Here is a 65583-nt window from a genome sequence, read left to right as displayed (position 1 = left end):
AGGAACAAAATCGGGTTGAACACTCCACAGCTGGTAGGGACCGAACTCATTGGAGGAAAATTTGGAAGTTGAATGTGCCCCCAAAGGTCCGTAATTTCATCTGGCGTGCCTGCTCCAATATATTGCCTACCAGAGAGAGCCTACATCGGAGGAGGGTGAATGTGGAATCCCAGTGTGAACTGTGCTGTCAACAACCTGAATCTGCAGGTCACTTGTTGTGGGAGTGCCCTTTTGCAAGAAACGTATGGGCCTTATGTCCGGGGAAAATCCAGAAATGCCCAAACGAAGCCAATGACTTCTTCCTGCTGTTCAAAACGTTGGTACAGAGACTCTCTATGGAGGAACTAGAAATATGGGCAGTGGTGTCTTGGGGAATTTGGAATGCTCGGAATAGAGTATATTTTGAGAGAGTTCAACCCCACCCCAAAGCCATCTTGGCAGGGGCTGTTGGGTTCTTGCAGGAATACCAAAACCTCAACAACGCACAAAGGAACAGTGGAGAGAGCTAATCAGATGTTTTCATGTTGAAGATCATTTCTTAGGCTTGTTGTGATATTTGTAATTTTGGGTTAAAACTTCCCCTGTTTCGGATGTGCCTGAACAGGGCTTATATACTTATTTTGTATACTGTTTTCTTCATTCAATAATATTTCTATCTATTACCTCAAAAAAAAAAAAAAAAAAAAAAAAAAAAAAAGAAAAAAAAAAAAAAGATAGTTGACTAGTTAAGTGAATGTCTACAAAAGTTAGAAGAGATCAGCTCAAAGAGGTATGAGTATCAATGTGGCATCAACCTAATCGATTTGATGCTTAAGTTAGTGGTGTATTTTGGTGGATCAATTAAACAAAATTGAGATAACATTTTCTCATACCTATTCCAAAATTGGATCTCTTTTTATATATACATTCTCTAATGAAATTTTCTTTGATTTTTGTCAATTTTTCTTTGTGTCATAATGGGCTTATAATGAGGGGTATAATTACTTCCATCACGGCCAAGATTCCAAATATATAACCACTACTATTAGTTCTCATAATAGGGGTAATGGTTTTTTAGATGTCGTGTTTGGTCCTTTGCGCACGGGTTTGGGTGTTTGTCCCCTTCAATTCGACTTATAAGGCCTTGGCCTCGTTTCTCAGTTTTGCATTTGTGCTACTCCTTAAGTTCAAGTTTGAAAAAGTAGTAAGGTCAAAAGATAGGGCCATTAAACTAGTCGTCAAAGTCAAATGTTTGCGATGATGTAGTGTGTGTTTGGGTTGGCGTTTGCTGCGTTGCGTTTTAGTTTCTACGTTTTTTCCTATCTTTTTTTCACGCGTTTTCTCCTCACAAGCGGCTACTGTTCATGTACTGTACATGAACAGTACCGCAACATTTGACCAGTTTTACGTAAACAGTGTATCCGTGCACTGTTTACGAACCCACAAATTTCATTTTTTATCAATTTTTTCATTAAAAATGGGTCCAACGATACTATTCACACATTTAAAAATTATTTTGCTACAGTGTTTTCAGTTTTCAGTTTTCAGTTTTCAGTTTCAGCAAAATAAGTTCTATCCAAACAGACCGGTAGTATGAGAGAATATTTTTTGTATTTGACCAACAAACAATATGATGGGTATTTTTGTAGTTTTTTGTTTTGTTTTTTGAAATGAATAGACAGCATGATGTGGAACCAGACCTTTATCTGAAGTTTGTAATTCTGGCTAATGTAAACAATTTTTCTTAACTTACTATATCTTTTATGTCTTTCACTTCAAAAAATGTATATAATAAATAAAAATAAAAAGAGAGGTTGAACCTTCGAGTGGGCCAACATCGGATGGGTTGGACAACCACTAAAGTGCAAGAAGTGAGCCTGGGCTAAGCAGCCCAACCAATTATCCAAACTACCTTAAAAACAAGACTTCCTAAAACCATTTGAAGCAGAACAGACCAAAGTAGTGAGAACTCAAATGCTTCTTCACAGATCTCACCCTCTTCTCCTCAAACCATTTTCGACTTCAACAACTGCTCTCACTTGGAGAACCCAAATCAAACAAAACCAGCTTGCCTCCCAAATCTCATCCATTCTCTTACAAAGGCACAACTGGGTCCCTCTTCTCCAAGACCTCAATCTCTCCAGACTAACCCCATCACTCTTCCTCCAAATCCTCTACAGAACTCAGAGCAACCCTCAAATATCTCTCAGCTTCTTCAATTGGGCCCAATCAAATGTTGGGTTTCAACCAGACCTCAACTCTCACTGCCAACTCATCCAACTCTCGCTCAGCTGGGGTCTTGTCCAACCCGTGAAGACCCTCTTGGATTCTCTGATTCAGACCCACCCTGCATCAGTGCTTGTACAGTGTCTTATTCGAGTTTGTAGAGGTAGAGATTCTCAGTCTAAAGTGTTAAGCTTTGTTCTTGAATGGTATTCTCAAAAGGGTTTGTTTGTTGAGGGGTTAGAAGTGTTTAGGGAAATAAAAGTTCATGGCTTTACACCTTCAGTTTGTGCCTGCAATGCACTGCTTGATACTTTATTGCGAAAAAATGAGATTAAACTTGCTTGGTGTTGTTATGGTGCTATAATTCGTTGTGAGATTTTGCTGGACCGGTCTATGTGGTCACTGGTTGCTCAGATTTTGTGTAAAAATGGGAAATTTGAGACAATTTTTAGATTGTTAGATTTGGGTATTTATAATTCTGTTATTTATAATCTTGTTATTGATTGTTATGGTAAAAGTGGGGATTTTGGAGCTGCATTTGCTACCTTGAATCAGATGTATGAAAGAAAAATTGATCCAGGTTTTAGTACTTATAGCTCAATTCTTGATGGGGCGTGTAAATTTGAGAATGCTGAAGTCGTTGAGAAGATAATGAGCATTATGGTGGGGAAGGAGCTGCTTCCAAAGACTCTTTTATCGGAATATGATTTAATAGTTCAGAAGTTTAGTGATTTGGGCAAGACTTTTGCAGCAGAGATGTTCTATAAGAGAGCTTGTGCTGAGAAGATTGGATTACAGGATGCTACTTATGGGTGTATGTTAAGGGCATTGTCTAAGGAAGAGAGAGTAAAGGAGGCAATTTCGGTATATCGTTTGGTCTCAGAAACGGGTATTACGGTGAATGATAAGAGTTATCAGGCCTTTTTAAATGTTCTTTGTATGGAAGATCAGTTGGAGGAAGGTTGTGAATTGTTAAGGGATTTCATAAGAAAAGGGTGTACTTCTTGTTCAATGGAATTGTCTAAATTTGTAGCATCACAATGTAGTAAAGGTAGGTGGAAAGAGGCAGAGGAATTAGTGGGTGTAATTTTTGATAAAGGGTTATTACTGGATTCTTCTTGTTGTTGCTTGTTGGTGAGGCGTTACTGCTCCAGCAGACGAATTGATTCAGCTATTGCATTGCATATTAAGATGGAAAGATTGAATGTGAGTTTGGATATAGCAACTTATAATGTGCTTCTCAATAGACTTTTCGGAGCAAGGAGGATTGAAGAAGCAGTCAGGGTATTTGATCACATGAGAGGGAAGAATTTGGTGAGCAGTGAAAGTTTTACGATTGTGATTCGTGGGCTTTGTCGCATAAAGGAACTCAGAAAAGCTATGAAATTTCATGATGAAATGTTGAACATGGAGCTTAAACCTGCTCAAGCAACATACAAGCGTTTGATATCGGGGTTCAAGTAACAACCTGTTTTGGAAGACATTGGGGTTTAAGTAACAACCTCTTTCGGAAGACATTTGCAATTTGTCTGGTTCTTGACATTATGGTTGGAGTCTGTACCAAGTTTATTGTAACCATCCCTTGTAAATTGGCCAGCATAACCTGCAGACCATGGACTATAGTTGTTATAATGCCATGATTCTCTTTGTTTCTTTTCCAGAATGCTCATAAGATTCAAATTAAAATATCCAAACATCTCTTGAGATGTGAGACAAAGAAGCTTACATGTATTCTAAGAAAGAGAGAATGAAAAGTTCCACTTCCTCGGTTCCTGTATATAGCCATGATTGCAGTACCAAGTGAGGCACATGTTAGCTTGTTCTTTCTGGTTCTTGCTTAATTCAATTCATTGCCTGTTGGGACAAAAATGGGCATGCTCATAATCACTCAATGAGACTGATAAAACCTCGGATCCTCTTATCCAAGAGAAAAACTAGCAAAATAATCACTAAAATTTTTCTTATGTTGAAATTAGAATTCAGATTCAGAAGTGACTTAAAATTATACGTGCGTCTCCTAGAATTTAAACCCACGATGCTGTCTCCAATTATGTACGTGAAAATCTTTGCCCTCAACAAGAACAGACAGTTATAATGTATGTATAAAAACAGTTGCCACACAAGGTAAACTGCAATGCAAGTAGGAAAGGACCATAACAACAGTTTTTTTATGCCAACAACTTGGATTAACTCATTCTTTTTTACTGGTGCATTAATTGCTCTCCTTTGAACATAACTAAAGCATCTCAAGTGATGGGCTTTACTTATCTTTAAGCGGATTTCCTCATTTTGAACTCTATTTTTTGGTGTATTTTTACTTATCTACCTCAACATTCTTATTTTAGTTACACTTATTTTATGAATATATTTCTTTCTAAGAAGTCTCACTCTTCAAGCATAAGTTGGAATGAGGTGGGTTCGAACTCTATATCTTTTATTCAATGACAAGAAACTTTACTAACTGAACTAATTAGAACCTGCAGCTACTATAACTTCAATACAGAATTAGGATATATATGTAATCCCAGATTTGAATAAAAAGAGAGAGTGGGTTTAAAAGATTTTTAAAAAAATTGAAAGGTTAAAAAACTCTCTAACTTTCATCTTGGCGCAATTCTGCAAGATTCTCCATAGTCCATATGTGATTTATGACGGGATGCAAATGTTTCACGTTTTAGTCAATATCAAGGACCTTTCAGTCAATAAAGGTCTTTCGAGAGATTTCAAAGAAATGTATAATATAGGTGGGAACTGGAATTTTTGTATGATATATGTGGGAACTTGGGAAAATAAAGCAATAACTGCTCCTCGCTTTCAAAATCGTGATTCTCACAAACCAGAATCTTTGTATGATATATGTGGGAACTGGGGAAAAGAAGCAATTAGGAAACCCGTTCGTTTGTTCAGCTTTGTTGTCTCGTGGAGTCAAAATCCTTAGCGTGCCCATTTTCACTGGGTCCTATTAAAGGTCCCCCCACCTATCATGGTCGATTAGCCGTCTATAATGGTTTGAATAGATGATTGGGATATCCGTATCCCCACAAAATCACACAAGCCAGAATCATTGAACAAGTTATGGGACTTGTTCGGAATACAAGCATGTCAATTCTTCTAGTTTTGCTATGTTGCTTTTGTTTAGATTCTGGCTCTGCCACAGACACCATTACATCTTTTCAACCCATCAGAGACTCTGACTACATAATCTCCAATGGGGGTGCTTTCAAACTGGGATTCTTCAGCCCTGTAAATTCTACCAAACGCTACCTCGGAATATGGTATAATAAAAAGTATGTTCTACCTACCCAATGGGTAGCTAACAGAGAGAAACCCCTCAAGGATTCTTCTGGGGTTCTCACCATATCTAAGGACGGAAATCTTGTAATATTAGATGGACAAAAGGAGATTCTTTGGTCATCAAATGTTACAAACTCTGTTGCCAATTCAAGTGCCCAGCTTTTAGATTCGGGGAACTTAATCTTGCGAGAAAGCACTACAGGGACAATCGTATGGGAGAGTATCCAACATCCTTCTGATACACTCTTGCAAAGGATGAAATTTAGTACTAATGTAAGAACAGGTGAGAAAGTGCAATTTTCATCATGGAAAAACCCTTCTGATCCATCCATTGGAAGCTTCTCCTCTGGTATTCAACCACAAACTCAAAGTCTTGTTCAAATATTCATTTGGAAAGATGGTAGCCCATTTTGGCGCATTGGCCCGTGGAACTCCAGGAGCACTATTGGAATACCATAAATGAATTCTATATATCGTGATGGATTTTGTCTCACAGAGGATCAAGATGGAACATATTATTTCAGTTGTTCTTATGTGAGCAATTCTTTGTTTCATTATGTCATGACTACAGAAGGAGATATACTGGCAAGATATTGGGATTTTGAGAAGGACGATTGGGGGATCTTGTGGAATGCTGTGAAGAGTAAGTGTGATGTTTATGTTATGTGTGGGGCCTTTGGAAGCTGTAATTCACAAAGTTCTCCAATTTGCAACTGTTTACCTGGGTTTGAGCCAAAGAACACAAAAGAATGGAACAGAGGAAATTGGACTAGTGGATGTGTGAGGAGGACACCGTTGTCACAGTGCGCGGTGGTGAACAGTAGCATTGAAGCCGTCAAAAAGGATGGGTTTTTGAAACTGAAGACGATAAAGGTGCCAGACTTTGCAGATTCATTACCTGCTCGTGAAAGTTTTAGAGGTTTATCATCTACTAATAATGAAGACTATTGCAGACAACAGTGTATAGAGAATTGTTCTTGTATAGCTTACGCATATGATAGTGGCATTGGTTGTATGTCATGGACTAGAAGCTTAATTGACATACAAAAATTTTCCAGCGGCGGAGTTGATCTTTACATTCGTGTTGCCTTTTCAGAACTTAGTGAGTTAGTTTTGTTATTATTGTCTAGATTTTTAGTTTTCAAAATTAAATAAAGATGAAAGGAGAGCAGACTCTTTTGTTGACGTTGGATTTCTGCAGTGAATTTGTTTGGAAAGCTATTAATTCATATTTTAATTTTGATAGAGGAATTAAGAAGGGAAGATTTTGTGAGAAATTACACTTTACTACCTTAAACTATACATCATGTTATACTTTGTACCTTAAATTTTTTAAATGCACTTTTTGCACTCTAAACTATGACCCTTATTACACTTTACTCCTTAATATTAAGTTTGTTGTTAACTTGGATGGAAAAATATGACACCACGTGAAAAAACCTATTTACCCATCTTCTCAATGCTTTAAAAACAAAAGATAAATTATACTTCACCATCTTAAATCATACTTCTTATTACACTTTGCATCCTAAGTTTTGAATTTTCATCCAAGTTAACAACAAACTTAACAATAGGGTGCAAAGTGTAATAGGAGTTATAGTTTAGGATACAAAACGTGCATTCAAAAAGTTTAGAGTGCAAAATACAACATGAGGTATAGTTTAGGGTGGTAAAGTTTAATTTCCTCAAAATTTTGTTCATCTTCCACTTCTCCATTTATTTGGGAGATTGAAAATTTGTACACTCTTGAACTTCTATAAATAGATTATTTTTTGGTCAAATCTATAAATAGATTAAAACACATTAACAGGCTGGACAACATTTGAAGAAAAAATAATTTTCATTGAATAAATATTTGGGTCTTAATTAAAATTTTCGCACCATAAGAGAGATAGAAAATGCATTCTATTGACCAATAGAATGACCTTAATGTTTTTTGTTGTTGTTGTTTTATTTATTTATTTATTTATTTAAATTTGCCAGGTGGGCGGTCTTGTTATTGTTGTTGTTGTTATTATAGTATTATTATTATTATTATTTGCATTTGGGGGCTTTGGTCCATTTAATTGGCCTAAAGCTAATGAAATCCTTGTAACATAAAATTTATTTGAACAAAAAAAAGAAAAGGAAAATAATATTTTAATCATCTATTTTTGTCAATTTGTATTGAAACTTGATAGATAGCCGAGGTCTTGATAATTACTTGTTGTGTGGAGCCAATAAAATTGAGTTTATATAATATAGAAATGGAAAAAGAAAATAAAAAATTATATAGGTAATGATTTATGTGGTTCCAGTAACAGGGCCAGAATTTTTGTTAGGAGGACCCCTATATATATATATATATATATATATATATATATATTATACTCTAATTTATATTGGTCGAAAAAATTATCCCATTATTTGTAAACTATGAACTTTCTTTTTAACATTGCTGAGTAGAATTAATATTCTTTTGATGGTTGACTAAAAACTCTTAACCTAAAAAAAATAAAAAAAATAAAAAAAAAAACTCTTAACACACAGTCACACACGTTCGTGTGGCCTGCGCAGAACTTGGTGAGTTGTTTTGTTTTTTGTGAAAATTATCCACTTCAGGTCCAGTTGCAAGGTTATTTAGTCTTACAACTTCAACTGAACTCCCATTACAACCCAGCTCCCCATGATAATGAAATTGTTGTAAAAAGACTATTTATTTAACACCGTTTTGCAATCTGTTTTGTTTGAATAAGTGTAATACTTTTTTTCACCCTTCTGATTTACAGAAAAAGTGGGAGATGTGAAAAAAGTTGTCACAATCAGTGTGATCATAGGAGCAATTTTCATTTCCATCTGCACTTTTTTACTGTGGAGGTGGATGGCAAAACAAAAAGGTAATTATATTCACACTTTATAAATTAAATTAGCTTAGTGGACTAGGAAATGCTGCTGTATATATATTACATTACTCACTAAAATAGTGAACAATAGCAAGGAAAAAGAAAGCGACAGAGATCTTATTTTTCAACAGAGGGGAAGCACAACAAAATTTTGACAGTGACAACCTGGCCCAAGTCAAAGTCCAGGAGCTACCACTATTCAATGTTGAGCAGCTGGCTAAGGCAACAAACAACTTCCATTTGTCTAACAAGCTTGGGCAGGGTGGATTTGGTCCCGTATACGGGGTAATGGATCCTTCCTCATGTATTTGACTTAATACCTACTCTAATATCTTTCAGCCCATTAATTTCCATTTAAAAACAATAAAAGAGGCCCTCTCATTTTTAATGTAGAAATAAACATTTTATTAACTTCTTATCTTACATATTAACTCTCATAGCTTTACATTTATGTTATTATATTTATTCATTTTAATTATATAATATTAAAATGCTACATGTTTTACTAAAGGTTTCTTGTCTAATAATTTGAATATCTAATTAACCATCTGATGTTCTTTTACAGGCAACATTGTCAGATGGACAAGAGGTAGCAGTAAAAAGACTTTCTAAAGCCTCTGGACAAGGGTTACAAGAATTTATGAATGAGGTGGTGGTAATTTCCAAACTTCAACATCGGAATCTTGTTCGGCTCCTTGGCTGCTGTGTTGAAGAAGAGGAAAAAATGTTGGTCTATGAATACATGTCAAACAAAAGTTTGGATGCATTCCTATTCGGTCAGTTAATTTTGATACCCTTTCTTATATTAGAAATACAATACATTGTTAACTTTTCTGCTAGAAACACAGTCAGTGTAATATGATTTTGAAGACTATGGAACAATCACTACAAGAAAAAATGTTTATTGCAACGAAAAAAACCATTACAATAACATTAGAGTCATTGCAATAGTTGATACAAGATGTTGCAATAAAATTTGAGGTAATAGGTTTATGCAATAAAAATTTTTGTTGCAATAAATTCCAAATATTTTAATAATAACTTTGATGCAATGATATATATATATATATATTGTTGCAATAAACAATTTACTATTTTGAATATCTTGTAAGTATAGGCTATTACTTCACGAAACTTGTTGTAATAGAACAAAATAAGTCGGATTAAATTACTACAATAATACCTTCATTGTAATAGATAATTAATTTATTTTGTTACTGCGATTGACTATGAAATAATTGATACAAAGTTATTGCAATGATATATTCATTGCAATTACATGTTTGTCATTGCAATAGATTGTAAAAGAATTAATATCAAATTATTACAATGGTAACTTCGATGCAATAGCTATTAATTCGAAATTTTCGTTGTAATAGATTGCAAAAATAATTGGTATCAATTTATTGCAACGATCCTTTCATTTTAAGTTATTGCAACAATTTTTCCTAATATATTAAAGTTTCTGTTGCAGCTAAAAATTATAAGTTATTGCAACTTATTATTGTTGATGCAATAATTTAACACTTTTAAGTTACTATTGCAACCATTTTAACTTGTAGATGCGATATTTTGTCTAAAACTACTATATAAATATTTTGTTGTATTAACACTTGATGTAATAGACATTTTTTGTTGTAGTGAATATTCTTTGCTGTGATACTTCACTTGAAACAGATTTTTCTAATTTTCTTATGACTTCACCACATGAACTTCATTTGCAAAATGCAAACTATATGTTCACTTACCTTGTGAGTTTCTTTCTCTTATTTCTTTTTGTTTAACTTTATAGATCCACACGAAGAAAAATTGCTAGATTGGAGAAAACGGTTCAACATTATTGAAGGAATTGGTCGAGGTCTACTCTACCTTCATCGGGATTCTAGATTAAGGATTATTCATAGGGATTTAAAGGCAAGTAACATCTTATTGGATAAAGAGCTAAATCCAAAAATATCAGATTTTGGAATGGCCAAGATTTTTAGAAGTAATGAAGACCAGGCCAATACCAATAGGGTCGTTGGAACTTAGTAAGTACCTTTGGTTTTGGTCAATTTAATTAGATACTAGTGCTAATATATGATGACAAGATTTGAATGTGTTTTTTGTTGAAATTTAGTGGCTATATGTCTCCTGAATATGCAATGGAAGGACGATTTTCAAAGAAATCAGATGTCTTCAGCTTTGGGGTGTTGTTACTAGAGATACTAAGTGGAAGAAGAAACTCTAGTTTTTATCATGATGAGGAGTCCTTGAGTCTTCTAGGATTTGTAAGTCATCTTTATCTCATTGCCTTATGTTTTTTATACCTTCAATGCTTGTTTCTTATAAGTTTCAGTATTGATGCTAAGAATTTCAATAATTTTTTCATGTTTCTAGGCATGGAAATTGTGGAATGCAAGCAACATTGTAGCCTTAATAGACCCAATCATACATGAACCATGCTTTGAAATGGAGATTTTAAGATGCATACATGTTGGCCTGTTATGTGTGCAAGAATTTGCCAAAGATAGGCCGATTGTATCTGTTGTTATTTCCATGCTTAAAAGTGAGATTGTTGATCTGCCTCATCCAAAGCAACCGGCATTTATTGAAAGACATATTGCCTTAGATACCAAGTCCTCTCAACAAAGACAAAGAGAGTGCTCGGATAACAATGTTACTATTACAATGATTCAAGGTCGATAAATAACATGTGTTGTTCACGTAATCATGTTGTAGTTATATATTCATTTTGAACACTTACACAAGAATCTTAAAACTTTTGTCAATATTCATGAAACTGAATGAATATTTCATACCATTGGTACAAATAATATACATCTTTTTTTTTTTTATCATAAGAGAAACTTAAGGGAATTTTGTATGTCGTACATATATAATTTATGTGGAAGTTCATTTTATACAAATAATATTCATTGTGGGTATCGATGGAGAAATGCTATGCATCTCAATCTCTTTCTTTCAGTCTTACAATTCAAGCATCAACATTAGACAACCAAGAGAGGAAATCTCTCTATCATAACTTCTTGTAAAAATAAACTCCATTGCTGTCAACCTTGCAATAGCAGGAACACCTGTGATGAAGAGTATCCTATCCACCTCATTCCAGATGGTTTTGAACCAACCTATGAAACAACAGTACACTCCATTCAAGCTCGAGAAACATCTCTCTCTTTTGATGTCATTGTTGGGCTTCCGTTCAGTTTTAAATATAACACCAAGAGTTTTTCGATATCCCATCTGACAGCATGAACACCGCCTTATTCAAAAAAAATATTTCAGATCCAATTGTGGTTGCAGGGGCTCTCATCGATTCAAAGAACGTTTAGTCGATGTCCCAAACGTGAGTCCACACCAACTAATCAACAAAATGGTGATATTGTTAATCCTTACAGACCTAGGTCCGCTTGAAAAAATTTGTTTTAGATCTAGTGACCTTCTCATCATCTGTTATCATCTCATGGACCACGAATGTGAAGGGAGAGTGACATGATCAAAGAAACTTGCAGGTTGCAGCCATGGTTGCAACATCTGGAGATTTCTCCGATGATGAAACATGGCACACATGGTCTGGCCTCTTCATACATCACATCGAGCCAAGCCAATCTATCCATTCACAATGAATAAATAGATAAATAATTAAGATTTATAAAAGTAAATTTGAATTTCACAATATATCTTAATTATTCGAAATCTTTTTCAAATCTTTCAAAAAAATTAAAATCAAATTTAATCTAATGTCTAATCTACCTAATATTACTATATATAGTTACAGAAGCACAACTCGAGGCTTTTCCATTTGAGTTGTTTAGAGCTTTTTAGGCTTCACATGTGGCAAATCTTCAATAAAATTTAGGATTACATGGACTTGCATGGATTAAATAGACAATTATAGTCTTAAATCCCTTCATAAACTATATAAGGAGAACATAGGGTTTGAGTTTTATTTAGGAAAAAGAGCAAAAAAGTAAATAAAAAATTATATAATATATATATATATATATATATATATATATTGAAAGTTCAAATATGTGTATAAACACCCTTGAACGTTTAGACCCCCAATTTACAAATTAACCAATTCAAGTTTTATGTCAAACAACTAGTGTGCGGAAAATGAATATAAGCTATAATATAAAATTGGAAAAACTATCTAAGCCAAATTAAAATCACAACCCACAGCAGATAATAAAAGGCAAAGATAAAGGAAAGGAAGATGCAAACACAAAGACAACACGCGATTTGTTATCGAAGAGGAAATCAAAGCCTTCGGCGTAAAACCTCTCCGCCGCCCTCCAAGCGGTAAACAATCCACTAGAAAATGTAGTTGGGATACATGGACATCAATAGACCCTCCAAGCCTAATTTACCCAGTGCACTTAAGCTCTCCAAGCTTCTTGCTCCAACGAAGTTGCGCCGAACCTTTTTCTTTTCTAGCTTCCCGGATTCTGCTATTAGACCGTAGCATCAACCAATGTAAATTGGTTCCTTCCTAACTGCTTCCCAAAAAACCAAACAGCCTTCTCACAGTGATGAATATGGTGAGAACAAGGTTTTGGTAAAATGCCTCTCAAGGATTTGACAATGGAGAGGAAGAAAGTTGAGGAATTTGAAGAGACTCTAATATATAGATTGTAGGTGAATCAATCTTGTTTTTCTTTAGGGTTTCTCTCTCAAAATTCTCTCTAGAAGCTCTCTTTCATATGTGGGTATAAAGGGTATTTATACTGGAATGAGTGAGGAATGTGAAACGTTAGGTTTTACAAAACAGGGGTGGCTCGCGGCTTGGCCTCGCAACTTGACTAAGTCGCGAGATCCAGTCGCGAGATGACCGTATGGCCAGTTGTCCTGTTTTGTCTTGTAGTGCTCCAGCTAGCATGACTGTTCACCTTCTGGCACGCTTGGCATGTGTGCTGCATCTGGCGGCTTGCAGCCGCAAGCCACCCGTGAGATCAAGCCGCAAGTCTCTGTTTTCTTGCACACTCTTGAGCAATCAACACTCCATCTCATTCACTACCCTTACAACAAACCCACCTAAACACAGGGTTACTAAATACTGAAATACAAGCAAATTTGGTACAGAATAAAGCCAATAAGATGGTTAATTAAATTCAACCTTACATATATATTTTTTAAATTTAAAAATATATAAAATATAGATGGGTCGAGTCGTATTAAGTGGATTTATGAATTTTATAACTTGAACCCATCCCAACTCACTGTTAAAAAAAAATTCCATAACCCAACTCAATCCAACAACCCTTAAGAAGTGACATAATCCCGCAGGTTAGGTTAGATCGGGTCAGTTTTAGTGAGTTGGCAAGTTTGCTTCACACTCCTAAAACTAAGAACCAGACCATTTTCCTGTTCTCCTGCCACAAATGCAAGTAAAATGACATGTAGCCATTGGTAACAAAGTCCAGAAGTCAAAGTCAAAGTCTCCTCAAAAAAATCTCCATCCTCTCCGAACAAAAACAAACCAAACTCTATGGTGTGGTTTGGATTTAGAGTTTTCACATTTTGCACATTCATATTTGCGTGTTCTCTCTTTCTTTTCTTTTCTTTTTTTCATGAACAATGCACCAAGGCATATGAACAGTAAAAAAGAGTGAATAGTAGCCGTAATATTTGACTTTTCAGCATACTAGTCGATCCCGTGCACTGTTCACGGGACCTACAAATTTCACTTTTTAGCAACTTTTTCATTAAAAATGGGTCCCATGGTTAGGTTAGATCGGGTCAGTTTTAGTGAGTTGGCAAGTTTGCTTCACACTCCTAAAACTAAGAACCAGACCATTTTCCGATTCTCCTGCCACAAATGCAAGTAAATTGACATGTAGCCATTGGTAACAAAGTCCAAAAGTCAAAGTCAAAGTCTCCTCAAAAAAATCTCCATCCTCTTCGAACAAAAACAAACCAAACTCTATGGTGTGGTTTGGATTCAACGTTTTCACATTTTGCACATTCATGTTTGCGTGTTTTCTCTTTTTTTTTTCTTTTTTTTCATGAACAATGCACCAAGGCATATGAAAAGTAAAAAAGAGTGAATAGTAGCTGTAATATTTGACTTTTCAACACACTAGTCGGTTCCATGCACTGTTCACAGGACCTATAAATTTCACTTTTTAGCAACTTTTTCATTAAAAATTGGTCTCATGGTATTATTCACACATTTAAAAATTATTTTGCTATAGTGTTTTCAGTTTTCAACTGTATCCAAATGGACCCTATATCTGTAACCCCCAAAATCCACAACCATGTCTCCCACTCACTCTCTCCCCCTCCTCCTCCTCATTTCCCTTCTTCTCATCTCAACCTCAATTGGTTCCACCGACTCGGTCCAACTCTTGGAGCTCCAATCCCTCTAATCCCGATCCAAATCCAACATAATCCACCTTAACAACCACTCCATCTCTTTCTACCCCACCTCCATAAAAACCATCTCTTTCTACCCCACCTCCATAAAAACCCCTAGACCCACTACCTCCACATCTTCTTTGACGCCACCCAGCTCCACGACAAGTTGGAGCTGCTTCCAAATATTCCTTTATTTGAATATGATTTAATAGTTCAGAAGCTTAGTGACTTGGGCAAGACTTTTGCAGCAAAGATGTTCTACAAGAGAGCTTGTGCTAAGAAGATTGGATTACAGGATGCTACTTATGGATGTATGTTAAGGGCATTGTCTAAGGAACAGAGAGTAAAGGAGGCAATTTCGGTATATCGATTGGTCTCAGAAAGGGGTATTACAGTGAATGATAAGAGTTATCAAGCCTTTTCCAATGTTCTTTGTATGGGAGATTAGTTGGAGGAAGGTTGTGAATTGTTAAGGGATGTCATAAGAAAAGGGCGTAATACTTGTTCAATGGAATTGTCTGAATTTGTAGTGTCACAATGTAGTAAAGGTAGGGGGAAAGAGGCAGAGGAATTGGTCGATGTAATTTTTGATAAAGGGTTATTGAAAGTTCAAAAACGTGTACAAAAACACTTTTGAACGTTTAGACCCCCAAAAACCAATTTAATCAACACACGCAATATGTTAAACAATAGTGTGCGGAAACTTAACATATGCTATAACATGGTATTGATTAAACAACTATCTAAGCCACAACAAAATAAACCACAGCAGATAATGTAAAGGCAGAGATAGAGAGGAAGGAAGATGCAAACACAGCGATAACACCAGATATGTTATCGAAGAGGAAACCGAAGACCTCGGCGAAAAACCTCTCCGCCGCCCTCCAAGCGGTAATCAATCCACTAGAAAATACAGTTGGGATACAAGGACAGCAATAGACCCTCCAAGCCTAATCTACCCAATGCACCTAAGCCCTCCAAGCTTCTTGCTCCAACGAGGTTGCGCCGAACCTTTTTCTTTTCTAGCTTTCCGGATTCCGCTACTTCACCGTAGCATCAACCAATGAATATTGGCTCCTTCCTAACTGCTTCCCAGAACTCCAAACGACTGTCTCACAGAGATGATAATGGTGAGAACCAGGTTTGGTATAAAGGCCTCTCAAGGATTTGACAATGGAGAGGAAGAGAGTGAGGGATTTTGATGAGACTCTAAGGTAGAGATTGTGGGTAAAACAATCTGGTTTTTCTTTAGGGTTTCTCTCTCAAAATTCTCTCTGGAAGCTCTCTTTCAATCGTGGGTTAAAAGGGTATTTATACTGAAGAGGAGTGGAATGCGAAACGTCAGGTTTTTCCAAAACAGGGGTGGCTCGCGGCTTGACCTCGCGGCTTGACTAAGTCGCGAGTTCCAGTCGCGAGTTAACCGTATGGCCAGTTGTCCTGTTTTGTCCTGTAGTGCTCCAGCTAGCATGACTGTTCATCTTCCAGCATGCTTGGCACGTGTGCAGATTCTGGCGGGTTGAAGCCGCGAGTCCAGTCGCGAGTCCCAGCCGCGACTCTCTGTTTTCTTGCACACTCTTGAGCAATCTTCACACTATCTCACTCACTACCCTTACAACAATCCCACCTAAATACAGGGTTACTAAATGCTGAATTACAAGCAAATTTGGCACGGAATAAAGCCAATTAGATGGTTGAATAAATTCAACCTTACAATCTCCCCCTTTGGCTAATCCGTGACAAAACCCTAAAACAGACTCTAGACTTAACATGTGAGTTGGGAACAGTTGATCAAAACTCACTCACACCTAACTCTAGAAGCTGTGAAGCACTTGAATCATATGAACATAAACTCCTGAAACACAACAATACACCATGATCATTGTAAGCAGAAAATTATTAATGCATATGAAACAGGCAAAAAGAGATCAAGCATAAGATGGAGTTAATGAACAAACCATGGCTTGATCAACCAAGTGAACACCACAAAGTAGTGATCACAGTGTTCATTCACACTTGGAATGAACACAAAGACATACAAGTTAACAAGCACAAGGCAAGACACTTGTATGCTCAACACTCAACCAATGCATAGCTCACATGGCATATGCATCTAGGAACAATCCTACAAGGGCACAAGAGTGACAGTACATAAACCACAATGCAGAACATTTAGATTTAAAATACTGATTTCACATAGCATAAAGGCTGCACTTAAGCATGGTACAAACCACAAGGCCTACAAACTATGCATAAAACATAAACCCTCAAAGCTTACAAAAGCATATGGGTACAAACCAACAAATACCTGAATAACATCATCAAACATATATAAAAGTTTTATCCAAGAATATATGAAAAGAGTTAGAAACAGTTTATACACCAAAACCCAGTGTATTAAAAACATAAAAAAAAAACATAAAAACACTAATTACTCCCCCTCAACAAATTACTCCCCCTCAAAAGCTGCTTTTCTGCTTCAATTATCAATGAACTTTCTCCCCCTTTTTGACATGGAATGGCCAAAGGGTCACTGGTCATGCTGAGTTGTGAAGCTGTCAAGTGTAGCAGCCAAGACATCAATCTGGTCTTGCATGGCTCTCATTCTGTCAGAATGCTCAGTCTGGACTGCCCTGATCCCATCAAGCCTTTCCAGAATGATCTGGAAAGCATCTGGAGGTGCATCTGCAGAAGTTGAAGCTCTGGACCTCTTGCCACTCCTCCTTGGTGTTGAGGTGGATGCATGCCCTGCTGCCTCTGCATCAGTCTCCATTGGGACTTCCTCTCCTTCATCACCTTCATCTTCTTCTCCTGGAAGCCTAACACTGATCCTTTTGCAGGTAAGTTTGTTGATTGCAGAGGGTGTAGACATGTGACTGATGTCTTGAGGAATTTGAACACCCTTCCTTCGAAAAATCCTCATTAGGAGACTAGGAAAGATCAGTTTTGGTCTAGATGTTGTTCTTGTCTCATCCACAATGATGTCAAAGATGTGGGAACTTATATCTATGAAGTTCTTCTCTTTGAGATCCATCAGAAAAATTGCTCTAGCACAATTGATTGTGGTCAACTTCTTAATAGGATAAAGGTTAAACATCATGATTATGGTGAGAACCCTCATGTCCACTGGAAAGGCAGTGGTATTCAAACACTTCCCTTCTCTCTGCCCACCTATCCTCTGTTGAACTGTTTCAATAGAGACACTCCTATCCTTGAAATTTATAAACTCCTCATCATCCAAACCCTCAAGCCCTAGTACATCATCTATGACATGTGCATCCAAGATGAATTCTTTCCCTCTAACCCAGCAATTTAACTCATTCTCCTTTATCACAGCATTTGAATAAAATTCTCTAATCAGAGGTTCACACACCAAAGGGAAATCACTCAAAAGTTTGTCCCATCCTCTTCCTTCAAAACAACGGGGAATAAAAGTTTGCCTTAGATCGTCCAAATCCACAAATCTTTCTTGAATGATTCCTGCATTCAAGAAGTTATCCTTGTATCTCTCAAAATGATGAACTGACCTAAACAATCTAGGATCCATCTTAAGTCTTTTGTCAGCCCTTTTAGCAGTAGATTTCTTCTTCTGGGGTGAAGGGGCCATCTGTGAACAATCAGAAAAGGCCACAACAACATATAACAATATATGTGCACAACCAGTCAGTACCATGTATTTAACAGAGAGAGATATCAATCAAACAAGTGAACTTCAAACACTTAACCAGCAAGCAATTTAGTTCAACCATATAGATAAACTAATCCTAGGATAGGAAACACATGAACAACATGGTGAAGCTATCCTGAAGGCAAATAAATGACATTGAGGCAGATTATGGAAAATGATATGACATACACACAAAATATTGAGCCTAACAGAATCTTCCCACAGATTAACACACATGCACATCTTGCAAAGGAAAACACACAATTTCAACAGAACCAAAAGTAACATCTCAACAGCTCATAGTTCAGAATGAAATGAAAGGAATACTTAGCTAAGCACAAGAGCAATAGGACAAAGACTATCATTAACACAACCTATAACAACAGAATCCACAAGCTAAGCAAGAACAAAAAGCAGAGACCGAACCACAAACCCATTTCAAAGACACAATCAAATGCGAAAAATCGAGGGTAAAAGCACAAAATCAAGTAGAAAAGAGTGAAAATCAGAAAACCCATACCTGGAACTCGACGATTTTGGGCTGTAAGGATGCAACACAAGAGATTGGAAAAGGGAGCACGGAGTGTTTGGGAGGGAGAGTGTTTAGAGAGAAGATGAACAGTCACAAAAATTCGAGGGAAAAACTGAAAAAGTTTAAAAACTGCTCCTGTTTCTGCAAAACACGCGATTTTCGCGACTGGTTCAAGTCGCCACACAGTCGCCAGCTCAAGCCGCCAAAGCACTCAAGAGGAAAATTTTGAAAAATTTTTCTAAGTGTTTTTCGCGACTGGAAGGTCTACCCGCGAGTGAGTCGCGAGCTGAGCCGCGAAAATCTCTGAGTGAATCTCGCGACTGGACCTTCCACTCGCGAACAAGTCGCCAAAACTGACCAGCGAAGATGCGACTGATTCTCGCGACTTGACACACCCGCGACTGAGCCGCCAAAACAGGACAAAACTGTATTTTTGAAATTTTCAGATTTTTCAGCAAAACACTTTCCAAAAACACCTAAAACACTCAAAAATCTTTTTGTGCTTGAATTAACAAAGATTGAGTATGTGAAAACACATTTTATCAAGTACAATCACACAAATGAATATGGCATTTATCAAACATAAACTTGTGTGTTGTGTGTGGATATCAACAATGAAATAGTCCTTTGTCTAATGTGAAGCTTCAATGATCAATTCAACCAAGGCATACACAATTAGCACTAGATCATGTGACCAATCTCAATTATAGAAATATGAATATATGACTTCCCACACAACTTGATAACATAACTTGGAGCCTTTCATTTGACTCCACTTTCAGCCATAACATTTGATCTTTTGAGGCAATCATCTCTCATTGTGAGAGGGATAAATAACATTTTTCTTTGAAGAATAGGCCTTTGGCCTTTTTGAAAGAAGTTTCACTTTTAATATAGAGTCGCTTACCCTTTTTCCTAGTCAAATACTAGAATGTGCGACAGGCTTTTGCAGCTCAATATCTCTTTTCATTTGGAGATTTACATTTAGTGAGCTCTTTTTAGCAAAAAAAATAAAAAGTGGGAAGAAATATAGACACAAGTCTATGCATGTTTCAAGATCAACATAACCATTCACTAATCATTCATGACAAGTTTGAAGATCTATTTACAACAATCACATAGATTTCAAGATTTTTCCCAAAGTGATATGAGTGCATGAAAACAAGCAATGCTCGACAATGCACAAAGCCATTAGCACAAAGGTACAAGGCAAAACGAGTTTTAAGACAAAAACTCAACAAAGTCAATCAAATGTTTAGATTTTCAAATTCTTTATGTGATTTCTGGATTTTTGACTCAAGAAACAAAAAGAATGATAAAACACAATTAAGAGATATTCACAAACAAACAACCAAAATCAAAAACAACAAGCATACCAAACAAACATAGTCACAAAGCATAGGAAGTATTAATGCATGGACATGTTGTAATGCTTATGCATGAGTACCCCTTTTCACCCACACGACACTTGCGTTTGGGGTGATTTCCTTAGAGGATTGGGTACGGGAGTTAGGGCTTTCAAACCTTCGTGAGAAGCTTTCCAAGCAGTTGGTGAATGCACCAATCATCTTCATCACGTTCATCATTCCGGGATCTCCGTTTTGCTCTCTAGGTTGATCCCCTGCCCACGTTCTCCTATCAACTCTTGGTCCTCCTGACCTTTGAGGAGTAGCACTGTTCTTTGCTCTCAGCTTTTGGCAATTTGGTCGAGTGTGCCCTTGAAGTCCACAGTAATGGCACACATACATTCCTCTAGGACCTCTTTGTGGTCGAGGACGTGACTTGGCACGAGACTCAGACCTGCCCACATACTGATTATGATGATTCAGCATCCGTTGGTCCACCACATTCTTCTTCTCCTCCACCTCGAGGTTCGCACTAGTAGAGTCAGCTACAACTGGATCTTTGGACTTCACAAACTTCACTTCTTTAGTGACATTTCCAGTTGAGCTACTTCCTCCGGTATATCCCAGTCCGGATTTGTCTGAGAAGCTCTTTTGAGATGATATAACATCATCAAGCTTCTTGGTGGTGACCCTCTCTATTTTTGCATTTGCTTGAACAACCTCATTCTCAAGGAATCTCACTTTAGTGTAGGCTTCGGACAGCTCACCATTAAGGGTTTCAATCTCGCATTTGGCCTCCCTATACCGGATTAGGAGACTTTTGTAGTCCTCCTCAGCCTTCTTCATCTTTCTCACTGCAGCCTTGGCCACCCTTGTGTATTCGCCAGATTTCTCCAACAGTGAATTGTAATTTTCTTGAAGAGTAGCTGTGCTTTCTTCTTCTTCAGCTTCTGATTCTTCAACAATTCCTAGTGAGTCATCCTCACTATGTTCTCCAAGGTCTTGAACAAGCAAATTCAATTCATCCGAAGACTCAACATGAGCAATAGTCATGAAAGCTGAGTAGTTCCCTTCTCCATCACAGCTCTCCTCAGATTCTGAGTCGGACGAATCTGAATCACTCAAAGTCGTGGCGTACACCTTGCCTTTTGATTTCAAATAGTTAGGACATTCCCTCTTGAAGTGTCCATGCCCGTTGCATTCAAAACAAGTAACACCTTGTGTGGATTGGGATTCTTTTCCATCTTTCCTCTTGAAATCCCTCTTCTCCCTTCCAGAATTTTGGAAATTTCTCTTATCATCAAATTTTCCATTGTTTTTGAATTTCAAAAACTTCTTGAAATTTTTAACAAGATAGGCTACATCCTTGTCAACCATATCTTCTCCTGACGAGCCTTGATCTTCCACCTTCTCATTAACGGTCTTTAGAGCAATGGATTTACCCTTCCGTTGATTTGGCAGCGACATTTCATAGGTCTGTAAAGAACCAACCAGCTCCTGCACCTTGATGTCGTCAAGATCCTTGCTCTCTTCAATGGCTGTCACTTTGGCACGGAAGCTTTCCGGCAATGATCGAAGGATCTTCCTTACAATCTTAGAATCCTCCATCTTCTCCCCCAAGTTAAACTTGCTGACAACTACTTCATTTAACTTCCCATAGAACGAGTCGAAAGACTCATCCTCACTCATCTTGAGCTCCTCAAACCGAGTGGTCAGCATTTGTAACTTGGTATCTTTCACCTTCTTCGTGCCTTCATAAGTTGTTTCCAGAATCTCCCATGCATCTTTGGCAATAATAATGTGAGAAATCCTGTGAAATTCATCTGGAGACACACCACAGAAAATAGCATTTAGTGCTTTACTGTTAGCATTAGATGCAGTAAGTGCTGCCTTATCCCATGTGGATTTGGCTGCTTCAGGTTTGGTCCAACCCATCTCAACAGCATCCCACACGGATTCATCAATAGAGCATAAAAAGGCTCTCATACGAACCTTCCAAAATGCATAATTACTTCCATCAAAATATGGAGGTGCATTAAGGGATTGAGACCTATCCATCTCAAAAAGAAAGGGGGTCAAGGATCACACAATGGTAATGAAACCAAACAGATGTGTACCCGCTCTGATACCAATTGAAAGTTCAAAAACGTGTACAAAAACACTTTTGAACGTTTAGACCCCCAAAAACCAATTTAATCAACACACGCAATATGTTAAACAATAGTGTGCGGAAACTTAACATATGCTATAACATGGTATTGATTAAACAACTATCTAAGCCACAACAAAATAAACCACAGCAGATAATGTAAAGGCAGAGATAGAGAGGAAGGAAGATGCAAACACAGCGATAACACCAGATATGTTATCGAAGAGGAAACCGAAGACCTCGGCGAAAAACCTCTCCGCCGCCCTCCAAGCGGTAATCAATCCACTAGAAAATACAGTTGGGATACAAGGACAGCAATAGACCCTCCAAGCCTAATCTACCCAATGCACCTAAGCCCTCCAAGCTTCTTGCTCCAACGAGGTTGCGCCGAACCTTTTTCTTTTCTAGCTTTCCGGATTCCGCTACTTCACCGTAGCATCAACCAATGAATATTGGCTCCTTCCTAACTGCTTCCCAGAACTCCAAACGACTGTCTCACAGAGATGATAATGGTGAGAACCAGGTTTGGTATAAAGGCCTCTCAAGGATTTGACAATGGAGAGGAAGAGAGTGAGGGATTTTGATGAGACTCTAAGGTAGAGATTGTGGGTAAAACAATCTGGTTTTTCTTTAGGGTTTCTCTCTCAAAATTCTCTCTGGAAGCTCTCTTTCAATCGTGGGTTAAAAGGGTATTTATACTGAAGAGGAGTGGAATGCGAAACGTCAGGTTTTTCCAAAACAGGGGTGGCTCGCGGCTTGACCTCGCGGCTTGACTAAGTCGCGAGTTCCAGTCGCGAGTTAACCGTATGGCCAGTTGTCCTGTTTTGTCCTGTAGTGCTCCAGCTAGCATGACTGTTCATCTTCCAGCATGCTTGGCACGTGTGCAGATTCTGGCGGGTTGAAGCCGCGAGTCCAGTCGCGAGTCCCAGCCGCGACTCTCTGTTTTCTTGCACACTCTTGAGCAATCTTCACACTATCTCACTCACTACCCTTACAACAATCCCACCTAAATACAGGGTTACTAAATGCTGAATTACAAGCAAATTTGGCACGGAATAAAGCCAATTAGATGGTTGAATAAATTCAACCTTACAGTTATTACTAGATTCCTCTTGTTGTTGCTTGTTGGTGAGACATTACTACTCCAGCAGATGAATTGATTCAGCTATTACATTGCATATTAAGATGGAAAGATTGAATGTGAGTTTGGATATAGCAACTTATAATGTGCTTCTCACTAGACTTTTAAGAGCAAGGAGGATTGAAGAAGCAGTCAGGGTATTTGATCACACGAGAGGGAAGAATTTGGTGAGCAGTGAAACCATCCCTTGTAAATTGGCCATCATAATCTGTAGACCATGGACTATAGTTATTATAATGCCATGAGTCTCTTTGTTTCTTACTTTCTTTTCTAGAACACTCATAAGATTCAAATTAAAATATCCAAACATCTCTTGAGATGTGGGACAAAGAAGTTTACATGTATTCTATGAAAGTTCAAATAGTGTAAAAACACCCTTGAACGTTTAGACCCCCAATTTACAAATTAATCAATTCAAGCTTTATGTCAAACAACTAGTGTGCGGAAAATGAACAAAAGCTATAATATAGAATTGGAAAAACTATCTAAGCCAAATTAAAAACACAACCCATAGCAGATAATAAAAGGCAAAGATAAAAGGGAAGGAAGATGCAAACACAAAGACAACATGCGATGTGTTATCGAAGAGGAAACCGAAGCCCTCGGCATAAAACCTCTCCGCCGCCCTCCAAGCAGTAAACAATCCACTAGAAAATGTAGTTGGGATACATGGACAGCAATAGACCCTCCAAGCCTAATCTACCCAGTGCACCTAAGCCCTCCAAGCTTCTTGCTCCAATGAGGTTGCGCCGAACCTTTTTCTTTTCTAGCTTCTCGGATTCCGCTACTTAACCATAGCATCAACCAATGTGGATTGGTTCCTTCCTAACTGCTTCCCAGAACACCAAACAACCCTCTCACAGTAATGAATATGGTGAGAACAAGGTTTTGGTAAAATGCTTCTCAAGGGTTTGGCAATGGAGAGGAAGAGAGTTGAGGAATTTGAAGAAACTCTAATGTATAGATTGTAGGTGAATCAATCTTGTTTTACTCTAGGGTTTCTCTCTTAAAATTCTCTCTGGAAACTCTCTTTCATTTGTGGGTATAAGGGGTATTTATACTGAGGTGAGAGGAGAATGTGAAACGTCAGATTTTTCAAAACAAGGGTGGCTCGCAGCTTGGCCTCGCCTCTTGACTGAGTCACGAGATCCAGTCGCGAGATAACCGTATGGCCAGTTGTCCTGTTTTGTCCTGTAGTGCTCCAGCTAGCATGACTGTTCACCTTCTGGCATGCTTGGCACGTGTGCTGCATCTGGCAGCTTGCAGCCGCAAGTCACCCGCGAGATCAAGCCGCGAGTCTTTATTTTCTTGCACATTCTTGAGCAATCAACACTCTATCTCACTCACTACCCTTACAACGAAACCCACCTAAATACAGAGTTACTAAATGCTGAAATACAAGCAAATTTGGCATGGAATAAAGCCAACAAGATGGTTGATTAAATTCAACCTTACATTCTAAGAAAGAGAGAATGAAAAGTTCCGCTTCCTCCGCTCCTGTATATTACCATGATTACTGTACCAAGTGAGGCACATGTTCGCTTCCTCTCTCTTCTTGCTTAATTCATTGCCTATTGGGACAAATATGGGCATGCTCTTAATCACTCAATGAGACTGATAAAACCTCAGATTATTTGCTGTATATGATACCTTCCTCTTATCCAAGAGAAAAACTAGCAAAATGATCACTTCATTTTTCCTATGTTGAAATTAGAATTTAGATTCAGAAGCGACTTAAAATTATATGTGCATCTCCTAGAATTTAAACCCAGGATACTGTCTCCAATTATGTACATGTAAATCTTTGCCCTCAACAAGAACAGTTATGTATGTATAAAAACAGTTGCCACACAAAGTAAACTTCAGTGCAAGTAGGATAGGACCATAGCAACAATATTTTTATGCCATCAACTTGGATCGACTCATTCTTTCTTATTTGTGCATTAATCGCTCTCCTTTGAACATAACTAAACCATCTCATGCGAGGGGCTTTACTTATCTTTAAGTGGATTTCTTCATTTTGAATCCTATTTTTAGTGTATTTTTACTTATCTATCTTAATATTCTTATTTTAGTTACACTTATTTAACAAATATATTCTTCCTAAGAATCCAGTATGTTGTTGATGTTGGCCTCACTCTGCAAGCATAAGTTGGAATGAGGTGGGTTCAAACCCTATATCTCTTATTCAATGACAAGAAACTTTATTAATTGAGCTAATTAGAATCTATGGCTATTATGACTTCAATACAAAATCAGGATATATATGTAATCCTGGATTTGAATAGAGAGAGAGAGAGAGAGAGAGAGAGAGAGTTTAAAAAGATTTCTTTTAAAAAAAATTGAAAGGTTAAAAAACTCTCTAACTTTCATCTTGGGGCAATTCTGCAACAGACTTTGTGATTTATCATGGGATGCAAATGTTTCACGTTTTAGTCAATATCAAGTACCTTTCAGTCAATAAAGGTCTTGTGAGAGATTTCAAAGAAATGTATGGGAAAAAAGGCAAATAAAGCAATAACTGCTCCTCGCATTCACAATCGTGATTCTCACAAACCAAAATCACGATTAGGAAACCCGTTCTTGTACTCTTGTAAGATATATGTGGGAACTGGGGAAAAGAAGCAATGACTGCTCCTGTCATCCAAAATCAACATTAGGAAACCCATTCGTTTGTCCAGTTTTGTTGTCTCGTGGAGTCAAAATCTTTAGCGTGCCCGTTTTCATTGCGTCCTATTAAAGGTCTCCCCACCCACCATGTTCGGTTAGCCATCTATATTGGTTTAAATAGATGATTGGGTATCCGTATCCCCATAAAACCACACAAGCCAGAAGCATTGAACAAGTTATGGGACTTGTTCGAAATACAAGAATGTCAGTTCTTGTACTCTTGCTATGTTGCTTTTGTTTAGATTCTGGTTCTTCCTTAGACACCATTACATCTTTTCAACCCATCGAAGACTCTGACTACATAATCTCCAATGGGAGTGCTTTCAAACTAGGATTCTTCAGCCCTGTAAATTCTACCAACTGCTACCTCGGAATATGGTATAATAAAAAGTCTGTTCTACCTGCCCAATGGGTAGCTAACAGAGAGAAACCCCTCAAGGATTCTTCTGGGGTTCTTACTATATCTGAGGATGGAAATCTTGTAATATTAGATGGACAAAAGGAGATTCTTTGGTCATCAAATGTTACAAACTCTGTTGCCAATTCAAGTGCCCAGCTTTTAGATTTGGGGAACTTAATCTTGCGAGAAAGCACTACAGGGACAATTGTATGGGAGAGTTTCCAACATCCTTCTGATACAATCTTGCAAAGGATGAAATTTAGTACTAATGTAAGAACAGGTGAGAAAGTGCAAGTTTCTTCATGGAAAAGCCCTTCTGATCCATCCATTGGAAGCTTCTCCTTTGGTATTCAACCTCAAAGTCTTGTTCAATATTCATTTGGAAAGATAGTAGACCATTTTGGCGTAGTGGCCCATGGAACTCCAGGAGCTTTATTGGAATACCAGAAATGTCTTCTGTATATTATGATGGATTTAGTCTCACAGGGGATCAAGATGGAACATATTATTTCAGTCGTTCTTTTGTGAGCAATCCTTTTATTTCTTTTGTGAGCAATTCTTTCATTCACTATGTCTTGACTACAGAAGGAGATATAGAGGAAAGATATTGGGATTATGAGAAGGACGATTGGGGGATCTCGTGGAATGCTGTGAAGAGTGAGTGTGATGTTTATGGTATGTGTGGGGCATTTGGAAGCTGTAATTCACAAAGTTCACCAATTTGCAGCTGTTTACCTGGGTTTGAGCCAAAGAACACAAAAGAATGGAATAGAGGAAATAGGACTAGTGGATGCGTAAGGAGGACACCGTTGTCACAGTGTGCAGTGGTGAACAGTAGCATTGAAGCCGTCAAAATGGATGGGTTTTTGAAACTGAAGTCGATGAAGGTGCCAGACTTTGCAGATTCATCACCTGCTCATGAAGACTATTGCAGACAACAGTGTTTAGAGAATTGTTCTTGTATAGCTTATGCATATGATAGTGACACTGGTTGTATGTCATGGACTAGAAGCTTAATTGACAAACAAAAATTTTCCAGCGGCGGAGTTGATCTTTACATTCGTGTTGCCCATTCAGAACTTGGTGAGTTAGTTTTTTATTTTTTTATCACTGTCTTAGATTTTAAGTTTTCTGAATTAAATAAAGATGAAAGGAGAGCAGACTCTCTTCCAACTAAAGGTGAGTTTGGTTCAGCTTTTTAAAATTTGGCTTTTTGAAAAAGTGGAGTTTTCAAAAAGTGTAGTATGAAAAAGTGCCTTTTCAAAAAACTGAGTGTTTGGTAAAAGCTGTTAAAAAGTACTTTTTGAAATAGCTGAGTGTTTGGCTAGCATTTATAAAAGTGGCAGCTTGAGGAGTAAATTACCAAAAAGGACAATGTATATATAAAAGAGTTTATTTCATTGTTAAATCAATATTGTGAAATTATTTTTTCTCACCAATATTAACTAATAATAACCTACCACTTAAGATTTATTGTGAAAATATTATGATAATTTATATTGATTTTAATTTGAACGTACTATTACAATTATTTTTTTCTCACCAATATTAACTAATAATAACCAAATACTTAAAATTTATTGTGAAAGTATTGTGAAAATATTGTGACAATATTTCTTAATTTTAATTTCTTATTCTTTATTTTATATTTCCCTTATTTTATTTTATTTTTTTATCCATATTTCCTTATTTTTTTTTCCTTCTTTTCTTTCCTTCTTTTTTTTTTTTCCTTCTTTTTTTCCTCCACACACGTACCCTTACTTTTTTTTTTTCTTTATTTCCTTCTTTCCTCTTTTTCCCTTCCACTTCCTCCACACACGTGCCCTTACTTTTTTTTTTTTTTTCCTTTACTTCTTTCGTCTTTTTCCCTAGTTTTCACACTCCAGAACGTTCCAGTGTTCCACAAAGTCTCTGCCCCTCTCTCATCCCTCAAAGTCTCTGCATCTCTTCTTTTTTCTTTTTTTTTTGACAGTTCGAAAGCTACAAGAAAGAGAGAAGATGATGATGATGATGATGATGATGATGATGAAGATGATTGAGTTATGGGTTTGTATTTGATTTTGATTTTGGGTTTGGGTTATGGGTTTTTAGTTGATGGTTTAATTTTGAGTTGATTTTCTGTGGATTTTTGGGTTTGATTTTGAGTGATTTTGTTTTGGGTTGATTTTGAGTTGGGTTTGGGATGGGTTTTCCAATGGGGTTTGAGTTGATTTTAAATTGTTTTGTGTTAATTTTGAGTTATTTTTGGTTTGATTTTGTTGATTTTGTGTTTGGATTATCAAATGTTGAAATGGGTTTTGTTGATTGTGGTGGCAGACCGGTGATAGTTGGGTGGTGCTGTGTTTGTAGCAGCACAAAGAGGGCAAAGCAAAGAGATGAGATGAGAGGAATTGAAGGGTAATTTGGTAATTGCCCGAAGAGTCCAATGGATAGATGAGAACGTGCATGGACTTTTTCTAAAATGGACCTCCAGAGCTCCATAATGGCTTGCACGTTCTTAGCCTTGGCCCCAAACGCAATTTTTTCAAAAAAGTTGCGTTTTATGCTAAACCAAACGGGCTTCCCACTCCAGCTTTCTTCAAAACGGGCTTTTTGGGTCCAAAATGTTGAAACAAACGTGCACTAATTCAAATTTTAATTTTGATTGAGAAATTAAGTGTCCGTTTTGGCAAAAATTATTTTTGCCAACCTATTTTTACTATTTAGCTTATTTTTACTACTATTTATGAGTCCCACGACACTTTTTGGTACTATTTATGGGTCTCACTATACTATTTTAACTAACTTTTACCTTTATCTACAGTACTTTCAACAAAAAAATTTTAATTTCAATAAAATAAACGAAACTCAAACGGACCCTAAGAATGGAAGATTTTGTTCATCTTCCACTTCTCCATTTATTTGGGAGATTGAAAATTTTACACTTTTTTTTTAATATATAAGATAGAATTTCTACTATAACTTAATCTAAGTGTATATGTGTGTGAAGCTCCCTCCTGAAGACTTAAACCTCGGCCCTTGCCCCTTACACCTCACAAGCATTTATACTTGTGGAGTGACCACCACACCAAGGGTGCATGGTGGTAAAAAATTTTACACTCTTAAACTTCTATAAATGGATTAAAACACATTAACAGTGTGCACAATATTTGAAGTTTTTTTTTTTTTTTTCATTGAATCAATTTTTTGGGTCTTAATTAAAATTTTTGCACCATAAGAGAGATAGAAAATGCATTCTATTGACCAGTAGAATGGCCTTAATTTTTTTTTTTTTTTTTATAAATTTGCTAGGTTGGCAGTCTTGTTATTATTATTATTATTTTGCATTTGGGGCTTAAGCCCATTTAATTGGCCTAATGGTTGAGCTGCCATTGCTCACAAGCTAATGAAATCCTTGTAACATAAAATTAATTTGAACAAAAAATGGAAAGGAAAATAACGAATTTTTTTTCTTTTCTTAGGAAACAGTAGTACTTATTAAAACATACAAACAAGCTTTTTAAACAGACTTATAATATATTACATAACCAAAGTACCACTATAAAATGATCTAACCTTTGTAGTAATAGCCTGAGGTTATAAGAATTAAAACTCTAATACATACAACCAATGTGGGATAAATATCATTTTTCATTTTTGAGGAAACAGTAGTACTTATTAGAACATATGAACAAGTAGTATATAGAGTTTTTTAAACAAGCTTATAATATATTACAAAACTTGAGTACCACTATAAAAGCGCCTAACTTTTATAGTAGTAACCTGGGATTAATAAGGAAATTGTTGTTAGAAGACTATTTATTTAACACCGTTTTGCAATCTGTTTTGTTTGAATAAAGGTTATACTTTTTTAACCCTTCTGATTTACAGATAAAGTGGGAGATGTAAAAAAAAGTTGTCACAATCAGTGTGATCATAGGAGCAATTTTCATTTCCATCTGCACTTTTTTACTGTGGAGATGGATGGCAAAACAACAAGGTAATTATATTCACACTTAAATTAAATTAGCTCAGTTGACTAGGAAATGCTTCTATATATTACATTACTCACTACTATGGTGAACAATAGCGAGGAAAAAGAAAACGATGGAGACCTTATTTTACAACAGAGGGGAAGCGCAACAAAATTTTAGTAGTGACAACATGGCCCAAGTCAAAATCCAGGAGCTATCGCTATTCAAGGTTGAGAAGCTGGCTAAGGCAACAAACAACTTCCATTTATCTAACAAGCTTGGGCAAGGTGGATTTGGTCGCGTATACAGGGTAATGGATCCTTCCTCCCCAATATCTACTCTAATACCTTTTAGCCCATTAATTTTTACATTTTAAAAAATAAATAAATAAAGGAGGTTCTCTCATTTTTAATGTAGGAATAAACATTTTACTAAGTAGCTAACTCCTTCTCTTACATATTAGCTCTCATAGTTTTACATTTATGTTATTATATTTATTCATTTTAATTATATAATATTAAAATGCTACAACATGTTTGACTAAAGGTTTCTTGTCTAATAATTTGAATATCTAATTAACCATCTGATGTTTGTTTATAGGGAACATTGTCAGATGGACAAGAGGTAGTAGTAAAAAGACTTTCTAAAGCCTCTAGACAAGGGTTACAAGAATTTATGAATGAGGTGGTGGTAATTTTCAAACTTCAACATCAGAATCTTGTTCGGCTCCTTGGTTGCTATGTTGAAGGAGACGAAAACGTGTTGGTCTATGAATACATGCCAAACAAAAGTTTGGATGCATTCCTATTCGGTTAGTTAATTTTGATACCCTTTCTTATATTAGAAATACAATACATTGTTAAATTTTCTCCCAAAAACACAATCAGTGTAATATGATTTTGTAGACTATGGAACAATATTCTCTGTTGTGGTACTTCACTTGAAACAAACTTTCTAATTTTCTTATGACTTCACCACGTGAACTTAATTCATTTGCAAAATGCAAACTATATGTTCACTTACCTTGTGAGTTTCTTTCTCTTATTTCTTTTTGCTTAAACTTGATAGCTCCACACAAAGAAAAACTACTAGATTGGAGAAAACGGTTCAACATTATTGAAGGAATTTGTCGAGGTCTACTCTACCTTCATCGGGATTCTAGATTAAGAATTATTCATAGGGATTTAAAGGCAGGTAACATCTTATTAGATAAAGAGCTAAATCCCAAAATTTCATATTTTGGAATGGTCAAGATTTTTAGAAGTAATGAAGACCAGGCCAATACCAATAGGGTCGTTGGAACTTAGTAAGTACCTTTGGTTTTGGTCAATTTAATTAGATACTTGTGCTAATATATGATGACAAGATTTGAATGTATTTTGTTGTTGAAATTTAGTGGCTATATGTCTCCTAAATATGCAATGGAAGGGCGATTTTCAGAGAAATCAGATGTCTTTAGCTTTGGAGTATTGTTACTAGAGATACTAAGTGGAAGAAGAAACTCTAGTTTTTATCATGATGAGTCCATGAGTCTTCTAGGATATGTAAGTCATCTTTATCTCATTGCCTTTTTTTTTTTTACCTCCAATGCTTGTTAATTTCTTATAAGTTTCAATATTGATGCTAAGAATTTCAATATTCTTTCATGTTTCTAGGCATGGAAATTGTGGAATGCAGGCAACATTGTAGCCTTAATAGACCTAGTCATATCTAAACCATGCTTTGAAATGGAGATTTTAAGATGTATACATGTTGGCCTATTATGTGTGCAAGAATTTGCCAAAGATAGGCCGATTGTATCTGTTGTTATTTCCATGCTTAAAAGTGAGATTGTTGATTTGCCCCATCCAAAGCAACCAGCATTTACTGAAAGGCAGATTGCCTTAGATACCAAGTCCTCTCAACACAGACAAATAAAATGCTCTGTTAACAATGTTACTATTACAATGGTTCAAGGTCGATAAATAGCATGTGTTGTTGACATAATGTCATAGTTATAAATTCATTTTGAACACTTTCACAAGAATCTTAAAACTTTTGTCAATATTCATGAAACTGAATGAATATTTCATACTATTGGTACAAATAATATACATTAATTTTTTTTTTAATCATAAGAGAAGCTTAAGGAAATTTTATATGTCGTACATAATTTAAGTGGAAGTTCATTTTATGCAAGTAAAATACATTGTGGTTGTGGGTATCGATGGAAAAATGCTATGCATCTCAATCTCTTTCTTTCAATCTTACAATTCAAGCTTCAACTTTAGACCACCAAGAGAGGAAATCTCTCTATCATAATTTGTTGTCAAAATAAACTCCATTGCTGACAAACTTGCAATAGCAGGAACACCTGTGATGAAGAGTATCTTATCCTCCTCATTCTTGATGGTTTTGGACAACCCTATGAAGCAACAGTAAACTCCATTCAAGCTTGAGAAACATCTCTCTCTTTCAATGTCATTTTTGGGCTTCCATTCAGTTTTTAAATATAACACTATTGCTATAATATTACATTATTGTAATCTTTCATTAATGTAATCTCAATACAATAATACAAAATTACATTATTTAGGAAGGTGATGAGATTAAGGTGATGTGATATATTTTATAATTTTAGATTATGGTAATCAGAGGCGGAACTACCTTGAGGCTTTGAAAAAAAACCATTTAGTATAAAAAAGTCATCAGACCACCCCTTACCTAGCTGCCTTTTATTCAAATATTTGGTTCTTCCTCTTCAGAATTTTATCATCTTCTTTCTCAGTCGTTTGCTTCCTTCCTTCTTCTTCTCTGTCCTTTTCTTTGTTTGTTCAACAGATAAGGTGGTCCTCTTAATTTCCATTTCTTGTTTAATCCGCTTATCCCACGTGAGAGTAATAAATGATGAAAGTAGCTTCTATAACCCTTCACTCATTGTCTTTTACAGCTTTGATTCCACCACCATTAGGACATGTGCTAAGCTTTTAACCTCTTCCTTTTGCATCTAATTTTTTCTTTTTGTCAATATATCTAGGCATACACGTTTACAGGGGAACATGTTATTATAATATAGTAATTGTTATTATTGGTTATATCATTTTCTTTTTATTGATAAGATATATCATTTTTAAAGATATTTAAAAGTCTTACAATTTTTTGTTTCTGATAAGTGAAAAGGAGAGAAGCAAAAAAGATTAAGTTTATACCAAACTATTGTTGTAAATAAACTCGAAATGGCATTTGATTGATACCTAAACACATTATTCCCTTAATCAAACCGAAACGGTCACCGTACAAAATTTACTACCTTTGTTTTTAAACAATGCTCTCTACCCTCTCTCAACTCTTATTCATTCTCCTAATTGAATGAGTGATATTAGGTATAAAACAAATTTTACTACATTAAGTCTTATAAATTAATGTGTTATCAATTACAGAAATTAATATAAATACTAATTTATTATTTAGTTGAAATGACACTAATTACATTAATTATCACATTAATTTGTAATTTTTTTGTTAAAAATTTTGTAATAGTTTTTGCATTTTTCTAATTGCATATTAGTGCGTTGACAGTTTATTAGTGCCAAATGGACGGTAATTTTCATTTTCATTAAAAATATATTATTCATATTCTGACCCCCTCCTCAATCAAAATCCCGGTTCCATCCTTAATGGTAATGTTAGAAAAAATAAAATATATCATGCAATAACCTTAAAGTCACATTATCGTAATGTACATCACATTAATGACACATCACAACAAACCAAACGCCACCAAGAGTTTTTCAATATCCCATTTGAGAGCATGAACTATTGAGAAAAGAATATAAGGATTCCAATGCTGAAATGCCTCGTGGTTTTCATTGATTAACCAAGCAATAATGGTATTTATACATAACTAACAGCAAAATAACAAACTTAACTAACTAATAACAGGCTCTGCTAATGACTGTTTAGCCACTAACAAATTCAAATGCTTGATACGTGTGGACTGAAGCCACTAATTACAAACCACTAAACTGCAGATAGTTTTACTCTACAACAGCATATACTACTTGTAGTTTTCACAATATGAACACCGCCTTATTCAAAAAATATTACAAATCCAATCGTGGTTGCAGTGGCTCTCATCAAGCTTCTGCACAGTCTTCTGCACTTAGCTTCTTTCTTCTTGACCTTAGAACTTTGACAATTGTTGATACTTACAGACCTAGGTCCGCTTGACAAATTTGTTATAGACCTAATCGCCTTCTCATCATCTGTTATCATCTTATGGAAAATTATATTCTCAAACCCCTACATGATTGTACATTTCAATGCATTTGATTGGACCTTAAAAATGCATGACCTTTCAGTCTTCCTCTTCATCTAAATTCTTCTTTAACCTTCTCCATATCATGGCTCTTCCGGTCTTCCTCTCCCTCGCAGATTTAATCTTGATGTCGGCATCAATCTTGAGGTGAGTTTTATTTTGTTCTTTCACGTAACTCTATTTGGCCTACGAAATTGGAGTTCCGTTTTGTTCTTTCGTTGCCGTTACAAGTGCGAAGCATTTTGGTTTCCTCAATCTGACATTTTGGTATAGCATTAAATTTTTACTCTTGACTTCACTCAGGTCTCAGAATGACTGATGTAGTCTTATTTCTTGATCTCCATGACTCCTAATAGAAATTGTAGTAGCTCCTAATATTTTTTATCCAATGCAAAGGTCAAGTTGGAAAACCTGATTGGCAGCATCCAATTCAGTTCTTCTTTTTCAACTAGCATCTTTGCTTCTAATAATTAGTAGAAATTTACGCAAAAATATAATTTGCTTGCTAGGGATTTTTTATAATCTTTTTATGCTTTTACTTACAATGGGGATGGCAATGCTTGCAGATTGCGACTTGACGAAAAGATCTCTTCATAGAGCTGTATTGGGAGGTACTCTCAAGTCACAATGTAATGGTCAATCCTCACGGCAATAAAAGCTTGTATCAAATACATAAACCTCTTTTTACTTTTGTAAGGTTGAATTTATTCAACCATCTAATTGAATTTATTCAACCATCTAATTGGCTTTATTCCATGCCAAATTTGCTTGTAATTCAACATTTAGTAACTTTGTATTTAGGTGAGTTTGTTGTAAGGGTAGTGAGTGAGATAGAGTAAAGTTTGCTCAAGAGTGTGCAAGAAAACAGAGACTCGCGACTTGGCCTCGCGGGTGACTCGTGGCTGCAAGCCGCCAAACGCAGCACACGTGCCAAGCATGCCAGAAGGTGAACAGTCATGCCAACTGGAGCACTACAGGACAAAACAGGACAACTGGCCATACGGTTATCTCGCGATTGGATCTCGCGACTTAGTCAAGCTGCGAGGTCAAGCCGCGAGCCACCCCTGTTTTGTAAATCCTGACGTTTCACATTCCTCTCTCACTCCAGTATAAATACCCATTTTACCCACAAATGTAAGAGAACTTCCAGAGAGAATTTTGAGAGAAAAACCCTAAAGAAAAACAAGATTGTTTCACCCACAATCTATACATTAGAGTCTCTTCAAATTCCTCAACTCTCTTCCTCTCCATTGTCAAATCCTTGAGAGGCATCTTACTAAACCTTGTTCTCACCATTTTCATTACTGTGAGAGAGCTATTTGGATTTCTGGGAAGCAGTTAGAAGGAACCAATCTTCATTGGTTGATGCTACAGTCTAGTAGCAGAATCCGGAAAGCTAGAAAAGAAAAAAATTCGGCGCAACCTCGTTGGAGCAAGAAGCTTGGAGGGCTTAGGTGCACTGGGTAGATTAGGCTTGGAGGGTCTATTGCTGTCCATGTATCCCAACTATATTTTCTAGTGGATTGTTTACCGCTTGGAGGGCGGCGGAGAGGTTTTACGCCGAGGGCTTCGGTTTCCTCTTCGATAACACATCGCGTATTGTCTTTGTGTTTACATCTTCCTTCCCTTCTATCTTTGCCTTTTTATTATCTGCTGTGGGTTGTGATGATTAATTTGGCTTAGATAGTTTATCCAATTCTATATTGTAGCTTATGTTCATTTTCCGCACACTAGTTGTTTGACATAATGCTTGAATTGGTTAAGTTGTAATTTGGGGGTCTAAACGTTCAAAGGTGTTTATACACATATTAGAACTTTCATTTGGTATCAGAGTGGGTACACTCTTATTGGTTTCAATACCATTGTGTAATCCTTGACTCCCTTTTGAGATGGATCGGTCTCAATCCCTAAATGCACCTCCATATTTTGATGGTAGTAATTATGCTTTTTGGAAAGTTCGCATGACAGCTTTTCTGTGTTCTATTGATGAATCTGTTTGGGATGCTGTTGAGATTGGTTAGACCAGACCTGAGGTAGCAAAATCCACATGGGATAAGGCAGCACTTGCTGCATCTAATGCAAACAGTAAAGCACTCAATGCTATTTTCTGTGGTGTGTCTCCAGATGAATTTCACAGGATTTCTCACATTACCGTTGCCAAAGAAGCATGGGAGATATTGGAAACCACCTATGAAGGCACGAAGAAAGTGAAAGATACCAAGTTGCAAATGCTGACCACTCGGTTTGAGGAGCTTAAAATGAGTGAGGATGAGTCATTTGACTCTTTCTATGGGAAGCTAAATGAGGTGGTTGTCAGCAAGTTCAATTTGGGGGAGAAAACGGAGGATTCTAAAATTGTAAGGAAGATCCTTCGATCATTGCTGGAAAGTTTTCGTGTTAAAGTGACAACGATTGAAGAGAGCAAGGACCTTGATGACATCAAAGTCCAGGAGCTGGTTGGTTCTCTTCAGACCTATGAGATGTCGCTGCCCAATCAACGGAAGAGTAAATCTCTTGCCCTTAAGACCATTAATGAGAAGGTGGAAGATCAAGACTCATCGGGAGAAGATGTGGTTGACAAAGATGTTGCATACCTTGTTAAAAATTTCAAAAAATTCTTGAAATTCAAAAATAATGGTAAATTTGGTGATAAAGGAAAATTCCAAAGTTCAGGAAGGGAGAAAAAGGAATTCAAAAGGAAAGATGGAAAAGAATCCCAACCTACACAAGGTGTCACTTGTTTCGAATGTAACGGGCATGGACACTTTAAGAAGGAATGTCCGAATTATTTGAAATCGAAAGGCAAAGTGTATGCCACGACATTGAGTGACTCGGATTCATCTGACTCAGAATCTGAAGAAGCTGTGATGGAGAGGGGAATTACTCAACTTTTATGACTATTGCTCATGTTGAGTCTTCAGACAAGTTGAATCTGCTTGTACGAGACCTTGGAGAACATAGTGATGAAGAATCACTGGGAATTGTTGAAGAATCAGATGCTGAAGAAGATGAAAGCACAGCCAATCTTCAAGAGAATTATAACTCACTCCTGGAGAAGTCGGGTGAGTACACAAGGGTGACCAAGGCTGCTGTGAGAAAAATGAAGAAGGCAGAGGAGGACTACAAAAGTCTCCTAATCCGATATAGGGAGGCCAAATGTGAGATAGAAACACTGAATGGTGTTCTGTCCGAAACTTACACAAAAGTGAGATTTCTTGAGTAAGAGGTTGTGCAAGCAAATGCTAAAATAGAAAGGGTCACCACCAAGAAGCTAGATGATGTTATTTCATCTTAAAAGAGTTTTTCAGACAAATCCGGATTGGGATATACCGGAGGAAGTAGCTCATTTGGAAATGTCACTAAAGAAGTGAAGTTTGTGAAGGCTAAAGATCCAGTTGTAGTTGACCTTACTACTGAGAAGCTCAAGATGGAGGAGAAGAAGAATGTGGAGAACCAACGGGTGTTGAATCCCCGCAATCAGTATGTGGGCAGGTCTGAATCTCGTGCCAAGTCTCGTCCACGACCACAAAAAGGTCCTAGAGCAACTTATGTGTGTCATTATTGCGGACTTCAAGGGCATACTCGACCAAATTGCCAAAAGTTGAGAGCAAAGAATAGTGCAACTCCTCAAAGGTCAGGAGGACCTAGAAATGATAGAAGAAATTGGGCAGGTGAACAATCTAGAGATCAGAATGGTGATCCCAGAATGATGAACGTGATGAAGATGATTGGTGCATTCACCAACTGCTTGGAAAGCTTCTCACGAAGGTTGAAAGTCCTAACTCCCGTACCCAATCCTATAAGGAAATCACCCCAAACGCAAGTGACATGTGGGTGAAAAAGGGTACTCATGCATAAGCATTACAACATGTCCATGCATTAATACTTCCTATACTTTGCGACGATGTTTGTTTGTTTGCTTGGTGTTTTTGCTGTTGGTTGGTTTGCTTGTCTACTTGTGCATACTTTTAATTTATTTCGTTTTTTATCAATCTTTTTCTTCTAGTGTCAAAAATCCAAAATTCACATAAAAATTAGAAAATCAAAAAGTTTGATTGACATTGTTGAGCTTTTGTCTCAAAACTTATTTTGCCTTGTACCTTTGTGCTAATGGTTTTGTGCATTTTCGAGCATTGCTTGTTTCTTTGCACTCATATCACTGTGGGAGAAATCTTGAAATCTATGTGATTGTTGTAAATAGATCTTCAAACTTGTCATGAATGATTAGTGAATGGTTATGTTGATCTTGAGACTTGCATAGACTTGTGTCTATATATCTTCCCACTCTTTATTTTTGTTTTTGCTAAGAAAAGCTCACCAAATGTAAATCTCCAAATGAAAAGAGATATTGAGCTGCAAAAGCCTGTCGCACATTCTAATATTCGACTAGGAAAAAGGGTAAGCGACCTTATATTAAAGAGAATGTTTATTCAAACAGCCAAAGGCTTGTTCATTAAAGTGAAATATCAAATATCACTCTCACAATGAGAGGTGATTGTCTCAAAAGATCAAAATGATCAAATGTTATGCTTGAAAGTGGAGTCAAATGTAAAGCTCCAAAATAAGTTATCAAGTTTTGTGGGAGGTCATATATACATATTTCTATAATTGAGATGGATCACTTGATCTAGTGCTAATTGTGTATGCCTTGGTTGAATTGATCATTGAAGCTTCACATTAGACTAAGGACTATCTCATTGTTGATATCGACACACAACACACAAGTTTATGTTCAATAAATGCCATATTCATTTGTGTGATTATACTTGATGAAATGTGTTTTCACATGCTCAATCTTTGTTAATTCAAATACAAAAAGATTTTTGAGTGTTTTTAGGTGTTTTTGGAAAGTATTTTGTTTAAAAAATCTGAAAATTTCAAAAACCCAGTTTTGCTCTGTTTTGGCGACTCAGTCGCGGGTAAGTCAAGTCGCGAGCCTCAGTCGCGTCTTCGCGGGTCATTTTTGGCGACTTTTTCGCGAGTGGAAGGTCCAGTCACGAGGGTTACTCAGAGATTTTCGCGGCTCAGCTCGCGACTCACTCGCGGGTAGACCTTCCAATCGCGAAAAACACTTAGAAAATTTTTTTAAACTTGTCTTTAAGTGTTTTGGCGGCTTGAACTGGCAACTTTGTGGCGACTCATTTCAGTCACGAAAAACACGTGTTTTGGCAAAAATAGGGGCAGTTTTTAAATTTTTTTGTTTTCCCTCGATCTTTTTGTGACTGTTCATTGTCTCTCTCATCTGCTCTTACCCATTCACACCGTGCCTCCATTTTTTATCTCCATTTTTGCCTCTTTTCAGCTCAAAATCCTCAAGTAACAGGTATGGTTTTTCTGTCTTGAACTCTATTCTACTTGTATTTGTGGTTTTCCCTCTGGATTATTCGCATTTGTTTGTGATTTTGAGATGGGTTTTTAGCTCGACTATTACTCTTTGTCCATGCTTAGCTTATGGAAGCTTTTGTTTCTGTTTTGAGCTTTTTTAAATTGTTGGTTTTGTTATTCATCATGTGCTTAGCTAGGGTTTGCTATTTGTTGGTTTCTCATCTTGCCTGATCCGTTGTTGATGTGTTGATTCAAAATGATCCTGTGTTGAATGTGTTTTTCTCAGCTGATTGTGTGGTTTTATTTTGACCCTCTCTACTGTGTAGTTAAATTTGGGCCATTTGTGTCCCTCAGTGCTATTTTCTGGTCATTTTCATCTAGCTATTAGGGTTTCTTCATTATCCCTAAATTACCACTAACCTACTGCTAATAAAGTCTGTTGGATTGTGTTCTGTCATTTCCTCTATTCATGATTCAGACTAGACATGTCACCATTCAAGAAAGCAGCTGTGAAAGGAGGTAGTTCCAAAGGGAAGGAACCCGTCATTGATGTTGATGATTACCCACCCCACCTCAAACAAAAGAGACTCGTTCTTCATCAAAGAGATTCGATCCCAACAAGTTTAGATCCTATGCAGCCTATCAGTCTCATGAGAATTATTTTCAAAATGCTACACCATTACTAGAAAGAACTGTGGATCAATCATCACTTCATGACACTGACATTCCGAAATGGTTTGCTCACAAGGACTGGAATTACCTTCTTTCTACTCTGGATGACGCGTATGAAGATTTGGTAAAGGAATTTTATGCCAACGCGATTGTGGAAGAAGATGAACTTAAGTGCTGGGTTAGGAAAAAGAGCTTTTCAATCTCTCCTGCATATCTAGCAGAAATCCTTCACATCAACAGACCAATATTCCGACATTCACCGGTTTATGATGATCTTTGTCCTGATGAGGAGCTTCTCAAAGAAAGTCTTGGACAAGACTTGGAATTCTCACCCAATGGAAAATCCATCAGTGTTTCCTCTCTTCCTCCAAAACTAAGAGTGCTTACAATTGTGATGTTTCACAATTTGTACCCTTTATCAAGCACTGGGTATATGAACCTCGGACGTGCTTTGTTTCTTCATGATCTAATCTCTGATGTGGAAATAGACATCTGTGCTCATATCTTTCATGTTCTGCGCAAAACGGTTCTACGAACTGAGTCTCAGACATGCATTCCTTTTTGCTGTCTCATTTCAAGGATCTTGAAGCTCAAGGGAATTTATCCAACGGCAGATGAATCTCCTCTCTCAAAATCGAGTCCAATCAACATGCATACATTCAATGCAAGCATTGGACATAGTCGGAAGAGAGCCAAACCAGAAACTTCTGCATCTCACAGTGGCTCTCATTTCAGCACTCTCTCCCTTGATGAGAAACTTGATCACATTGTATCCTCTGTACACGAGTTGAATACAAAGATGTCCGAACTCACAGCTACTCTACACCATCACAGCACTCGATGGGATATGAAGTTTGCCTCTCTTCAAACTCAATTGGATCAAATTCAGAGAAAGCTGGAAGAGGATGAATAGCCTATTCCATGACAAAAAGGGGGAGTGATAGGCCTAATCAGAGGGGGAGGATATTACCTAAGGGGGAGTGTCTTTGCATTCTTCTTCAGTTTAAGTTGATATATTGTGTTTTGTAAACTGTTATATCGTGTTTGTACCCATGTGCTTTTGTAAGCTTTTAGGGTTAATGTTTTATGCATATTTTGTAGGCTTTATGGTTTGTACCTTGCTTAATGCAGTTCTTTATGCTATGTTGAAATCAGTACTTATTTCTAAATGTCTTGCATTTTGATTTATGTACTGTCACTCTTGTGCCCTTGTAGGATTGTTCCTAGATACATATACTTAGTGTATTATGCATTGGTTGAGTGTTGAGCATACAAGCATAGTTTTAAAAACCGGACCGGACCGGCCGGTCCGACCGGTTCAACCGGGAACCGGCCTTCAATCCGGTCTGGTTATGACAGAAAACCGAAAATAGTTTAAAAACCGATAAATAGTGAAAACCGGCCGGTTCAACTGTAAAACCAGAAACCGGTATGGTTGAACCGGTTTTGCAAAATACAAAGAAAATGACTTTGTTTCTCTTGATTTCTTCCCCATTCGGCCTCTCTCATTGATGCAGCAGTTACTTTGTTGCTGTGAATGATGGGAATGAACGATTTTTCTTCCTTATTTTGAGAATCTTAGATCTATTATAAATAAGAGTTGGTGAATGAAACTTTCAAATCTGTGGGTAAAATAAAATTTGGGGAGGAGGTAAGAGTCTAAGAGAGGCAACATGAGAAGGGTGGACTGTGGAGGAAGGTATTTTGGTTTGAAGTTTGAACTATTGCTAATTGATATGTTGCAGAGAGTGATTACCAAAAAAAAAAAGGAAAAAAAGATATGTTGCAGAGAGATGGAGTGATGGACGGGCTTGGTAGAAAAGGTGAGAAGGAGAGATAGATTAGAGAGAGAGACGAAGGAGAGGACTTATGGCCTTATGGGCATTTGGATTCAAATGGATTTGTATTAGAAAAGTGGAAAGGCTGTGAGTCTTGGGACTTGGGAGAAGTAAATGCATGTCATAAAAGTCAAAAAGTGGGTGGGTATTAATGGTTAGTAATGGCTGGGATGGGTTTTTTTTATTTATTTATTCATTATCCCTTTTTCATTTTTGATGAAGCCTAGAAAGTCTTGTAGCCGTATTGACAATCTGTGTTAGCCTGTATGTGCCTCTTTTAAAGTTTTAACCATTTTTGTGAACAACTATAGTAAGTTATCTTTAATATTTAAATGATATTTATTATATAAGTTGTGAAAAATTATTAACATTATAAAAATAGAATATATTCATCATTATTTATTTATATAATTTTAAAAAATATTAATTAAATTATTTATGATGTCACCGGTTGAACCACCGGTCGGACCCCGGTCGGACCAAAAAACCGGTAATCAGCCTCTTTTCCGGTTCTTTCACCGTATCGGTTTTTAAAACCATGCATACAAGTATCTTGTCTTATGCTTGTTAACTTGTATGTCCTTGTGTTCATTCCAAGTGTGAATGAGCACTGTGATCACTACCTTGTGGTGTTCACTTGGTTGATCAAGCCATGGTTTGTTTCTTAACTTCATCTTTGCTTGATCACCTTAAGCTTGCTTCATATGCATTTCATGTTTTTCTACATACAATGATCATGGTGTATTGTTGTGTTTCAGGAGTTTCATGTTCTTATGATTCAAGTGCTTCACAGCTTCTAGAGTTAGGTGTGAGTGAGTTTTGTTCAACTGTTCCCAACTCACATGTTAAGTCTAGAGTCTGTTTTAGGGTTTTGTCACGGAATAGCCAAAGGGGGAGATTGTAAGGTTGAATTTATTCAACCATCTAATTGGTTTTATTCTGTGCCAAATTTGCTTGTAATTCAGCATTTAGTAACCCTGTATTTAGGTGGGTTTGTTGTAAGAGTAGTGAGTGAGATAGAGTGAAGTTTGCTCAAGAGTGTGCAAGAAAACAGAGACTCGCGGCTTGGCCTCGCAGGTGACTCGTGGCTGCAAGCCGCCAAACGCAGCACATGTGCCAAGCATGCCAGAAAGTGAACAGTCATACCAGCTGGAGCACTACAGGACAAAACAGGACAACTGGCTATACGGTTATCTCGCGACTGGATCTCGCGACTTAGTCAAGCTGCGAGGTCAAGCCACGAGCCACCCCTGTTTTGTAAATCCTGACGTTTCACATTCCTCTCTCACTCCAGTATAAATACCCCTTTTACCCACAAATGTAAGAGAGTTTCCAGAGAGAATTTTGAGAGAGAAACTCTAAAGAAAAACAAGATTGTTTCACCCACAATCTATACATTAGAGTCTCTTCAAATTCCTCAACTCTCTTCCTCTCCATTGTCAAATCCTTGAGAGGCATCTTACCAAACCTTGTTCTCACCATTTTCATTACTCTGAGAGAGCTGTTTGGATTTCTGGGAAGCAGTTAGGAAGGAACCAATCTTCATTGGTTGATGCTATGGTCTAGTAGTGGAATCCGGAAAGCTAGAAAAGAAAAAAGTTCGGCGCAACCTTGTTGGAGCAAGAAACTTGGAGGGCTTAGGTGCACTGGGTAGATTAGGCTTGGAAGGTCTATTGCTGTCCATGTATCCCAACTATATTTTCTAGTGGATTGTTTACCGCTTGGAGGGCGGCGGAGAGGTTTTACGCCGAGGGCTTCGGTTTTCTCTTCGATAACACATCGCGTGTTGTCTTTGTGTTTACATCTTCCTTCCCTTCTATCTTTGCCTTTTTATTATCTGCTGTGGGTTGTGATGATTAATTTGGCTTAGATAGTTTATCCAATTCTATATTGTAGCTTATATTCATTTTCCGCACACTAGTTGTTTGACATAATGCTTGAATTGGTTAAGTTGTAATTTGGGGGTCTAAACGTTCAAGGGTGTTTATACACATATTAGAACTTTCAACTTTTGCATAGTGGGAACTGTGATAGCATTCACATTAGGCTTTACAAGCTTTTAGCCAAATTAAGTCAACTTTTTGCGGAGTTTAGCTATCTATTTTTAATATACATCTACATGAACCTCAATACTTATATTAATATTTTAATTAAATATGATTTCCTTCCTATAATTTATATTCAGAAAAATTTAGAAAAAATCCACAACCCAACACAACCACAATAAATATAAAACTTTTTTTTTTAAAATGTATTTGTTGGGAAATTTGGACCCCGGTTGATAGAATTAACAAGTTTTAAATCCAAGTTGTTAATTAGATTTATTATCAATAAAACTTGTTAAAATAAACAAACATCAATATCATGTCAAAATTATGCAGCGGAAAAATAAATAAAACAGGATATGATGATTCAAGAAAACCAATGAAACCAACCAGTTTCATAGTAAAAAACCTGGGGGGAAACCTTCCCAAAAAGCAATCCACTATAGAAAAGAGAAGTTTCAGATCTAGTACAAAACCTTTGTCCTTAGACTCTACAATCCCCGTAGATGAACTCACAGCAGAAACCTTCTACCACTTCAGAGCCTCTGAACTCTTCAATATATGAACGCCACCCTTTTTGTTGCACGAATCCCAGTACGTGACTCACTCACCAACTTGAGGAAGAAGAATGTTGGCTGCAAAGTTCTTCACTTCATCAACAATGAAGATCAAGAAGCACTTGGTTACAAAATCCTAAGGCGCAAAAGACGCAGTAGCTTCTTTCAGAGAGAATAAGGCATCGATCACCTTTTACATATGTTCTCCTTGTATTCTCTTATATGACGGCCTCTAAAATAAGCCTTATATAAGTCTAGAGTTGTGAGAAAAGAAACCCTTCACAAATATAAAAGCTTGGCCCAAAAATCAGATCTGAAAATTCTGATTTTTTAACCTCGATAGATAGTAGGTGTCGAGCTTTAAACTTCAACAGATACAGCTATCAAGGAGGTGTCGAGTAGGTGTCGAGAAGACAGAAGCTTTCTCGATCAATCCACCAACTATCAAGAGGTGTCGAGCTATCTGTCCAGCTTTAATGAACAACTTTTTTTCACTTGTTTCTTGGTCCAATCTTCATGGCTTTAATACTAGACTTGAACAACATGTTTCTTGAAGTATTAAACACATTCTAGATCTACCCAATTACAAGTAAAGTGTGTTTTGTCAAAGGATTAGCCAATTACACAAAATCATGACATATGTTCTTAACATGTGAACCACATATGTCCTAACAATCTCCCCATTTGGCAATCCGTGACAAAACCACAACAAACAAATGAACATATGAGAGAAGTCATAAATCACTCAACTCATATTCACTTGTTGAATACAATAAAATCTATCCTAACACAAACTCTTGAAAAACTTTGCAAGAAGAGAGTTTATGGCAAGTAGACTTTGACAACCTGTATTTCTAAAACACTTTAAACAAAACTCATCAAAGCATCTTTGTGTAAAACAGAAATAATAGATTGCATACAAGTAATAAGAAGCATGTGTATAAATGGAGCAAAGAAACAACACATGAAGGGGTAGGTGAAAGAAAAACATACATCAATATAAAGAAGATAAGTACAATGTATATCAATAAATGGTCACAAGACCCAAGGTACAAGAAGAAAGAAGTAAGCACTCCCCCTAACAAGATGAAACACATCTCTCCCTTACAATGGAATGTATTTCTCCCGCTAACATGTAGAATCTAAAAACGAAACCACATATTCTCCACAAATTCTCCCCCTTTTTGTCATGATTGACAAAGGGTATAAGAAACTAGAAAGCTTCACCCGAGAGACATAAAGATGATCAAGGGGGCATAAAGAATCCATAAAAATGCATGAATGTAATGAAACAAGATGTTATGGATGACAAGATAATAGAAAGATGCAAAACACACACACACTAAACAAGTCTAACCAATTTTATATTTCAAAAATAAGTCAAGACAGTTTAATGAGCATACATTAACACATATAAAACCTTGTGATGGCCAAATCACATTGTACCTGCACATGTATCAAGAATAGCAAAGAATATTGCGTGTTGTATGTGAAAAATATCGCAAAATTGCACAAGTGTATACATGTTATGACGATTTGAAATATGAGAAAATCACTTTAACTCACACACAATCATAATTGCTTGATGGAGACTATCACCTTTAAGGTACATCCTATAACTCCACATCTCCTAGAATACACGCTTGCAATCATATTTAAAGTATTTTTTATCTTTTTGCTTTTAATTTACTTTGCATATTTTTCTTTTAAGCATATCATGCATGGGCATATAAAAGAGAAAAAAGAAATACCCAATAATATTTGACATTTTAATTTTGCTATGCCTAAGCACACAAATGTCATTGACACTGCACTTTTGCTATGCTGAAGCATACAGGTGTCATATTATGATTGGCGGGCAACAGTGGTTAGATGGTTATTTATGCATTTCTTTCAGGATTTTCTAATCCTTCCCGTCAAAAAGAATTATATGAGTGTTAAGTATAAGAAACAACTTAATCTTACTCATCACAAACACAAGCTACAAAGCTCACTTGCTTAGTTGTTCATAGAAATGCTCATCTAAGCTACAAAAGATACAAAGTTTAGAAGACTTTGTTTCAATTGCCATCCAAGGTACACAAGTACCAATGTACACAAAACACACACTGTTTTTGTATTTTCTGATTTTTCTCTTTTTATTTTGAAAAACAAACAAAATAAAGGTCAAACAACCAAACAAAAACAAACAGACAACATGAAAGCATGAAAGAAATATGCATATGCATGAAGGCATGATAGAAAGATGCAAATGCATGAAAGCATGATTCCAAAAACAGATAAGAAATCAAGCAAAGAAAATCCTACTTTAGATAGAAAGAATTAAAACAGAGGACAAACAGAAAAGACAATTAAGTCTTAGGCTCCTTTCTCACCCACACAACACGAGTCTTTAGCCGTGAAGATGAAAAGGCACGTGTCCTAGTATGTCTATTAAAGGACATAGAAGAATTAAAATTCTCCTAAAATTGAGTTAAAAAGCACAAAGCTTTTAATAACTCTCCAAACAAAGGTGTAGGTCATTGAGAGGAAACCTGTGACCGTTTGGACAATTGCTTTTGAGGATACAACTTAAAGTAATTAGGACGAATGTGTCCAGAAACACCACAACGGTGACAAACATGAGGTCTAACAAAGGATTTAGAATTAGCTAAAACAGTTTTGGATTTCATACCTTTATTACCTTTCTCATATTGTGGCACAAAGACAATCCTTGATCCAGAAGCCGTGGAAGAGGAAGGGCCGGAGGAGACAACATATCCTAAGCCAGTTTTATCAGAACTAGGCTTTTGAGCACTCAAGACCTCATCAAGCTTTGCACTAAACATCCTCTCTATTTGAGTTCTAACTTGATTAAACTTAACTTCAAGATTCTTGACCTTTTCTTTAAATGAGGTGTTTTCCACAATAAGAATCTCAACTAATCTTGTAGTCTCATCTAGTTTGACTAACAGATCAGTCTTTTCAGTTTTTACCTCATTAAGCTCTTTACTACAAAGATGAGAAGCCTTTTCAAATTTTATGAATTCAGTGCATAGCTTATCATAGGCTTCCTGAAGGGTCAACTTCTTGGGTACTTCATCAGAAGAAGAATCCTCACTGTCACTAGCACTCTCCACAATCACCTTATCGATTAAGGCAGCAAAGGCCATAACGTGACAACATTCATCCACATACTCATCAGAAGAGTCATCCTCAGTATCACTCCAGGTAGCAACCAACCCTTTATCTTTGGATTCCTTGGTCTTTTCCTTCATGAGATAGTCTGGGCACTCTATCCTCATATGACCAAAACCTTTGCACTCATGGCATTGGATGGGGGGTTTCTCATTCTTTCCCTTCCTTGAGGATTTAGCTTTCCTAGGAGGTTTGCCTTTATCCTTTTTCCTAAACTGAAGAAGCTTGATAATCTCATCAGTTATGAAGGTTAGATCCTCATCCTCATCCTCATCATCATCTTCATCTTCATCTTCACTTTCAGAGTCCTCAATCTCTTCCTCTATACTCTTAAGAGCCAAGTTTTTACTCTTTCCACCTTTTCCCATTAAACCTAATCCCATCTCATAGGTTTGAAGGTTCCCTACAAGCTCAGTCAAAGGAATTTGATTAATGTCCCTTACTTCTTCAATAGCAGTGATCTTGGCATGGAATCTTTCAGGTAAGAACCTAAGGATTTTCCTAACAATTTTGGATTCTGCAATATATTCTCTAAGATTGAAATCAGAATTCACAATATCCTTGAGTTTAGCATAGAACTCATCAAAGGTCTCATCCTCCTCCATCCTTATTTCTTCAAAACTACTAGTGAGTCTTTGAATTTTCACAGTCTTTACTGCCATGGTACCTTCATAAGTGGTCTCAAGAATGGTCCAAGCTTCCTTGGCAACTTTTGTGGATGATATTTTCTTGAATTCCTCATTGGTCACCCCACAAAACAAAGCATTCAAGGCCCTACTGTTGAAATTTGCCGCTATGATTGTTGCATCATCCCAATCCACCGGCACTTCCTTTGGCTTAATCTAGCCAACTTCAACAGCTTGCCATACCTGTTCACCTAGAGCCTGCAAAAAAACTTTCATATGAACTTTCTAATACGCATAATTAGTTCCATCAAATAAAAGAGGAATCAAAAGAGATTGTCCACGATCCATGACAACGGGGGTCAAGGATCACACTCAGGAAATTAATCCGATCAGAGTGTACCCGCTCTGATACCACTTGTTGGGAAATTTAGACCCCGGTTGATAGAATTAACAAGTTTTAAATCCAAGTTGTTAATTAGATTTATTATCAATAAAACTTGTTAAAATAAACAAACATCAATATCATGTCAAAATCATGCAGCGGAAAAATAAATAAGACAAGATATGATGACCCAGAAAAACCAATGAAACCAACCAGTTTTATAGTAAAAAACCTGGGGGGAAACCTTCCCAAAAAGAAATCCACTATAGAAAAGAGAAGTTTCAGATCTAGTACAAAACCTTTGTCCTTAGACTCTACAATCCCCGTAGATGAACTCACAACAGAAACCTTCTACCGCTTCAGAACCTCTGAACTCTTCAATATATGAACGCCACCCTTTTTGTTGCACGAATCCCAATACGTGACTCACTCACCAACTTGAGGAAGAAGAATGTTGGCTGCAAAGTTCTTCACTTCATCAACAATGAAGATCAAGAAGCACTTGGTTACAAAATCCTAAGGCGCAAAAGACACAGTGGCTTCTTTCAGAGAGAATAAGGCATCGGTCACCTTTTGCATATGTTCTCCTTGTATTCTCTTATTTGACGGCCTCTAAAATAAGCCTTATATAGGTCTAGGGTTGTGAGAAAAGAAACCCTACACAAATACAAAAGCCTGGCCCAAAAATCAAATCTGAAAATTCTGATTTCCGTAACCTCAATAAATAGCAGGTGTCGAGTAGGTGTCGAGCTTTAAACTTCGACAGATACAGCTATCGAGGAGGTGTCGAGCAGGTGTCGAGGAGACAAAAGCTTTCTCGATCGATCCACCAGCTATCGAGAGGTGTCAAGCTATCTGTCCGCAAGTGTCGAGCTATCTGTCCAGCTTTAATGAACAGCTTTTCTTCACTTGTTTCTTGGTCCAATCTTTATGGCTTTAATACTAGACTTGAACAACATGTTTCTTGAAGTATTAAACACATTCTAGATCTACCCAATTACAAGTAAAGTGTATTTTGTCAAAGGATTAGCCAATTACACAAAATCATGACATATGTTCTTAACATGTGAACCACATATGTCCTAACAGTATTGAACCTTGTTGATGCCCACTTTGGTAAGAAGGCTTAATAATAGGAAGAAGCCCAACAATATAGGAGGGAATAAAGAAGAAGAATTAGTAAATTGAGAAGAAAACCATTAAACCTGAATAGCATAAATAATGGACCACAAGCTTGTAAAATAGCAAAAGGGCCTTAAAGAAAGCAAGCGGGCCCAAAGGAGCCCAAAGAAAAAAGTAGCAAACCCATGGGCATTATGAGAAATGGAAAGCAAGCAAGAATGGGCTGAAGGAGCCCAAAGGAAGAAACTAAGAAAATGGGGTTGGTGGAAAAGCTTATAAACCTCGAAAGTAAAGGATATGGTAATTTAGGTCAGGGAAGTCCAAAAGACTTAGCAAAAACCCATGGGAATGAAGGATTGGAATGAGAAAGGATGCCTAAGAAAATGAAACGGGTCAAGGATGCCCAAAAGAATAAAATGGGAGAAGGAAGCCCCAAAGCGATGAAATGGGCCAAGAAAGCCCAAAACAGCATGAGTGCAAGTCCAACGATAGTACTGGGCTACTAGAACTAAGCAGAAGGAAAGTGTACAGTAGATCCAAAAGAGGCTTAGCAAGCACAAGTCAAATAATAACATGGCAGAAACAACGTGGTGGCATGGTAAAAGTGTCAACCAACCCACAAAGAGGATAAGGGTTGGATTGAAGAAGGAAAGGCCCATGCCCAAGCAAGACCCAGCCTAGGAAAGAAGTAAGATATAAATAATGAAAGCCCAGTGACTCATCCACGCCACAATAAGTCAACAATGAGTAGCAGAACGTGCAAACAAGCCCTTAGGTCATGGCAAACACATGAATAGCAGGCAAGCCATGGACACGCATGGAAGTGGAACACTCATAAGGCTCAGGTAGCACCCATTTATACCTAGCCAATGCAAGAGTAGTGGGCCATGGATCCGAGGTAAGAGAGGGTATGATCTGGCGGTGGGGAGAAAGGGAAAGCCTATTCTAGGGTTCCCACTCAAGCTCTTTTGGGGGAAATGTCTTGCTGGGATGACATACCACCAAAAAGAGGGAAAGATGAGCTAGAATCACTAAGTGCATGCCATAGGGGATAGTAAGAGAGAATGCTCACCCTTATCCGGATGGGAATGTCACGGTGAGCAAGAAAACAAAAATAAAACTCTTTTGTCTAAGAATGGGATGTGGCATGGCTAGCATAGGTAAGTGGTGATGGCTGGGCAACCGACAGACCAATGAGTGGTCTGGGAAGGACACCTATACCAGGACAAAAGCAATTATAGTAAAAACCCGTCACGATAGGTAGTATAAAAAAGGGCCTTAACTGTGCACAGTGGAGGCAGAATGGAGGAGAATAGGAGAAAGGGGAAGAAAAACACGAGAGATAAAACAAGAGCAAAACAAGTAAGAAAAAGTGAAATATAAGAGGAAAAACAGGATACTTAGAGAGGAAAAAGGAATCAGAAAGAAAAAAACAGAAAGTGAGCAAGAGTGTGATAGTGGGCATGTACCACCAATAAGTTGTTCCCTTCTCTCCCTCTAAAAAGCCTACTCTCTAGTGAGAATGAAGGAATTTGAGGAAAAGTCATTTAGGCCCATTCTCTCAAAGTGGGCAATTTTTGTGGTAGGACGTCCTAATGAGATTGCCTATATTGAAGAGTGGTTCCTTTCTTGGACTTAACTCCATTAAGAAATCAAGCATGACAGACTAACCATTCTTCTTTTTATTGATCAAGCATTAATATTATTTCCTTTTCTTTTTATCGTTGTTGTTAACTCATTTTTGCTGCATTTAAATTGCTACATTATTTCCTCCTTTAATAAAATCATGATTTAGCTTTTTTGTTTTCTGGTTGACAGTAAGCATATTCTTCTTATTATTGTTATATTAGACCTATCTACCATAACTTTTTTGTAACAGTTTCTTTTGTTATGGGCATGTGTCCAAGGTCCTAACAAAGGGGTTCTAGCTTGTGCACAAGCTGGCTTGGAGTGTGTTGCAATCATGCCAATCCTAACTCTCCTACCCAGAACCATTGGGCCATAACGTGGCAGGAGACAACCTAGCCTACAGTTGCAAAAAAGGCCCACTACAAGCCCACTATGCATTTTTACTCTTTTTTTTTTTTTTTGGAGAATTTATTAAGCTTGATGCATGACACTTTGGGATGAATTCAGTCAAATTTTTGGCTAAAATGTGGTTTTGAAGAGCCTAATGCCATTGCCAATGCATCCTTAGTTACTTACCTCTCTTTTTTCTTTTTCTTTTTTTCAATTATTATTATTTAAAAAATGAAATTTAGGAGAGGCTAATTCTCATACTCGAATCTACAATATATTTCTTTGGTAAATGACACTTTTTTTTTTTGAGTAAACAATAATACTTATTAGAATACACACGAAAATAGTAATATTAGTGTTTTAAATTGGATTTATAATACACTTGTTATTGCTCCAAAACCCAGCCTGTTATATAATTTAGTTGGTCAATCAATATCACAGTTAAAATGAATTGTAAGCATATATAGAATATTACATGTTGCATATATTAATTAGACAAGATACGTCTTTTTTTTTTTTTAATTTTATAATTCCATAATTAAAAGAAGGACATTTGAATTCTAGAAGTTTATATTTGAAACACCAAGAAAGGAGCTAGATAGTGGTGCAAGTATCAAAGGACTCCAACGGATTGGTTTTAAAAATCACATTGAAAACTAGACCCTAAATTAGTCCGGTAAAAGCTCCCAAAACCAATAAAATCGATACTTCAATCGGTAAAAACTAGCCAAAGGTGTGCATGGGTCAGGTTGGGTCAGACTGTAGAGTTTTTTCGATCCAACCCACCATTGTGGGTTAAAAAAATCCAACCTAACACAACCCAACACAAGGGTCCAACCCAACCCATGCGGATTGGGTTGGGTCGGATTGTACCCATGGGTTGTGTGGGGATAAATAGCTTGGATAAGGGTATTGGGTCATAGGCCGCGCCCGAGGACGTCAAAGAGCCCGATGACAAACAAGTGCTAGTAAAGGCAAATAGATTTTTGGGCCGAGGAAGAGGACCGGTCACAACAAGCAAGTGATGTTGTACGAGGAGCCATCCTTCCTCGGCAAACAGAGTGGAAGCCTGAAGTCTGACCACTTAGCAAGTATTGGGCAATGGGCCACCATGCTTAGGAGGATAAGTTTCAAAAAGAAGTGAGTCAACAAAGAATGGAGAAATATCTAGGAAGAAAGCTACTATCACCACATTGAATGCTCTACACCTAACCAATTGGCTGCATTAATGTGGAGATGATGCCTGAACAGTGATTTCTAGCTTTACGGCTATCCACAAAGATTTCAAAAAAGTATTTCAAAAAGGTGCTGATGGGACAAGTATCAAAGAGATTAGCAATCTGATCTACATGTGGAAGACTAAGATGAAAGAAGGGGAGGGAGTATAAAAGGGGAAGGATTCCATTACAAAAAAAGGGGGGCATCAAAGAGAAAAAGGGACCACTTTGTAATCAAGAACTGGAATATTTGTGTAAGTCTGAGTGCTAAATACAAGAACATACCATCCTTGGACTTGACCGAAGACTGTTTTTCTTTTCAACTTTTTATTCTCGTTCATTCTAACACTAAACTAACCCGTAGTGATTCATATTTGACACGTTAAACGTTCAACATTAAACTCACTCTCTAACAAATTTATTGTTGTGGGCTTGTTGGGCGATTGTCCAAATCTTTTGGGCATTGGATCAATTTGAGTCCTTATAGGTTGGATAGTCTTTATTATTATTATTATTATTATTAGAACAACACCACTACAAATAAGAGCAAGTTTATAATCAAATAATTATGAATATAACACCAAACAAACATAAAACTATATAAGGAGAATTTAGGGTTTGAGTTTTATTTAGGAAAAGGGAAAAAAAAAGTAAATTAAAAGAATTGTATAATATATATATTTTTTTAAATTTAAATATATATTAAATATAAGTAAGTCGGATTGGATTAGGCGGATTTGTAAATTTTATAACCCAAATCCAGTCCTACTCACTTTTAAAAAAATATTCATAACCCAATCTAACAAACCAAACCTTAAAAGGTGGCCCAACCCGATGGAATGAGTTGGGTTGGATTTTGCGGATTTGCCGCACACCCCCTCAAACTAAGAACCAGACCGTTTCCTTGTTCTCCTGCCACAAATGCAAGTAAAACGACAGGTAGCCATTGGTAACAAAGTCCAGAAGTCAAAATCAAAGTCTCCCCCTCCTCAAAAAAAGAAAAACTCCATCCTCTCCAAACAAAAACAAGCTTATTCTCTCTGTACCCCCAAAAAATCCACAAACCATGTCTCCCACTCAGTCTCTCCCCGTCCTCCTCCTCATTTCCCTCCTCCTCATCTCAACCTCAACCAGCTCCTCCGACTCGGACCGACTCTCGGAGCTCCAATCCCTCCAATCCCGATCCAAAACCGGCATAATCCACCTCGACGACCACTCCGTCTCTCGCTACCTCACCTCCACGAAAACCCCAAGACCCTACTACCTCCTCATCTTCTTCGACGCCACCCAGCTCCACGACAAGTCGGAGCTCCAGCTCAAAACCCTCCACTCCGAATTCTCTCTCCTCGCCCAATCCTTCGTCACCAACAACCCTAACCCTAGCCCTAGCAGCCCCAACCTCTTCTTCTGCGACATCGAGTTCAAAGAGTCTCAGCAGAGCTTCGCTCTCTTCGGCGTCAATGCCCTCCCCCACATCCGCCTCGTCGCTCCGCACCACTCCCCCAAGCAATCGGAGCAGATGGACCAGGGCGATTTCTCGCGACTCGCCGAGTCGATGGCCGATTTCGTCCAGGCCAAGACCAAGCTCAACGTCGGTCCGATTCACCGGCCTCCGTTCCTCTCCACCAGGCAATTGGGCCTCATCGTGCTCGCGACCCTGGTTTGGATCCCCTTCGCGATCAAGAAGATCGTGAAAGGCGAGACCTTGCTTCACGATCCCAAGCTCTGGCTCTCCGGCTCGGTTTTCATTTACTTCTTCAGCGTTTCCGGCGCGATGCACAACATAATTCGGAAAATGCCGATGTTTTTGGCCGATCGGAATGATCCGAACAAGCTGATTTTCTTCTACCAAGGGTCCGGGATGCAGCTCGGAGCCGAAGGGTTCGCGATCGGGTTCTTGTACACGATCGTCGGGTTGTTGCTGGCGTTCGTGACGCATTTGCTCGTGAAGGTGAGGAATTTGAATGTGCAGAGGTTTGTTATGATCGTGGCGCTGTTCGTTTCGTTCTGGGCGGTGAAGAAGGTCGTGTATTTGGACAATTGGAAGACCGGCTACGGGATTCATGGATTCTGGCCTTCAAGTTGGAAATGAAGGTACTAAGAGTAATGCATTGTGATTTTCGGATTTATAAGTTGGATTTTGATAATTTCATGTTTTAATAGTGTATGACTATTGTTGTTGCTACTTGAATTAAAGGCTTAAAATTTTTGGTTGATAACCCATTTGCTAGACTAATTTTTTTTGTGATATTGATTGCAAGTTAGAATCTTGTCTGTGTTTGCTTTGTAATTGTGATTGATATATATCCAATTGGAACAATCATGAACACCATGTATATGCTTAAGATGTAACTTAAGAAACCCATGAAAGCACTTGAGCGACAACTATACCAACCCCATTACCACCATTTTTTTCTCGACTTTTATAGTTTGCATGAATCCATATATAATGAAATAGGCAAGACTTAGGTACAGTAGTTAGGTACTGTACCTTAGATTCTCATTTTAAGATTCTGCCATATAATTTTTTTCTCATAGGAAGGAAGTATATTTTTTTAGTTAAGTAGCCACATGGCAGAATCTTAAGAGAAGAACCTAAAGAACAGCACTTAAGGTACTGTACCTAAGTTTTATCCTAATGGAATTACCTTTAGCAACAGCTATTTTAAAAATCATTTCCCATTTACGTTGCTATCTTCCATGACACTGCTTCAACAACTCCATTGTTTTAATTTAACGCCCTATAATAGTTGGATACTTGTTCTGTTTGAATGTGTTCAGGTTGTGATAGACTAAGTTGTGACCCTACATTTTCTAGATGGACCACTTATTTATTTTTCTTGTCCTACTACACTACGAGGATCCTTGCAGTATTTTGCTTGATTTTTATTTTTTTTGTCACCTGGTTATTGACCAAGATAGATGCATATAATTTACTCTTCACCCATTATCTGGGAAGAGGAAGTGCCACTTCATCTAAGCTCATTGGCATTGTTGGAATTCATTCCTTAAAATTTCTGTGGTATTTGGTTGGTAATTCACATTTAGGAATGCATAATTCCGACATTGTCCAGCTATTTATGTGCCATGGCAATGAAAATAGTGTTATTGTCATAATTGTATGTGGACGACAACAGGATAGTTTCACTACCTGTATGTGTGAATTTGAGGAATAATCATTTCTTAGTAATTATGTATGTCTTTTGAAATACTTTTAATGGGCATAAGTGAATTTTTTTGGCCCCTATAGATATCACTTGTCACTTCACCTACTTTTTTGGGCTTACATCAAACTAACAGCATGTTTGTGATTTTGCAAGCAAAAGGAATGGAAAGGATAAGACCTATCCATAGGGAAAGGAAAGAGAAGGGAAGTATAGGTATTGCCCCTTCTCTTGTTACGATGTTCATATATATATATATATATATATATTTGATAATTGGGAGAGAGTAAAGGAAAGGAATAGTATTTTTATTCTTACCATTAGGCCCCTTTGTTTAAATAAAGAGTTATTAAAAACTTTCCTTTCTTCCCAAATATGGACATATTTGGGTGGAAAGAAAATCCCTCAAATAGGGGTATATTTTTCCCTGCTGATCTTATCATTTCCTTAAAATTCTCCCAAACATGAGAAAAAAACAACTGCTCCCCAATACACACAAAAAAGGAAAAAACAATCGGTATAGTATTTTCTATTCCTTTACTTTCCACCCAAATCCCTTCTCCCAAATGCACCTGATGGAGTCATGAACATAGGAGAATCCCTATTTTGTCCTACATCAGCACCCTAAGGGATGGATATCTCCTTTGGTTTCTCGCATATATATTTGTGCCTTTGGCAGTGCTTATTTGTTTAAAGGTGAGACAAAAAGTGGCTTTAAGCAAATAAGCTGATTTATTTGCTTAAAGTCACTTTTTATCTCACCTTTTAGCAAACAAGTTAAGCCAAATGCATTTCCCCTCCTTTTGTATAAATGACGAGTATAGTAAGTTTGGAAAATGAAAAGAGAACTGTTTTCTTTTCATTTCTCCTGGTTTTTGTTTTATTGGGTGGTGGGGAGGTAGTCTAAGAATAGGGTTCTGGGTGATTGGTTATGTGTCTGAGTTCAGATTTCAGTTTATATTGAATTTGAGGCAGTAAATCGAATCTGAAGGACAGGCTTGGAAGGAAATTGAGACTTGATCAAGGTCAAAAGAAGAGGAGATTATTACATCTTTAAAGCATGTAGTGAAAGAGGAAATTCTTAGCTTAGGAGCCCCCATTCTAGTCTGAAGCCTGGAAACTCTCCTTTACCTAGTTGGTGCGCATCTTTATTTAAGCTCTTTGATGGTCTAAAATTTGGAGGTTATAGAGAGTATTACTTCGGATAGAATAGAATGAAGGAAAATAAATGTGGTTGATCTTGATTAGTCTATTTAGGATTCATAGCAAACTCGAAAAATTTTGGAACTAAGGCTTGGTTGTTGGTGATAGTTTGCAATTTATCTTATAGTATTGTAGCTGTTTCTGGAGGCAGCTGCAGTAATAAAAGGAACTTCATTGGATATGCACCTTTGATTTCTTAGAGGTTTATGAACTTTGAAAGGCATCTTACCTGCCCTAATCTGTCTTCTTAATGAAGGCCTTATTCCAAAAAATTTTGAAATTCCTTGTTCTAAGAAATAGCCATCCCTTCTAGCTTGTGTTCAGCAAAGTATGTTTCATGGCAGAGACCTTTTTCTTAGCGGACTTAGTAGGAATTTCAGTGTAGGTGATTAGAATAACAGAATCAAGTTCATGGTGTGGCCATATTGGCCCAAACATGTTCTTGATGAAATTTTCTATCTTGTTTATTAAAACAGTATTAAATTTGAAGACAAGTGCTGAACATGTTGTTTGGTCCTTAGAAGGTTTGCAACAAGTGAAGTTGATATCTACTTGTTTTCTATCTACTTAAATTATGGGTCATTTGTAATGTGTATCCTAAAAACAAAATTTTACAATTAACACCTTAAGTTGAGATTAATTTATAATGTCATCCACCATCTAATTTAGTATCCAAATTATTAGATTAGTGGGTACATTAATCTTAAATTAGGGTGTTGATGACAAAATATTTGTAGCACATTGCAAATACCATGATAATTTAATTTAGACACCGATTTGATGGTAGCATGGACATTGCAAATTCATGTTGAATTAAAGTGTTGATTGCTGAATTATGAATTTTTAATGTGTAGATTGCAAATGTCCCTATAATTTAGGTGAATAACTATAGTTAACTCTTAAATTTACATCCAATGAAAGTGAGATGCTACAGCCTGAGTTTTAAAACCCTCAAATGAGACACTAAAGGAATGATAGGAATATTTCAATTGTTATAGGTTGAATTGTTTTTTCAGATGACTGTTTATGATTAATTGTGTTAGAACAAGAAGGACTTGGAGACATAACTATTTGTAGGCCCCTTCGGCTAAGTAAAAAGATAATCTTTTGTTAGACTTAGACCCATAACATGTTCGTGTCTACGAATGTGGGCTTGTGAACCTTGGGCAAACACAAGAATTCAGTGCAGAAAACTGGTTAAAAGGAGACAATAATCATAACCTGGGTTGGGCTACGTAATAGGACTATGGGCCTGTCTCTTTCTTTATGACTACGTAATAGGACTATGGGCCTGTCTCTTTATTTCCACTTTTTATTATTAGTTTTATTAGTGCCCTTTTCCCTTTCAAATTGGGGGAGCTTCAATCTGGATGGACATGCAAGAGGACGTTGGATTAAAATAAATTGCTGACATTTTTTTTTGTTGTTCATAATTTGATTGTTATAACGGAAAATAAAAGATTTCAATTCTGACTGTCTCTATTGAAAATGCTAAAAGGTGTTAATTAATTGAGTTATGAGGCTTTTGGCATAAATTGTGCAGTCAATATTTAGCGCTAAAATACCTGCAAAATGTTTTTGCTTGTGGCCATAATTATGAATGAGGAATTTTTTTCATGGCCAAACGAGTCAAACTACAAAGGCCCGTGCTGTTTAGCTTATTTTTATTCAGTTGTAAATTGTGCCTCATGTTTATTGGACCGTCTCACTCACGCTTTTGATGCATCAAGCACTAGGCATATTCTTTTCTTCTAGAGCTTGTTTTGCTTTCTCAGCTTTAGCCTTTTTTTTTTTTTACCCTTTTGTTTTTTGAGAAATGACGATATCTAGGAGCACTTTGAGCATCTAACTATTTTTTTGGATGTGTAGTTTCGGTATTACACACACTTGGTTATTATAAGGAGAAATCAGGTAATCCCAAGAAATTGGTTAAAGGTTTCAGACTATGAACCTCATGGATATTATGAATTTTTAGGATTCGCTCTCTTGGGATTTAAGAAATAGGTTTCTTTTTGGACTAAAACCTAATTAATAATTATTGTGAATTATTGTGAAGATTCACAATTGCAAAAAGTGATGTAAATGGTGATAATTTACACCACTTCACACCGTATGATAACAAAAAAAATTTCTAAGGAAAAACAAAAGTTTATGAGAACGCTACAGTAAAAAAAAAAAAAAAAACCGTGTATATTTTTTGTGGCGATTTCAATAAACCAGATCCATTATGAGCTAGTCATTAATATCTGGGTTAACCAACATGACTACATCTCTTTTTTCCTGTCTACATGTTGGCCTTTTAAAGCTAATTATTCCGGATCCTACAAATGGAAATTGACTGTACTAGGCATAAAATGGTAGGCGGATATATTCCATACTCAAAACGCTTTCGGCATAAACAAGCTGCGACCCACTAAAAATAAAACTGCATTTTCAATCTCTCCCTCATCAAGAAATCCCCCCAATACTGTCAAAAGGTCTTTTCCTTTTTATAGCATGTGATCCACATAATTTTTTACTAAAAATCACAGAAGCTAATGGAAAAAAGCTCATTTGGACGGCTGGAAAGAAGCTTTGAAGTGAGGTGGCCTCAACCTATTTCAGTTTTATGCTTTATAGGCTTTTTTCTATTTCAATTCTAAAAAACCTTTGCGTATAAACTCAGCGCTGCCGATTCTTCCAGCTTGACATTAGGCAATTACCCTAGTAACCTCTCTTCCATCATAGCACCTTTTATATAAGCAAAATGCAAGAGGGCATAGCAGTCATCTAGTGCTTCACATTTTTTCTTTTTAGTGCCTTAGCTCACATGCTACGTACTTTATTCCATTTTTCTCATCCCCTATAATTCATGCTTTGGGAGTAGAGGAAGAGGAAACTTGATCATAGAGAGGGAGAGAATGGAAGAACAGGTTGAGATGGTGGGCAGGGCATTTGTGGATCATTACTACCATCTCTTTGACAATGATAGAGCTGCTCTATCTTCTCTCTACCAGCCAAACTCTATTCTGACCTTTGAGGGCCAGAAGATAGTAGGTGTGGATGATATATCTTCTAAGCTTCATCAGTTGCCATTTGATCAATCTAAACACTTGATTAGCACCATTGATTCACAGCCCTCGTCCTCCTCGGGTGGCATTATGGTCTTTGTCAGCGGCAGCCTTCAGTTGCCTGGAGAGGAGCACCAGCTAAGATTTAGCCAGGTTATTCTTTACATCTCTCTCTCTCTCTCTCTCCTATCACAACACACACATACACATAAGTTTCATTTAAGAATGTATTGGTATTGTCCATAATATCCACCACGTACCAACTCGTTGTCCTTTGGAGGTGCTCGAGTCAAGAATTTATATTTAAGTTAACTAAAGTGTAGGTGAAGAGTCTTGTGACTCATTGACATTATCTAGTTCTTTTACGGAGTAGAACTTGGGTTTGAATCCCTTTCAACTACTTCTTGTAAGATAAAAGGGGAGGGAGAGGATGAAAACGGTCAACTATCATATTAATACTTTAGTTAAGGCAAACTCAAAAGACAACTAGTTAAAAGTAATGAATGCTCATTTAAGTTTTAGATCCACACAAATTTCAAAATAATTTTGAATTTTATTGTCAATTGCTAAAATACTCTAAATACAATATTTTTATTGGTCAAATCCCCAACTAAGTTTAAAAATAAATAAAAAAGCCTAACTCCGCACTAGTCCTCCATTCTTATCCACAACCACTAACACCACTTATACCCAACCACGACCACACTAATGAATGGTTGTTGACATTGACAATAGTCAATAGTGCTGGTATCAGTGACTTAGAAAATGACATGCTCGAATTGTCAGACGATCTTGCCATCGAACTTGTAGTTGATCTCCTAAGTTAGTTGGAAGATCTACATGGTGGAGATGGCGGGTATTTAGATCCTCTAACATCAGCACTCCACCTTTATGTCATAGTTCTTTGGGAGGATTGTCTTCTACGGTTAAGAATAACTTTGACATCACCATGGGAAGTTGGGGAGCCATCCCGTTTAGCTATGTCAATGTTGTTGAAGCTGGGCCTTTTTGTCTGATTGGGCTAATTTGGGCAATGGTCTGATTGGGCCAAATTGGGTAATCTTGTTGGTAGCCAGTGCGAAGTTGGTGTTACAAGCTATACACTCGTCATGTTGAAACTTGGTATGAGATTATATATATATATAAAAAGCAAATGCATTATTTTGAAGTGTTTTGCTCATGCATGTTGCCATTGATTAGAAATCTGATTACTCCTTTCAAATGTCATAATCATGCAGATGTTTCACTTGATTCCTACGCCACAGGGAAGCTTCTTTGTGCAGAATGACATCTTCCGCCTCAATTATGGATAATTAGTTTTTCTTTTTTTCTTTTTTCTCACTGAATAATTATGATTTTATTGAAACAAAGGAGAAGGGACAGCCCTATCTCCATCCACAGCCTCCAAACACAGAGGGTGAAAGATATGGATAATTGTTTGATCAATATTGTTAGTCTTGAAGGATAATTGTGATTTACGATCCCAATTGTTAATTTTTATAAACTTTTCTATGTCATTTTAATTCTTGGCTAGTCCAACTTTATATGGGGTGAGTTCTACTATGAAGGTAAAAATTTCACAAGTGTATGGCCAATCCCATATAAAAGGGATGTTGTATGCATCTATTTCACATAATGTCATCGCTTTCTTATGGAGTAAGCTTAATTTCTTGTAACCCACAAAAACAAAAAAACAAAAAAAAACAAAAACAAAAACAAAAACAAAAAACAAAACAAAACCTGCTCCAAGTAAGTTCTTAATTGATTTTTTTTTTTTTTTTTCTTTTTGGTGGAGAAGTTAAGAAGTTCAAATATTGATTCCATTTATTATGGACAACAAACAAAAATACTTTGGCTCCAAAGAGAATAGGCCCTTTATATAATAATAATAATTTTTTTGGATTAATTAAATTATAAATTGTACCCACTAATTTTAACATATTTGTAATCCAATCCTATTCATTTCATTTTTTTTTTTTCTCCTTTTACTCTCATTCGTTTTCAATGTAATTCTTTACCACCTCCATCCAATTCGAACAGTTTAAGTCTAACCAAAATAATGCTGTCTTTTTAAGTAAAAAATATTATAAATAACAGAGATTGGACGAAACTAGATAATTGGACTAAATTGAAAATTAACGTATTACAATTAAAGTATTGAATTAAAAAAAAAAAAAAAAAAAAAAAAAAAAAAAAAAAAACACACACACACACTTAAAAGGACTTAATTAAAAAAAGAAATTCAAAGTTAAAAGGACTTTTTGCTTCTCCTTGGGGTGGGAGAAGGGGAGAGATGTTGAATGGTTTTTGCCTTTTACTCATAAGTTTATTGGCGTGATGATGTTATAAAATTAATTCACATTGTTCATCATTGATCCGCAATCCGCAATCTCTGTTGTGTATATTTTAATAATAAATTTCGTGATACAAGATATTTCACAATATTTTTCATAAATTTTGATACGACTTGTTATGTATGGTGCATTGCAAAAGTGATGTTATGTTAACAATGAGCCTATTTGAAAGTGTTTGTGGGGTGTGGGAGGCAAGGGCCGGGGTTCAAGTCTCCAAGAGGGAGCTTTACACACATATTCACTTAGATTAGGCTAGAGTAGAATTCTATCTTGTAAAAAAAAAAAAAAAAAAAAAAAAAAAAACAATGAGCCTATTTGAAAGTGTTGTTAGTTGTTACTCTAATTATATAATTTATCACCTTAACTAACCATAAAAAGAAGGTTATAAAGTATTTGTGTCTCTAACATTACTCTTATTCATAATTAGTCTACCATATATTTGTTCTCTATAAAAATGCGACAAAACAAACAAAGGAAAAAAATAATATTAAAAAAAAAAAAAAAAAAAAAAAAAAGATCACCATGCATATTTATCAGACAAAAGTGACTCCAAAAGTATTCATGACCTACTACTTAATAGAGAATATGTAGCCGTAAAGAGTTTTACCGTGAATGTAGGCTATTAGGTCACCTTCATGTTTACTCTATCATTTATGCGTCTGCTTATTACTCAATCACACAACAACTTTAAAACTCATGATGTCACTACACTTTACTTATAAATCAAGGCACATGATAAAATGAAGTCTCAAAATTTTGAATCATAACTTTTTTGTAGATTTACTACAAAGAAATTAGTTTTTTTTTTTTTTTTTTTGCAACTTAGTTTCTATTTTTTGAAAGGTGCAAAGAATTAGATATTCATCTTGTCTTAATTAGAATATTGGCATAAGAAAAATTTTAATCATTTTTCATTATACAAGAGGTTTAAGACCCAATCTTGTTTGCATTACGAACTTTAAAAATGTGAGAGGACCACGTTAACATTATGAGTTTAAGATAGTATATAATTCTACAATCCATTTTTGTTAATACATATCTAGTAATGATTATGATTTCAACACTTTTAAGATGATAATTTCATTTTTATAAAAAAAATAAATAACAATCTAACAATATTTGATCCCACAAACATATGTTATTCTTTATTCAAAAAGAAGTATAGGAAAATATAGAATTTTTAATTTCAACATTTGAATTTTTAAAGCTATTCATACCTGTGGGGCTAGAGAATTTGTGATCCCAGCCCACTTTACATTAGGGCCCAAGGCCCGAGCCGAGGAGAGACGTTGCCGAGGACGCGCAATAAAAGTCCAAATGGCCTAAAGGTGTAGCCGAGGACGATCCTATCCTTGGCATCCCAAAATTTAGAAGGAAAGAATGGCACGCCATAAAGGGCAGATCCTAGAGCGCTCCCAGAAGAAAGGACAAGTATAGTGTAGGAGCGGTTCAAGGGAAAGGCTGTCATTATTACAATTAAGTACTTTACGCCTGACAGGGTCATGCTCTTCAGCTTTTACAATCACCCCCAACCACTTTGGGTATGGGCTGACAAGACAAGTATTAGCCCTAAAAAACTGAACCTACACGTGGACATTTGAGAGAGGGGAAAATCTAATATAAAAGGAGGAGGAAACAGCCAGAAAAAGGGGGACAGCGTGATGTATCGTCTCTAAGACCGTTGAAACCTAGCATAAAAGGGATTATAAGAACACGAAGCTCCTCGAACAAGGTCCAAGAACCGGAGCCACCCAGGCCGTGCCTGAGAAAAAGTCTTCTTGGACAAGCTCAGTTCATCTCTGTGCAATCATCATAAACACCATGACTAACTATTGTCCGATAACCAAGGCCTAGCCTTTAAGCCCACTCTCTACAAATTTTATTGTTTGGGCCTTTAACGTTCGAACCCAATACTCCAATTTGGGGTCGCTACAAATTG

The 65583-nt window shown here is 36.8% G+C and overlaps 3 protein-coding genes and 1 pseudogene across 3 annotated transcripts; all 4 read left to right on the top strand.

Annotated features, from left to right (window-relative positions):
* Window positions 1-1918: 1918 nt before the first annotated feature.
* On the top strand, window positions 1919-4027 carry LOC126727173 (pentatricopeptide repeat-containing protein At4g21170-like). The gene has a single exon (XM_050432718.1). It carries the CDS (start codon window positions 1954-1956, stop codon window positions 3667-3669), a length of 1716 nt encoding a protein of 571 aa, XP_050288675.1. The 5' UTR covers window positions 1919-1953; the 3' UTR covers window positions 3670-4027.
* Window positions 4028-5301: 1274 nt separating this feature from the next.
* Window positions 5302-11069, top strand: LOC126727171 (G-type lectin S-receptor-like serine/threonine-protein kinase At1g11330; annotated as a pseudogene).
* Window positions 11070-14630: 3561 nt separating this feature from the next.
* Window positions 14631-56109, top strand: LOC126727175 (probable dolichyl-diphosphooligosaccharide--protein glycosyltransferase subunit 3B). The gene is made up of 2 exons (XM_050432721.1): window positions 14631-14700; window positions 54999-56109. Exons 1-2 carry the CDS (start codon window positions 14642-14644, stop codon window positions 55963-55965), a joined length of 1026 nt encoding a protein of 341 aa, XP_050288678.1. The 5' UTR covers window positions 14631-14641; the 3' UTR covers window positions 55966-56109.
* A 4820-nt stretch (window positions 56110-60929) lies between these two features.
* LOC126727170 (nuclear transport factor 2B) lies at window positions 60930-62813 on the top strand. The gene is made up of 2 exons (XM_050432716.1): window positions 60930-61443; window positions 62529-62813. Exons 1-2 carry the CDS (start codon window positions 61141-61143, stop codon window positions 62601-62603), a joined length of 378 nt encoding a protein of 125 aa, XP_050288673.1. The 5' UTR covers window positions 60930-61140; the 3' UTR covers window positions 62604-62813.
* Window positions 62814-65583: the final 2770 nt, after the last annotated feature.

Source organism: Quercus robur, chromosome 5 (assembly GCF_932294415.1).
Source record: "Quercus robur chromosome 5, dhQueRobu3.1, whole genome shotgun sequence".
In the NCBI taxonomy this organism is placed as follows: Eukaryota; Viridiplantae; Streptophyta; class Magnoliopsida; order Fagales; family Fagaceae; genus Quercus; species Quercus robur.
Note: the sequence above shows the minus strand (reverse complement) of the source record. Positions and strands in the feature narration are given on the sequence as shown.

Bases quoted from the DNA above. Each gene is read 5' to 3' on its own strand.
- LOC126727173 (XM_050432718.1), top strand. From the start codon at position 1,954: ATGCTTCTTCACAGATCTCACCCTCTTCTCCTCAAACCATTTTCGACT.
- LOC126727175 (XM_050432721.1), top strand. From the start codon at position 14,642: ATGTCTCCCACTCACTCTCTCCCCCTCCTCCTCCTCATTTCCCTTCTT. The intron at 14,701-54,998 runs CTCAATTGGTTC...CCTCATCTCAAC, and splicing joins TCCCTTCTTCTCATCTCAAC to CTCAACCAGCTCCTCCGACT.
- LOC126727170 (XM_050432716.1), top strand. From the start codon at position 61,141: ATGGAAGAACAGGTTGAGATGGTGGGCAGGGCATTTGTGGATCATTAC. The intron at 61,444-62,528 runs GTTATTCTTTAC...ATAATCATGCAG, and splicing joins ACCAGCTAAGATTTAGCCAG to ATGTTTCACTTGATTCCTAC.